General features: G+C 50.9%; 3 protein-coding genes across 3 annotated transcripts; all 3 read right to left on the reverse strand.

Annotated features, from left to right (window-relative positions):
* Positions 1–7291: 7291 nt before the first annotated feature.
* Positions 7292–13281, reverse strand: Krt5 (keratin 5). Its single transcript, XM_004649861.2, has 9 exons — positions 12674–13281; positions 11952–12166; positions 10655–10715; positions 10450–10545; positions 10152–10316; positions 9670–9795; positions 9190–9410; positions 8415–8449; positions 7292–7969 (listed from the first exon to the last, which is right to left on the reverse strand). Exons 1-9 carry the CDS (start codon positions 13220–13222, stop codon positions 7653–7655), a joined length of 1785 nt encoding a protein of 594 aa, XP_004649918.2. The 5' UTR covers positions 13223–13281; the 3' UTR covers positions 7292–7652.
* Positions 13282–37835: 24554 nt separating this feature from the next.
* On the reverse strand, positions 37836–45571 carry LOC101594890 (keratin, type II cytoskeletal 71). Its single transcript, XM_004649865.3, has 9 exons — positions 45125–45571; positions 42661–42875; positions 42029–42089; positions 41484–41579; positions 41011–41175; positions 40695–40820; positions 39828–40048; positions 39173–39207; positions 37836–38383 (listed from the first exon to the last, which is right to left on the reverse strand). The coding sequence occupies exons 1-9, from the start codon at positions 45569–45571 to the stop codon at positions 38181–38183; spliced, it is 1569 nt and encodes a 522-aa protein (XP_004649922.2). The 3' UTR covers positions 37836–38180.
* A 12601-nt stretch (positions 45572–58172) lies between these two features.
* On the reverse strand, positions 58173–64139 carry LOC101617458 (keratin, type II cytoskeletal 74). Its single transcript, XM_045152458.1, has 7 exons — positions 63681–64139; positions 62854–63068; positions 61778–61838; positions 60998–61093; positions 60352–60516; positions 59046–59171; positions 58173–58397 (listed from the first exon to the last, which is right to left on the reverse strand). Exons 1-7 carry the CDS (start codon positions 64137–64139, stop codon positions 58173–58175), a joined length of 1347 nt encoding a protein of 448 aa, XP_045008393.1.
* Positions 64140–69775: the final 5636 nt, after the last annotated feature.

A 69775-nucleotide genomic window follows, 5' to 3' on the forward strand; every position in this document is an offset into this window, starting at 1 on the left:
TTCCAGCCACTGCAAACGAACTCCAGACGTGTGCACCCCCTTGTGCATCTAGCTAACGTGGGTCCTGGGGAATTGAGCCTCGAATCGGGGTCCTTAGGCTTAACCACCAAGCCATCTCTCCAGCCCAATTTTCCCTATTTTTGTCTTTCAATCTTTGCTACCTTTTTTGAGATTTGTTTTGTTTTGTTTTGTTTTTCAAGGTAGGGTCTCACTCTAGCACAGGCTGACCTGGAATTCACTATGGAGTCTCATGGTGGCTTTGGACTCACAGTGATCCTCCTACTTCTGCCTCCCAAGTGCTGGGATTAAAGGCGTGTGCCACCACACCTGGCTCTTTGTTGATATTTTAATTGACTATTTCATATGATTATTCCTCTCTCTTTTCTTAGTGTTTCATTTTTTCACAGTTTGCAACATATTTGTAATTAATCCAAGTTTTCCTTCCTTTCCTTTTTTCTTTCTTTCTCTCTTTTTAATTTTTTTTATTATTGACAACTTCCATAATTATCGACAATAAGCTGTGATAATTCCTTCTCCCCCACTTTCCCCTTCACAATTCCACTGTCCATCATATCCCACCCCCAACCCGTCAGTCTCTTATTTTGATGTCATCATCTTTTCTCCTATTATATTAGCCTTGTGTAGTGCCAGGCACTGTGAGATCATGGATATCCAGGCCATTTTGTGTCTGGAAGAGGGCATTGTAAGGAGTCCTATCCTTCTTTTGGCTCTTACACTCTTCCCACCATGTCTTCCACAATGGACCCTGAGCCTTGGAAGGTGTGATAGAGATGTTGCAGTGCTGAGCTCTCCTCTGTCACTTCTTCTCAGTACTATGGTGCCTTTTGAGCCAGCCCAGAGGTCATCACCATCTGAAAAGAGAAGCTTCTCTAACAAAAAGTGAGAGTAGCATTAATATATGGGTATTAACATTAAGAAAAGTACTTACCAGGCAGTTTGTTGAGAATAATATATGTATTTAGCTAGACACTAGCAGGCATTACACCCCTAGGGCTCATGACTTCCTCCATTGTAGATTTTCAGTATCAGGGGGCTTCTAGTCCAATTAGAGAGAGGTTGGTTTCCCCTGTAACAGACATACCACTATTGCACCTGTTGGCTCATCTGGTCTGGCTGGCCTAACTTAAGGCTTGAAGTGTCCACTGTTGAGTATCTCCACTGTTGACTCTCTCCCGTGGAACTGCATGCAGCATAGCTTTTTCCAGCTTTCTGTCAGCTGTCTACAGGGAGGAGGTTATCATCTCAGCTCCAGCAAGATTTCTCAGTGACCTTGCAGCCCAAGCATGTGGTCTTCAGCAATAGGGTCTTGCCATCTATTCTTGGTGGGAAACCAAGAGCCTCTGCAATGCCTGTAATGTTTTGGGGGCATCAGAGACCTCCCTGGCCATCAACTCACTGGAAAGTATCCCATCCCTGGCAATGGAAATTTTTTAGTAACCATCAATGGTTTTTGGATGTGCCATTGTCCAAAAATGTAGGTTTCCATATGATTTATTCATACCCTCAGATTTTGATTAGCCTTACCCCATCTTTCCTTTACTCAATTTTCCTCTTTCCCTGACCTCACTTAGGCCTTTGCACCCCCAGTAATCTGTTCTTCTACTTACATATACAATACCATCCCCTTACGTCCTCCCCTCTCCTTCCTTCCTTATATCCCCTTTCTAGCTTACTGGCCTCTGCTACCAAGTTTTATTGCAACTCACATACAGGCCCAAAACAACAACAAAAACTTTCTCTTTCTTTTGCAGTACTGAGGATTGAACCCTGGAGCCCTATACATGTTGGACAAGCACTTTTTCACTTAGCTATATCCCCATATATGCATATATATACATACACATATATATGCATACATATATGTGTATGTATATATATGTGTGTGTGTGTGTATATATATATATATATATATATATATATATATGTATATGTATATATACAGAGTTTGTTAGCTTTATACCAGGTGTTAATATAAAAATTACATTTTACCTGTATCTCACTATATGCAAAAATCAACTTAGTATAAGACCCTCAAAGGATGAAATAACTGTAAATAAACTGAGAGAAACATTTTAAGGGATTTTGCTGTTGTTGTTTTTCGAGGTAGGGTCTCACTCTAGCTCAGACTGACCTGGAATTCACTATATAGTCTCAGGGTAGCCCCAAACTCATGGTGACCCTCCTACATCTGCCTCCTGAGTGCTGGGATTAAAGGCGTGCACCACCACACCTGGCTCTGGGATTCTCTTTTCAATTTTTTATTTTGAGATAGAGTCTCACTAAGTTGCTCAGGCTAGACTTGAATTGACTCTGCAGCACAGGTAGGCCTTGTACGTATAATCCTCCTGCCTTAGCCTCCTGAGTAGCTGGGATTAAAGGTCTGTGCCACCAAGCCAGACTTACTTTCTTTCAATTTTTCCTTCCTTCCTTCTTCCTTTTTATGTGGGGGGGGGGGGAGGGTCGAGGTTGGATCTCATTCTAGCTCAGGCTGACCTGGAATTCACTATGTCCGTAGTCTCAGGGTGGCATCTGGAGTTTGTTTGCAGCTGCTGGGTGCCCTGGCATGCCCATTTGGTCTGTCTCTCTTCTCTGTATCTCTCTCTGCTTGCAAATAAATAAAAATATTTAAATAAAGTAAAAGCTTGTACTTTGCACCTTATTTAGCCCTTCCCTAATGCTTTTCCTGTCTTTGTGTAGGTTCCACTTTCTGACTTGCATAATTTTCCTTTTCAATGAAAAACTTTTCACTTTTCTTGCAGGGCAAGACTACTGGCAATGAATTTCCTCACTTTTTGTTTGGCTGAGGAAGTCTATTTCTCCTTCATTTTTTTCTTAGTGTTAGGGATTAAATTCAGGCCTTGAACATGATAAGTGCTCTACCAGTGAGATGCATCTCCAACACATTTTTAAAAATATTTTTGAGGTTTATTTATTTATTTGAGAGAGTCAGAGAGAGAGATAGAGAAAGAGAGAGACAGACAGACAGACAGACAGAGAATGGTCGTGCCAGGGCCTCTAGCCACTGCAAATGAACTCCAGTATGTGCCACCTTGTGTATCTGGTTTATGTGGGTCCTGGGGAATCGAACCTGTGTCCTTTGGCTTTGCAGGCAAATGCCTTAACTTCTAAGCCATCCCTCCAGCCCCTCCAACGCTTTTTTAAAAATAATTTAATTTTGAGAAAAAATATTACTAAGTTTCCCAGGCTACCCCTGAACTTGCTATATAGCTTGGAATGGCTTCAGATTTGTGTTTCTCTTCCCCCAGCCTGCCAAATGCAGGGATTATAGGTATATTATATATAGCTTATAGACATACCTAACTCCCCTTTATCTTTGCAAAAAGAAATTAGAAAAATATGGAATTCTAAGTTGATTTTGTTTTGTTTCTTTTTTCTCAGTATTACATATTTCATTCTCCTTTCTTCATTACCATGAAGAAGTTGGGTATAATTCTTATTCTTTGCTCTTCTATAAATAACCTGCTTATTTTTCTCTCTCTCATTTTAAATGTTTTTTTCTCTTTATCTTTGATTTTCTTAAGCCTGAGAAATATGCCTAGCCATAAATGTTTGCATGTGTGTAGTTTTTAAGCTTGTTATATTTGGAGTTCTTTGAGCTTCCTCTGCTATGTGGTGTCTGAGAACAGTTTAGGAAATTCTTGGTCACCACTGACTCCAATAGTTTTTCTGGTCTTTTCCTGATTCCATTTTTCTAGAATTCCTATTCCACATGCAATACACCTTTGATGACGGGATATTCTTTTTCTAAAATAAATTATTTATTTCCAAGGAGATAGAGGGAAAGAATATAGGCATGCCAAGGCTTCCAGCCTCAGCAAATGAGCTCCATATGCACATGCTACTTTGTGTATCTGGCTTTTATGTGGGAACTGGGGAATCTAACAGGGGTCGTTAGGCTTGGCAGGCAAGTGCCTTAACGGCCGAGCCATCTCTCCAACCCTGATTATTTTTACAATCACACCTCGTGTGTATTCTGTTTCCTTTTTCATTTAGTTTTTTCTCTTTGTGCTTTTTAGTTTTGTAATTTTTGTTTGCCATAGCCTCAATCTCAGCGATTCTGAGTCAAAGATTGTTCATGTGTCCAATCTACTGATAAGCCCACCCGCGACGTCCTGTTTGCACTATGGTGGTTCCTGACACTTACTTCATAGTCTTGGGTTCTTTCCTAGGTCAGTTAGGCTCTGATAAAACCTCTGCATGCAAGTCCACTGTGGTTGAACAACTTACTGCTTGTCCAGAGGGCATTTTCCACTCCCCCTGCTGGAAGCATCAGGAGATTTTTTTTTTTTTTCTCCAGTCTCAATGAAACCATGGTAAATAAAGCCCCTAGAGGTAAAAGTCACAAGTGCACCCAAGGACTCCCCTCAGCCTGGGCCTCCCTGTGGCTTTGACTATCCAATTCTAGGTGGAGCCACCTTCTGTTTGTGAAGCATGGTTTCCATTTTCCTGCCAGTGTTGCTTCCTAGGGAGATTTCTGCTCCAGCAGGTATGGATTCTCTAGAATCGCCTTCCTGCATCTCCAGTGGATGTTGGGGACCACAGGTAGTGTTTTGCTCAGTGGCCTCAATTCTGTGATGAATGAGGAAGAGTTGCTGCTTTTCACTGGTTCAGCTTTGGGCAAGTTCCATGGGTGGGCAAGGGACTTGCTGTTGAAAGATCACTAGGTGGGGTCTGGGGAGACTTTGAGAGTCAGTGATCTTCCCTGACTGTCATTCCCCCAATGCCATCTCTGCTTTGCTTGCAGCCTGGTTCTATGCGTGCCTGCAGCGCGCACCTCACCCCCGTGTGCTGGCCATGGGCTCTTAGAACTGCGAGACTGCCCGCTGTGGGGGGCCAACTCGACATGGACCTGCTTTGCTTTTGGTTGCATCTCCTGGGTTCTACGGGGCTTCTCTCATAGGTGTGGCTGATCTGAGTCGGAAGTTGAAGTAAGCGGTATTTAGGGTCAGGAGTATCGGGCTGGGTCTCTCTTCAAAGTGACCCTGATGCTGTGTCTCAGCCCAGGCCTATCTGTGTGTCTTGTGTTGAGCTGAGTTTCCAGTATAAACCAGGACTAAGCCCAGGGGAATGTCTGTTACCCTGTAACTATTGGTTGCTTGTCTCTGGGAGGTGTTGGCCCTTGTTGTATGGAATGCTCAGGGGAAAGATGGATAAAGTCTGCACTATATTGTCCCATCAAGGGGTGACTCATGTGGAGGAAAAACAGTTAATACATGGCATGCCGAGGCCACGCTCCAACAGGCAGATGATTTATCAGGACCCTATAAAACGCTGCGGCTGCTGCTCCCCATTCCTCCTGCCTGTGGTACAGTCACGGAGTGAGTGGAGTTCACATGGCTATTTCTATGGCAGTGGCCCTCATGCTGGTGACACTGAAGCTTTCTGAAGAAAGACGCTCGTAAATATGAGCACGAGAATTCCACTTTCATTCAGGCTGATCCAGAAGCAGGAAGGGAGAGGGGTGGAGGGAGGGAGAAAAGAAGGAAGAAGGGAAGGACAGAGAAAGGAAAGGAAGCAGGGAAAGAAGGAAGGAACTAGAATTGGAAGGAAAAAGCAAAAAATCAAAACAGAGCTTCACAATTTGATGTCATTAGAAATCCCAATCATTCTAAAAGAATGTGTGCATCCAAAGAGATGCAAAGGTATGCTGATTGGCTTTGGGCCTTTGCCACCTAGGTTATGAAGAAACACTCACATCTGCTGAAATACACCAGTTGACACATCTTTGTGGCCTTAGTCCATGCTTCAGCTCATGTTGCATACATACCCAGAAATTCTACTAAATGTAAATAAGGTAGTCCTGCCATCTTGAGGAAGCTATTGATTCTAAGAGAGGACAAAGTCGAGGTCTACCTTAACTTACTTATCAAAGCTATTGACGTCTTAAACCTTCCATGATCATATCATCCCCTAAAATATCCCTGAGTCAATTGATAGTAAATTAAAATTAAGTCCCTGGCACCCACAAATTGGCTTGACAAAATTGAATGCAATGAACCATTCTCCCAATCTAAAACAGCTGTCCTATGTAAATTAAAACAGGACCTGTAAGGAACCATGTAGGTATCAACTTAGAGAAGAAGTGATTACAACCATGGTTTCTCCAGGCAATGACAAAATTGTAGCCTCTATTAACTTATTTGAGAGAGAGTGAGAATGGGCACATTAGGACCTCTAGCCACTGCAAATGAACTCCAGATGCATGTGCCACTTTGTGCATCTGGCTTATGTGGGTACTAGAGAATCGAACCTGGACCCTTAGGCTCCACAGGCAAGTACCTTAATTGCTAGGCCATCTCTCCAGCCCTTAGCCTCTTTTTGAGTTTGGAAATAATGAATGGTGTTGCAGAGTAGATTACCACAGCCATTAGGCCGTGACCATGTCTATGAAAGCCCCATAGCCAGTGTTACTAAAATTACTGACTCACCCCGTTTATACCCTGCAAATATTTTCTTCGCATGGATTTGGCTAATAATATTCTGTTCAATGACAATTTTATCTGTTCAGTGGCTATTTTTAGTGTTTACCTCTGAGGAGTCTGCCTTCCCAGGGTCCTAGGAGCGCCTCCACAGCCCAGCCCTGGTACACTCTCTGCAGGCAAGACCTTGAATGTACCCGACTCTCTGAGAACACAGGTATGATTTACATGGGCGAATCCTCCTCTGAAGAGATTTATTTGATATACACACTCGGGCCACGTGAACATTACCAGAGGAGCTCACAAAAGGAAGGTAAGGTCCTGCCGCCTCAGTTAAGTCCCTAGCTACTTGGTAAACTGAGGCTAATCCAACACTAACACTATCAAGAAACACCCCTGACCCTTTCAAGACCCAGAATGCTATATACAAGGCCCGACATCTTTCAGGCCTCTTGCAGCTGTGAAGCAACATAGACTTCATTTACCGATGTTACTTACGCTTATCTCACTTAAGTCATTTTCTGCTATTTCTTCCAAATCAGGCTGCCTTGAATGGGTTCCTGCTGCAGCAAACGGCTCTAAAATCTGTCCCAGGTGCACTGCGGTGGACACTGCCCTCCATGTCCCCCAGAGACTCCCTTGCTATGGAGCCTTATAGCCCCTCTGGCGCCCTTTGGAGCCATCCATGGTGCACTTCCTTCTAAGCTTCTCTCTCCGAGGTCCTTTCTAAGAATTATCAAAGAGACCAGTAACACCTGCGTAGACCCACCCTCATCAGGTCTCTAGGACAGCTGTAGACCCCCCCCAAAAAAAACTAATTCTACACCATGTTTTATATTATAAAAGCATTTTTATTGAACACAGTCTGGAGATCGTCCAAACCAGGACAAAATTGGGGTGGGGGCTAGGGTGGGCATGCTGTTCTGATGGCTTACATTCTGGAAAATTTTGGATGCTTATGTCATCAAAGACCACCCCGTAGGGACCTAAAGACTGATTTGCAGCAGAATGTAGGTCAGAGATTAGGATTCAGGTGCTCCCAGGACCCAAAGGATGTGTGGTTCTGCAGTGGGGCTGGTCTAGACTACTCTCCAGAAAAGAGGAAGCTTGGCATGGGTTAGTGCCTAGGTGAGACAGTCCCCAGAGGCCAGGGGGCTGCTATGGAGGGCAGGGGCTTGCAGCAGGCTCTTCTTAGCTCTTGAAGCTCCTCCGGGAAGAAGAGGTGGTGGAGACAAATTTGACGCTGGAGCTGCTGCCCCCACCACTGCCAAAGCCCATGCCCATCCCTCGGCCACTGCTTGCACTGAAGCCAGAGCCCCCCACACCAAGCCCACCACCCAGACCGATGCCCCCACTGCTGCTGGAGTAGTAGCTCCCGCCACCACCTCCGCCAAGACCACTGCCAAGGCCTCCACCAAGGCCTCCACCAAGGCCACCGCCAAAGCCGCTGCCACCTCCAAAGCCACTGCCGCCGCCGTAGCCCGAGGAGACACTGTTCGTGACGACAGCTGTGGGGAGAAGAGGAGTAGGTGAGACACGTCTGTCATATTGATCCCGTGTGGCAACACACTTGGCCCTACCTGACATATAACATACGCGTGTGTACATAGTAGCAGAAGAAGCCAGAAGGACTAAACTGTTAAGGACACGGTTAAATGTCCATGACAGAGAGCTGGTGAACATAAGAGACAAGTCACGAGGCCTCGTACTAGGGTAGAGGCAAGACTGAGGACAAGGTGCAACATATATGTAATGTACACCTACCCTCTAAAAAACAAGACACAAGCTATACTGCATCATGTCCCTCCCTGTCTGTGTTCTCACTTCACCTCTTACTTGTCATTAAGTGTGTTAGATAATCATTTATTGGGAAGGAAAACAGTGTCTAGAAGCAACTGGATTCTGGGTTGGCATTAAAATCATTATTATGAATGTCTGCTCAAAGTTACTTACAGATATTGACTGGTCCAACTCCTTCTCCGCTCAGTCTGAAAGAGAAGAGCCGGATGAGAGTTAAGACCTGTGCTGCTCCCCACCCAACAGCATGGCTCTGCATGTCACCCCAATCCACTACAGCTAGAGAAAAGAGTGCTCCCTGGAGAGATTGCCCCATAAGAGGAGTTGACCTGGATGAAGGTTGTCAAAGGAAGATCATAATTCATGCTCTCCTCCACCCATTTCACGGAAAGCATGAGTAAGCAGTAAAGGGAAATATGACTATGTATAAAGCAGGTTTTCCTTGTAGGAGACTACGTTCTGTGGAAAAACTCAGCCCAGATAGAAATGGCTGAGTTGGCAATGGCCATTGTAAGAAGAAGAAAAAAACACCATGGCTTGAGAACCGGAAGGCAGTGGAGGCTAACCCAGCTGGAGTAATCATGGAAGACTTCCTGAAAGAGGAGGAATTTGAAGAATGGGAAGGAGAGTGAATATGGACACTGAGGTCTAGATAAGATCACAAGCAAGAGGAGAAAAGGGATGAATTTTAGGGCACATCGCTGAGTTGTCTGTAGGAGAGGCAGCACACAAGACTATGGTGTGGAGAGAGAGCCAGAAAAATGAGGCAGTATGCCCATGTGGCAGATAGAAAGCAGGCAGAGGTGTGTGGTCATCACGCACCAGCCAATTGTCATGTATATGTGTGTCTTGTACCCATCCATGTGGGCATACTGGGAGATTCCCCTCTTGTCGAAGGAAAGGCTACCCCAGGCCCATGACGTCAGCCCACCTGCACTCCTCGCCCTCCAGCAGCTTGCGGTAGGTGGCGATCTCCACATCCAGGGACAGCTTGGTGTTCATGAGCTCCTGGTACTCCCTCAGCAGCCGGGCCATGTCCTGCTTGGCCTTCTGCAGGGCCTCCTCCAGCTCAGCCAGCTTGTTCCTGGCGTCCTTGAGGGCCAGCTCCCCACGCTGCTCGGCGTCGGCGATGGCATTCTGGAGGTTAGCGCACTACAGAGGGAGAGGAGGAAGCAAGGGGAACACTGGTAGCTGAACTGAGCTGAGCTTGTTATTTTTCTGAGATCCAAGGTCAGGCAAACAAAACTCTTGGAGTCCCAGAAAGAACCCACGTGTCCTCTGTCCTGGCCATCATGAGTGAGGGGACATACTTATTCCAAGTTGTGTGTGTGTGTGTGTGTGTGTGATGTAAAGCGAAGTTCTCCTGGCCAGAAGCAAGGCGGCTTCCTGTCCTCCTCCTGCCTCAGCCTACCTGCTTCTTGACGTTGTCGATCTCGGACCTCAGTCTCTGGATCATGCGGTTCATCTCCGAGATCTCATGCTTGGTGTTGCGGAGGTCGTCCCCATGCCGGCCAGCTGTCTGCTGCAGCTCCTCATACTGATGACCCCAGAAAAGAGGAAAGAGACTGGTTACATAAAGGTGGAATATTCTTCTGCCAAGTTCACGGGCAGGAGCTACCAAGAAGTGGCAAGTGACGGTTATCTGGGGTCTGGGATGATTTGGGCTTTTCCCAGGTGTAGCTATTTGTGGATAACTTCTTTTTCATTGTATTTATTTTCCCAACGTTCCTGGGTTTCTACAACAAATGTATACCTGGATGTTACTGAAACTCCTCCCAATTGGCCTCAGTAGGTCTCAAAGACTCATCCTTAGCATTGTCAAGGCCTGGCATCTTAGACATTCTTAGACAGCTGGCTGTCTTCATACTCAAGAGATAATCATGAAGCACCCACCTTGGTCTGGTACCAGGTCTCAGCTTCCGTCCTGCTGCGGTTGGCAATATCCTCATACTGCGCCTTGACCTCAGCGATGATGCTGTCCAGGTCCAGGCTGCGGTTGTTGTCCATGGACAGCACTACGGACGTGTCTGAGACATGTGTCTGCATCTGAGACAGCTCCTGTAGAGAGAGTGGAAATCAGTCATCTGATTCTGTGATCTCACTTTCATTCAAATCTCCCAATCATTGTGTCAACTTAAGTGGGGGGGGGTACATAAAATACCCACAGAGAACATTTAGGTAAGTTTCTCACCGCATCAAAGAACATCTTCATGAAGTTGATCTCATCCATAAGTGCATCGACCTTGGCCTCTAACTCCACCTTGTTCATGTAGGCAGCGTCCACATCCTGGGAAAATAAAAGGGTGGTTGGCATTAAATACTGTTCACTTGACTGACATGGCCCCACCCTCAGGAAAACAGAGCCCCGGGCTCCGGGATCCCTCCACCACACACACCTTCTTGAGCATCACAAACTCATTTTCTGCAGTGGTTCGCTTATTGATTTCATCTTCATACCTGGTGGTCAAAGGAACAGGAAGTGTTCATCGGAGGACAAGGGACTGGTGAGGGAGCTCTGTTGCACAAAGCCTCTATGAACCTGCTTTCACACTGGGAAGAGGCTGCTCACATCTCATAGGTAGAGAGGAAGGGGCTGTGCTAGTGAAAACCCTCTGCAAGTCCTTATCCCTTTGAGCATTTCTTTCCCTGAAACTATCTTCCACATGCACATTCTATTATCACTGCAATTCAGTTGTTCCAGCAACATTCCTATAGCGCACAGTGGTAGTGCACTTGCCTAGCATGCATCAGGCCCAGATTTCAATCCCCAACATTGCCAGGAAAAAAAGAAAAAAAAAAGGGGGGGGAAGGGAGGGAGGAGGAGGGGAAAGAGGAAGGAAAGGAAATCAAACATTTGTAGTTTGGTATCTTCTCAAGTATCTGATAGCTGATTCATATGACTAAAGGTATTCTTAGAGACACCAAAGTGGGTTCTGTCATCAGTTCTCACTTTGAGCAGGAGCCACAAAAAATTCATGCTGTAGGCTGGGCATTGTAGCACATGCCTTTAACCCTAGCACTCAGGAGACAGAGGTAGGAGGATCACTGTGAATGTCAGGCCGACCTGAGACTACACAGTGACTTCCAGGTCAGCCTGGGCTAGAGTGAGACCCTGCCACAAAAACAAAACAGAAAGATCATGTTGTGTGTTTGAATGCATTGGGAGCACAAGGGTTCCAGGACTACAGAGTTCAGCAGGTGGTGCTAAGGGTACATACATACTGCTGCGCTAGCTTTTGGCAAAATGCCTTAGAGAGAGGCTGAGCCTAGGCCAGAACTTTCTTTTTTTAATTAACTTTTTAAAAATATATTTATTTGCAAGCCAAGAGAAATAGAGAGAAGAGAAGAGAGACACACAGAGAGAATGAGAATAGGCACACCATGGCCTCTAGCCACTGTAAACGAATTCCAGATGCATGCACCCCCTCGTGCATCTGGCTTACGCAGGTACTGAGGAATCAAACCTGGGTCCTTAGGCTTCCCAGGCAAGCACCTTAACAGCTAAGCCCTGTCTCCAGCCCAAGGGCCAGAACTTTCTAGGGTCCTATTCTGTTTGTTTTTCTCTAAGTATTGTTGATGTCCACAGAAGGCGCATGCTTCTAGCCCATGGGAAGGCATCAGAAGTTTGGGTTATGAAGTTTTTCAGGTACAAAGAAGACATCAATGCCCCTAACTCCACCATCTTCAACTCACTTGTTCTTGAAGTCCTCCACAAGGTCCTGCATGTTCCTCAGCTCCGAATCCAGGCGGCCTCTCTCCCCAAGGACCCCATCCAGCTGCCTGCGGAGGTTGTTGATGTACTGCTCAAACAGAGGGTCCAGGTTCTGCCTGATGGTCTTGGTGCCCTGCTCCTGCAGCAGGGTCCACTTGGTGTCCAGGACCTTGTTCTGCTGCTCCAGGAAGCGCACCTGGAGGAGGGAGGGTGGGCAGAGTGAGAGAAGAAGTTTGGCTTTCAGGTGTCTATGAACCATTCACTGGTGTGCCTCCCACTGAACTCATCTTACACCTATCCTGGTGTGGTGTCCTTCAGAGTCTTGGAGGAAAGATCCAGAGTAAAGCCCCCACCCTCACCCCTCTGAGGAAGGTAGGATCCTCATGCCAGGCACAGCCAGCATGGGAGGGGCGGGCCAAGATATCAGACTGCTCTTCTTCCTGTGCAGCCCTCCGTTACACCCGACACTGAGCTCAGCTCCATTCCCTGTAATCAGGCGCCCTGTGCAGAAGCCTCTGTAAAGAGGGAATGAGACCCTGCCTTCCCTGACTGAAGAAGACCCAGAGCCAGGACACAGGAAGAACTGGGAACAGCAGCCAACTGTGGAGGCATTTGCAGAACCCTGTCAACATGTCCCCTCCAGCCTCTGTGTTTGGTGTATTTCATGCACCCCCAAGGAAGTGAAGAAAGGACCACGGCCCACCTTGTCGATGAAGGAGGCGAACTTGTTGTTGAGGGTCTTGATCTGCTCACGCTCCTCGGTCCTCACCCTCTGGATGGTGGGGTCGATTTGCAGGTTCAGGGGAGTGAGGAGGTTCTGGTTGATGGTGACCTCTTGGATGCCTCCAGGGGGGCACACTGGGAAGCCAGCGCCCCCATAGCCACCACCAAAGCCAGCTCCACCACCGAACCCAAAGCCAGCACCAGCTCCACCGCCAAAACCGAACCCGCTGCCGGCTCCCGCTCCAAAGCCGCCTCCAGCTCCGGCACCCAGTCGGTTCCTGAAGCTGCCCCCGCTGGAGCTGAAGGATATCCTCTTGGAGCCCCCCAAGTTGTAGAGACTCCGGCTGCCATAGCCGCCAGCTCCGTAAGCACCCCCAAGGCTGACCCGGCCACCACCGCCGCCGCCGCCACCCCCGCAGCGGGACACCGAGCTGAAGCTGGTGCGGGAGACGGACGGGGTGATGGCAGAGGCGGCGCTGAAGGAGCGGCTGCCCCCACTCCGGAACGACACGCTGGACTGGCGAGACATGGCGAGGGCTCGGGCCTGGGGCAGTGAGAGCACTGGGCGCTGGCCGGCTGGGAGGTGCTGCAGAGAACGGGACTGAGCAGGACGCTGCAGGTGGCTCTGTTATCCCGGAGCTGCGGGGCCCCCCTTTTTATCCCCTCACAACTGGGCTGGGCCAGAGAAGCTGTCGAGCTGTGAATGATTAGTGGGCTGGGCATGCCTGGGGGGCAGCTGTGAGCTCACTCGTCACACCTGCACGGTGGTGGGGTGGCCGTGTGGGGTGCAAGCCGCTCCCCCTGGCAGGCTCTGCTCAGTAAGAAATAACCCTGCCTTGCAGCACTGGCATCCTGGCAGCACGTCAGTGGCACTGCCAGGGGTCTCCCTCTTCACCGCCATGGGTCCTGGGAATGACAGGACATGAAGGGGCGTCTGCCCGTGGCTGCTGACCTAGGGATTCGGGCCCCCCGCCTGATAGTAATCTGTTCTCTTCACAGTGGACTAGATGTGGGGCAAGGTGGTGCCGCCAGGACCTGGGCTCTTGGCAAAGCAGTTCAGAGGGAGAAATGGAGTCTGGTTGTCTTCCATGCAGTTTCTTCCTTAGGGGAGGCCCAGTCATCCCAGACCCCACCAGGATTCTCCTCCTATAGGATTCAGACCAGAAGCGTCCCCCTAAGCCCCAAGCTCTACAAACTGAGAATGGGGGGCAGCCCTCGCTCAGGCTGTTCACACTCTGCATTTTGGCCGGGACCTTGCCTCCACGGCTCTCCCTAACTCCGCTTCTGCACGCCTTTGGCCTTGTCCCCAGCCCTTGGGTCTGTGTGGGCTTGGCAAACACGCAACGCCATACTATTCCCCACAAAACGTCCTGACACTGGACGGGCAGTCACGTCTCTCTTCGGGGGGGCTGCTCAGCCCTGGAGGGGCGTTCCAGCAAGCTCTCAGTTATTCCACCGGGGAAGAAATGAGTCATCGTATCTGTCGATACAGGCAGCCACAAACACATACCTGCAGGAGCTTCTAATCTCATCAGGAACATGTTGAGAATCGGCCGGCCTGTTATAACGGCGAACCACCCTGTTCCAAGCAGCGGGAATTGCTACGCTTCCTCTAAGCTCTAGCCCAAAGCCTCCTTTAGGGCCGAGGGCATGGAAAAGCGAGTTTTCAGTCTGCCGATTGACTGCCAGAAACTAGGCAGAGCAGATTCGGGGGGACCAGGTAGCTGGCATAACAACAGTCTGCTGGTTACTCTGAGGAGAGCTCCCAGAGGTTCTCCTGTTATGCTTGCTGGCATCTCCTCTGGCACCACATGAAAGAAAGGGGCTTCAGGTTACATGCCAGCAAGTGTCTATCCTAAGCCACACCTCGCTTTCCAGCTGCAGATTTGAGTGGGTCACCTTTCTGCCTCAGCCCAGAGAGGAGCAGGACTATTTGCTTGGAGTAGGAGGTGTGCTGTGGGAACAGATGAGGGGACATGTTCTCAAGAGCACAGGAATCAGGACACAGGCCAGGCGCGGGAATCCGTCCTGTGGTTGCCACAAGGAAGCCAAGGCTGTGGGAAGTGATGCCCAGCTGCTAAGGATCCGCCAAGATGGTGATTGCTCAGCAAAGGCTGGGCTGAGAAGGCTGCTCATAGATAATCCCTTAATACCCAAGGGCCAGAGCTGGCCTGGCAGGTCTTGGGCAACAGGTCTGAGTGCCTCCCTACCTGAGGGGTTTGTGAGACCCTCAGAGATAAATTGCTCAGCAGTATTGCTCTCTGTGGCGCTTTCAAGACCAGGTGTGAGTGTCCTGAGGCACCCTGGGGGCCATTAGCCCGACAGAACAGTTCTAAGCTTCAGGCAAGTGCCTGGGGGCTCCTAACAGGAGTCTCACTCCCTCCTCTCTGGAAAACTCAGGGTATGGACACACACACACACACACACACACACACACACGTGTGCGTGTGCTAGGTACTGTCTCTACTGCCCTGAAGGAAACTCCAGAGAGACTGGAATATTCTTTTGCTCCTTTCACCCTCCTCCCGCCTCCAGCTGTGCTGTGAATGAGGGCTTGGCAGGAGGAATGCATTCTGTCCGGTCTGTGGTCTGTGAATCCCTTCAGTGTGCCAAGCTCAGATCCAGGGACCAGAGACCTTGTGGGTGGCAAGTCACTGTGCAGGGTGTGTTGGGTGCCTCCCTGGAGAGATCCAGCGTTGTTCTGCCCCAGCTCCATGGGAGACTTCCTCAACAGCGAGGTGGCCCCTCTTGCCACACCAGGCCTATGCAGGTGTACATAATGGAGCAGTCCTCTGGAGAGCCAGGCAACAAGCCGAGGGGGAGGCCCCCCGCCACCTGGAATTTCTGTGGACAGAGAGTCTAAGCTCTTCTGAGGGGCACTCCCACAGGGAGTCAGTAAGACATGGTCAGACATGCCACTTAGCTTCTCTGGGCTCTGTTTTCCTCCTCAGCAGAATGAGTGAGGGGCTGGGGGGGGGGGGGTCGCTAGCAGCTGTCTGCCTGCCTCCCTGCCAGAGGGAGTGGGCAGTAAGGTGGCTCCTCTGAACTCCACTGCGAAGGACTATGGAAAACATAGACCATGGGGCCTCGTCTCGTGGCTTTGAGAGCTGGCAACGCCTCTAAGACAGCAGGTGGGGAGTACTATCAGCTTATGGTTGAGAAGCAGGCAGACCTATCACACCTTCCCGAGAGCCTCTCCTCATATAGCCTTTACCCCAACCTGTATAGCTTTGAGAGAAGATATACTTGCTAGAAGATAATAAATAAAGCTGGGCTTTGCACACAACCTCTAAACTTGCCCCAAGGATACAGACCTCAAGAGCAGGGGTCTTTCATCACCCTTACTAGAGGCTCTGCAAAGTTTTTCTGAATTGAACTGACAGGCCAGTGTGACCTCCCTCTGCTTCTTCTCCAGATCTCTAAGAAAGTCTTGCCCAGCCCTGTGTGGATTCCCAGAGTCCTGCTCATCGACTTTTCTTGGGTCTACATGCACAAGGTAAGTCTTTTGTGCCCTTTAGACTGGGCACCCTCTGAATACAGAGATCATACCTCCTCACCCTTTGGACTTTACTTCACCCCTCTCCCCTCCATGCCAGCCCTGACAACATCCTGGAGCCTTCTGGTATCCCCCATGTCCTGACTGGCCCCCAAGACTCCCTTCCACAGAGAAAGACAGCAATGGTGTCCTCATCTTTGTAGCCTTTCCATCTCCTCCACACAGAAAGCGGGAGCGATAGCTGAGGCATGAGTCACACTATTCATTGGGTTGTGGTTGGCAGCTCCGTCCCGGAGCCTGGTGCCAGATTCACAGCGTGGGGAAGGGCAGATGGAACGGTGAGCCAGCCCCAGACAACTCTTCATAAAACCTAGCCTCAGGGAGGAATTGGGAGAAGAATTTTCCTGCCTATGCCTAAAGCTGTGGATGTCCTACCCTTCCTTACAACTCTGGGACTCGGCTTTGGGCTCAGCTGGATTCTCAGAATTGAGGAGGCGGGGGGGGGGGGGGCTTCAGAAGGTGAGCGCACCCCAACCATGCGGCCGTGTCACCAGGCTGCCAGGTGACGCTGAAAACCCTGCCATGCTCTCAGAGACTCTCAGAACCCCAAGTCTGAGGAGATGCCTGCGTAGCAAGGCAAATGTCCCAAAGGAAAGCAGCCCTGGAGGCAGCCCGACAGACACGATGGGAGACACGGTGACAAGCGGGCCTTGAACCCGTGGAGTTAAGTTTTCTTGTGCAAGTGCTTCACACAGATGGTGACCTCGCTTTGGGCTATATCAGGAAATATTCTAAACCTCTGGACATGCTGCTAGCCTCTCACTGCCCAGTTTCTCCCCAGTCCACAGACTCACGAGAAAAGGGGGAGCCTGGATTCCTTGGAGGGGAGCTGCACAGGCTGTGGTTCTCATGCTAACGCAGCTGGGGCGAACAGGAAGGGTGGGGTGACGTGCAGGGGGCTGTGAGGAGCAGCCTTGGCCCTGTCCCTCAGATTTAGCAGGCGATTGGCACTTGTAGGATAAAAGCAGCAGAACAGAGCTCTCAGCTTCTCCCCAACAGGCCCCTGCAGGCCCGGGGAATGTTCTTCCCTCACTTCAAGGGTGTTTTGCCAGTGGCATGCATACCAACTCTTTGAAAATCCCCCTTGCTCGAGCGAAACGATGGGTTAGAAATCAACAAATACTTTTATTAGTCAGAGTTGCTAAAAAGAGGATGGATCTGCCCAGCAAATCCTTTTGGGGCTTTGATTTCTCATGGAAGGAGGGCGTCTCGTTTTCTTTTTTAGACAAACATGGAGGAATTGCTGCAAGCTGGCACTGCCCTGAACACATCTGTCCATCTCGAAATGTGAACACAACACTAAGGGCTTTCACCATCTTCTGCGTGTTTGCTCTTGGCTTCGTATGTGGGCAAGGGCAGGGCCTGGAGTCTGGGGATTTCAAGCCTTCCTCCGCAGAGGGGGGACAGGGCCTTTCCAGACTGAGTCCCTGCAGGGTCAGAGGCATGGAGGGAAGCCTTTTTGCTTTCTGCTCCTGCCCATGTTCCTTTTCTCCTTGCGTCTTTTACGCCATCCCCAGAAGCCATGCCAGGAGCCTGAGGACACAGTAGAGCCTGGAGCTGCCTTCTCTCAGGGTTTCCTTGTGACTCCTGACAGATCAGGCACCGGGGCCAAGAGTCTTGTTTCTACCCTTTCCCTTGACTTTGGATGAGCTCCAGTCACTTGGGCTGAGTGATGTTTCCATGGTGAAGGACGGGAAGCAGATGACAGCTGGAAATGATACCAGCTAGAAAAGGTACCTTTTTCCTACTGGCCTCAGGGAACGGACGCCAGTTCAGTCTTCAAAGCTAAGGGACGCCTTGCTGTCCACAGCCAGCCCTCCATACTCAGGTCCTGTCTCCACATCCCACTATTGATCTTCCTCCAAGTCTTCTTGAACTATTTATCATGGTCAAAGTTTAGTGAAAATAATCTAACCCGAAGGAACTAAGAAAAGAGAAAATGGCAGAGATACATGCCAATCACTGAATGATATCTTCATACAATGCTTGTGTTTTTTTAATTTTAATTTCATTTTTAATTTTAATTTTTATTTTTATTTATTTATTTAAGAGTGAGAGACAAAGGCAGAGAGAGAGAGAGAACAGGCACACCAGGGCCTCCAGCCACCGCAAATGAACTCCAGATACGGGTGCCAACTTGTGCATCTGGCTAACGTGGTCCTGGGGAATCAAGCCTCGAACCGGGGTCCTCAGGCTTCACAGGCAAGTGCTTAACCACTAAGCCATCTCTCCAGTCTTTTTAAAAAAATTTTTCATTTGTTTTTATTTATTTATTTGAGAGTGACAGACAGAGAGAGAAAGAGGCAGAGAGAGCCAATGCTCGTGTTTTAAGCAAATCGCAAGATGCTGTTCAACGGGCTCTGCTAGACTGGGGTTGTATGTCCCTGAAACATTCCCCAGGTCCTCCCAGGTGCCATGTGAGCACAGGGTCAAGCCTGCTCCCTGGATCTCCTCGACAGACCCTGGCTGGTAACCCACAGCTCTTGACCAGAGTGATGATTCATTGTGGTCGACTTAATTGGATGAGAAACTCACAGAAAATCAGTAAAGCACACTCCCGGTGCGTCTGTGAGGGTGTTGCCAGGGAAGAGCGGCATGTAGGTCAGTAAACTGAGTGCGGAAGAGCCACCCTGACTGTGAGCAGCGCCATCCGGCATGCTGGGGACCGGGACGGAGCGGGTGGGACGAGGGCCAGTTGACTCTAGACACACTCTTGACCTTGAGCGGCTGCGCTTCTTGTTGCTCTTGTCACCCGTGGGTGTCCCACTGCAGATCCTTTGGCCTTTGAAGGCTTGGAGCAGAGACTCTCCGGGGGACTTACAGGCCTTCAGCCTTAGACAATGGCTGCATTGAGAAGCTTCCAGCTTCCCAGACTGAGCACCTACTAGACACCCTGGCTCTCTAGTCCGTGGATGGTCATTGTGGGATTATCCAGCCTCTGGTTATGTAAGGCACGCTAATAAATTCTCAATGCTCTCGTAATTGCGCACACACACACACACACACACACACACACAATTGTTTCTATTCCTCTGGAAGGCCATGACTAATACAACCATTGGTGTGGCTGACCATGCAAAGGCTGGGTCAGAGCATCCTGCTTGACTTGGTTTAAGAAAAATAACCAGTGTCGCAATGATTCATCCCAAAAAGAGGAGGCTGAGTCCAGGGAGATGAAAACCCTGCCCCAAACCTCAGCTTACGGACTGAAAGAGGATGGGTGATGGGGGCCCCCCTGCCCTGCTTCTCCACCACCCCTTTCTTCTCCAAAGGACGCAAACTCACACAGGAATCCTCCTGCCCGTACTCCGTCAAATCCATGCCCTCCGGAATACTTCTCAAGAGTCCCCGCTCACAAGTCCCTGGGTTTCTAGGGCCTTTCAGCCTCCATTCACTCACCAGCCCAGAAGGTCTAAACCCATTCCCAGCAAGGGAAGTAGTCGGTAAGCATGGTGGTTTGATTCAGGTGTCCCCCATAAACTTAGGGGTTCTGAATGTTATGTCCCAAGCTGATGACAATTTGGAAATTAAAGCCTCATGGAGGCAGTGTATTATTGGGGGTGGGCTTATGGGTGTTACAACCAGCTCCCTCTTGCCAGTGTTTGGCACACTCTCCTGCTGCTGTGGTCCACCTTACGTTGGCCAGGGGGTGATGTCCACCCTCTGCCCATGCTATGGTTTTTCCTGCCATCATGGAGCTTCCCTTTGAGTCTGTAAGCCAAAATAAACTTTTCCCCCCCAGAAGCTGCACTTAGTTGGGCGATTTCTGCCAGCAATACGAACCTGACTGCAACAGTGACGACCTCTCTATGGGCTCAGGCGGGTGTAGCTTTGAAAGCCCTTGTCTTCATCAGGTCATTGGCTCGCGATCACAGCACTGCCGTGAGGAGGGTGACTTGAGCCGAGGCTCTGCCCTCCAACCTATGAGGGCAGCAAAAACAGGGCCCCTGAGGCCACCAAGCTGTCATTGTGCCTCACATCACCAGCACCTCAGACGTGTCCCAGTATCTTGGTTCAACCTTCAGCTTTTTCTTCTGTTTCTCATCTCTCCCTACCCCACAGCCATGTATGGCAAAGACACCAGTTAAGGCCCTTTGCTCAGGAAAAGTGGGGGCCTGAACTGGAAGCTCTGAAGTGGGATAAACCAGCTTGAGGGGTGTTTGGTATTTTGGATCCTTTGGGATGGGCTAAGCTCCCCAGGGTCTTATGCATATTGGCCAGTTCCCCAGCTCTGGGCACGAGGCACTTGGTAATGAATTCCACTTCATTCCGGTGTGTCCGCAAGGCTCGGCTTCTGCAGCCCTCTTGAAGAGAATGGCCTTTGGGTCCTGACGATGTGCCTGGCACTGCTAAGACTAAACACATTTGACTTAGGTGGCTCAGGTTATTCACAGGAGCTAAGCACTGCTGGGCTATGGTCCCCGTCTTCTGAGATCCCCCAGCTATGAAGTGTCAAGACTCAAACTTGAATCTAGCTCTGGCCTCTACAGCCTCAGAGGCCATAGTGCTGGTGAACTGGGGGAGCCTTGAATATCCTAGCACCCCAGCTTATCTCCATCAGGGGCTCAACACCAAAACCACCTTATGCCACCTAAACAAAAATGGCATGCTGGGGGCTGGAGAGATGGCGTAGCAGTTAAGCGCTTGCCTGTGAAGCCTAAGGACCCGGGTTCGAGGCTTGGTTCCCCAGATCCCACGTTAGCCAGATGCACAAGGGGGCGCACGCGTCTGGAGTTCGTTTGCAGAGGCTGGAAGCCCTGGCGCGCCCATTCTCTCTCTCTCCCTCTGTCTTTCTCTCTATGTCTGTCGCTCTCAAATAAATTAATTAATTAATTTAAAAAAAATGGCATGCTGCAGTGAAAACCAGCTCAAAGACATATCTTCCATACCACCGCCTCTCCCTAAGCTGACCACTTCCTCTAAGCCCAAGTCCAGGGAGAAATCCTGCAAATCAGTCATTAATACTGCACTATCCCCCCGAAAATGGAGCTTCCCCGTTCTCTAATCTGAGGCTTACTGCTCTCCACTTGCCCTATAGCTTCCCAGGAAGGGATCATGCCAAGGAGTGAACAGAAGCTTCATTCATATAGCCTCCCCACCCCCACCTCATCCTGCATCTCTCCTTAGCTGCCATCCTGGGAATACCAACCGGTTTCAGAGTTGCTCATGTAAGGGCTCATTCTGTTCCTCACCTATTCACCCTCCAGGCCACCCTGGAAGGGATAAGGCTAGAGAAACGCCAGCAGCCACAGGTGTCTCACAGGCAGGTAGCATGACTTATCCAGTCCTTTAGGACGATCTCCAGCTGCCGGCTGACCTAGGCATCCCCAGGGGCTGGGCCCCCTCACTCTGGCATCAGACATGACCTCCTGCAGGTTGGCACACTGCCCTCAGTAGAGAACAATAGCATGTTATGGTCTGCAAGGGCTCAGACATAATATGGTTCTATTGTTCTGCGTCTGGAAAATGATCTCACGCTGACCCTGAGGATGGAGGTTACCCCCAGTCCTTAAGGAAGTGGGGCTTGGCTCTACTCAAAGCATACCGTGGCCCCTCTTCATCTGATGCCCAAATCTCCATTCCTCTGGGTCCCTCTTCCCCATTATCTCCCTTCCTCCTTTGATAGGAAGGATAATGGCCCCAAACATGGATGCATCATAATCCCTGGAGCCTCTGAATGTATTAGGCTTCACGGCAAAGAGAGATGAAGGGTGTGAGCAAGACTAAGGTCTGTAATAAGCTGGCCTTTTCTGGATGGACCAAAGTCATCCAAAGGGCCCTTAAGTGTGAAAAGAGTGAAGCAGAAGAGAAGCTTGGAGTGGTGTCCTGTGGGGAGAATGTGACCCACTATTTCTGGCTTTGAAGATGGGAGGGAAGACCACTGGCCAAGGCATGAATGCACCCTCTCGAGGTTGAGAAGGATCAGGAAGCCGAATTTCCCTGGAGCCTCCAGTACAGTGGCCCTGCCGACGACTTCAGTTTTTAGATTCCAAACATGCTAGCTCTGTGCCCTAGTGAAATTGTGCAGCTTTACCACCCAGTCTGTGGCACCTTATTGCAGCAGTAACAGGGAAGCATCTCTGCACATAATGTCGTGATCTGATTTGGCTTTTCAGTCCCGTGAGTCGGGCCTTCATCCTGCCACACTAGGCCCTTTCTCCCAACTGACTTTGTGAAGAAGGAGTCTCTTGGAGGCAGGCTGCTTCCCTGCCTCTGCTTCTCAGCCCCACCCACTTGAAGTCTGCTCTTCAAGGCTCCCCTCCAGAAACCTGCCCACCTGCCAAGGAAAACTGTCTTCAGAGCCCTGGTTTGTCCCTGTATTCCCTTCCCTCTAGGGAGCCATGGTGGACAGGGAGCCTTACCATCTACTGGGTCTCCTCTGCTTCCCTGAGGTCTTTGAGCATTGAGGGGAAGGGGGTAGTCAATGGTGTCAGTGAGCTCTAAGTCCACCTGTCTCATAATGAACTTCCCTTCAGAACCTCCATGCTCCTTGTTCCACGGCTCAGTAGCAGATGGAAGGTTGGATGCTCAAGAACAACCCAGGGCTTTGCTATCCTCTGACGGGAGTGAGCCAGCCGGCTAGCCCACGCCTCTCCTCCCCGGGTTCTTGTCTGCCGTGGTGGGCCCAGCCTACCTGATGGTCCGTGCTCCACCTAGCCTGCCTTTGCTAGGGGTTTTTGGGGATTGGTCTCTCTATAGTTCGGTGACTTTTTCCCCCGCCTGGCAAATTGACTTTACCCATTGCTGCCTTTGTCCACTTGGTGTTTTCTCCGATCACCTGTTCTACAGGTTTTCACCCTGGTGATGAGGGTAGAAAAGACAAGAGATCCATTTACAGGGAAGAGACTTTGACTCGAGTATGTGTCTATTCATGATACCATGACTGGTACGTAGCTCCCTGAGGACACTGGCCTGGTAGACAGACATTCCCAAGAAGCCCTGCTCCCAGGGAGAGGTGTGTGGAAGCCAGACCTGCCTTTTGCACAGACAGTCCCCAGGGCTCATCCTGAAAGGTGCTGTGCTCTTCTCATTGGCAGAGGACAAACAGGCAACTTTTTGTGCGTTAGCGGAGTCCCACTAGAGAAGAGGGGCCTGACTAATGGATTGACCTCACTGGGACCTCAGCTTGGCACACAAGCTCAAGGCATTCTTCGATCTGGAAGCAGCAGTGGGCTGCTCAGACATTCCACCCCATGTCACCCTGCACCTTTGCAGGGGGTGGGGTTCCGAAGCCTGCAGCCTCTCCATGGCCCTGGGAAAACAAGCCTAGCTGGGTCACAGGACTGCCACCACCACACGACAGTGCCCAGTGGAACGAAAGGCTCAGTGTGGTTGAAATCTTGAGGACACTAATCTAGCATGGATGGTCTAACACCAAATCAGGTTCAGCTCACTGGGCCCCACGAGCTGAATCAGTCAGGCATACCTTCCAAAGGCCTGGAGTACCGGCAACTAGCTGCCTGGGTCAGGAACCAAGCCTTGAACCTGGCCTTGTGCCAGGGAGCAGGGCTGGGCGTGCCTTTCCTTCTGGTTGGCTCAAGCCCAGTCTGCACTGACTTCCCATGGCCAAAATTCCTGAAACATCTGAGGTGGGGTCTGTCCCCAGCCCTCCTGAGGTCTGAGGGAAACAGTGTCTGCATGCCGGCTTACGTGTATTCTGGTCCCAGACACAGAAGCGGCTTTCCACCAGCTTGGTAAGCTCTGCCAGCAAACCTCTAGCTAGCTCTGAGAGACACTGGCCGCCAACCTCCAGGCACGGTTATTTGCACTTGCCCTTGCTGGGGAGTGCTGCCTACTCGCTGAGGGCACCCAAAGAACCTGCTCCCTGCCCTCCCAGGGCAGCAGCCTGGGTGCCTCATTTTGGGCAAAACCTAGCCTCCTCCAGCGCCCCACGGCCACGTCACAGGTCTGCTCTGTGGGGCTACGCAGAAGAGAATCCAGCCTGACCCTCTGCTCTTTACACACATTTCTATATTAGGAGATACTCATGAGTCATCTGCCAGCTCTGAGGGTGCAGACTCCCGGGAAGAAAAAAAAAAAAAAACTGGTTCAGGGCTGGAGAGATGGCTTAGCGGTTAAGCGCTTGCCTGTGAAGCCTAAGGACCCCGGTTCGAGGCTCGGTTCCCCAGGTCCCACGTTAGCCAGATGCACAAGGGGGCGCACGCGTCTGGAGTTCGTTTGCAGAGGCTGGAGGCCCTGGCGCGCCCATTCTCTCTCTCTCCCTCTATCTGTCTTTCTCTCTATGTCTGTCGCTCTCAAATAAATAAATAAAAAATGAACAAAAAAAAATTTAAAAAAAAAAAAACTGGTTCAATGTCCACGTACCTGCACCGTGGTCTTCCCTCGGCTATCCTCCTCTCAGCCCTTAGCAGCTGTCCACTGCCCTGTAGCCACCCACACCTGCTCTGGGATCACTGGCCTCTCTAGCAAGTGTCCCTGTGTCCCTCCTAACATTTACATGGATCCTAAAGTCTTTCCCAGGCTTTAGTCATTCAGCGGTCACCATGAGGAGTTGCCCTATAATCTCAAACCACCTGTATGATCACTCTTTTTAATAGATTTTAAAGAAATGGTTGACCTGTTTACCTCATATCATGGTTTTATTAGGACTGTTGAGTTACCCATTTCCTAATGTACATCAGAATGCTGCCGTGCAGAGCAGGCTGTGACCCAGGGACGGTGGCTATCTTGTATGCCACCCTGCTGAGGAAATGCTGGGCCACCCCCACCTACCTCTCCCCAAGCTTTTTCCCATTGTCTTCCCAGCTTGGCTCTGGCACCAGTGGAGAGGCCCTGAGGAGCAAGAATGAGCCTCCCTCTGCCTCCTGACTCTGTTTATGCTGCAGCCTGGGGTGGGGAGGGGCGGCCAGGCAGGCTCTGCCCCTTACTCTCAGGCTTCTTTTCCCACCAAGCCAGGAGGCCCCGTGGTGGCACTTTAGGAGAGGGATGGGCTGTGAGGCCAGGGCCAGTGACGGGGCCCTATCTTCCAGCCTCAACTGGGCCGGGCAGGTGTACCTGCCCCACAGTCAGGGAGGCAGCTAGTGAGTTTCTGTAATTATACGACCGAATGTCTGCAAACCGCAAACGAGCACTTAGAAAGCTGAATTACAGTGCTTAGAGGGTGAGAAGGTGAGCGCAGCCAACGGCAGCTTCTGACCCATCAAAACAACGGGCGGCTCGAGGTTCAGCACAGGTGTGGGTGAGAGGAATCCAGCTCCCCGTGACAGGTAGTGTTCACTTCCAGATGAGACCCACTCTCACCCGACTTCAAAGTTCCTGGAAAGCTTCCATCTCAAGGCGTCAGCCTTTCGGGGTCCTTGGCTCCTGCTCCGCCTTGGCTTCTTCCGGCCTCAGGCACAGTGCTGAATCCAGCCTCAACCCGTCCCTTATTGCTGGTTCCACACAGAGTCCTCAGCTTCTCTGGGGTCCCAAGAGTTCCAGGACTTGGTTTATACATTTAGTTGTCAAATGGGAGTCACAAGATGGAAACAGGAAGTCTTCTGCCAGCCTTCCCAGCATGCAGTGTACCATGGGGGAGGGGAGTGAGCTGCCAGCTGCCACTTATAACTGGTTACCCTAAGTGTGTCTCAGGGTCCTCTCTGACACCAAATTACTTAAGATGGGTTCTGGAGAGGTTGTAAGGAGAGCTTAAGCAGGCAATGCCATCATGAACCAGAAGGAACCTTCCTAAGCAACAGCTGCTCACATCATTCCCACTCCATCTCCCCAATGGGCTTGCATCGACCATTTCTTCAACCACCCTGTTCAGATGCCCAGATCTTGGCCGGCACGCCCCCGGGCACCGGGAATGTAGGCAGGAAAGGCCCTGCTTTGGCTCTCTCAGTGGCCATCTCCCCAGGGAGCAAGAGTCTTGCAGGGCCACCAGACCAGCTCAGCAGATGCCACCCACCCCCTTTTTGAGCAGCTCAGGTAACTATACCCCCAGATTCCTCTTCTCAAGGAAAACCCCGCTCCCCACTCCCGCACCAGCCAATGCCTAGGCTTACGTAGGCCCCTGACCCCTGAGGGCCCTTTGAAGAGCGGTGGGCAGCTCTAGGTCACCCACGTCCTGGCTGAGGCCAGAGTTGTGTTAGTAGGCTAGGACAGTGAGAGGGGCCCGCACAGAAGAGGGCACGCTGCAAGCCCAGGAAGGATCTGGAACTCCCTCGGCACTGAGGCATTCAAGCCTGGAACGCTAAGGAATCAAAGAGTAAGTTACCAGAGTTGGGTCTGCTCAGTAGGTGGAGGAGGGGGCTCAGAGCCCACCCCCCGCCCCCCCCGCCCCCCCGCCCCCCGCCCCGGGACACTGCAGTAGAGACTTCCGGGAAGCAGAGGCTTTGCCCCGTGCAGGGAGCTGCAGCTGTGGCCTGAAGCCCACTGACCACGTCCTGCCTCATTCTTCAGGCCTGCTGGGCTTGAGTTCAAGAAGCAGAGAGGAAGCCACCAGACCTCTTCCAAGAACAGCGGTGGAGAGCCAGGTATCCAGCAACCCTGTATCCGTTATGTTTCTCACTGCGGGACAAAAATACCTGACACAGATCAGTTCGAGAAGGAAGGATTTATTTCAGCTCATAGCTCAAGGTCGCAGTCCATGCTGGCAGGAGCTGGAGGCAGCTGGTCACACCGTCTGCAGTCAAGAAGTAGAGAGTGATGAGCTAGTGCTCAGCCAGCCTTTCCTCTTTATCCAGTCCAGGGCTCCAGAGTTAAGACGGATCTTCTCATCTCAGTTCACCTAGTCAAGACAATTCCTCAGTCATGCTCAGAAGCTAACCTAATCTACATAATCCCTCACAGGTGATTCTAGGTCCTGTCAAGTTGACAGTCAACGCAAGCCATCATAAGTTCACCTCTATTACCATGACACACAAACATAACAGTGTTAAAACATAGCCTTCCAATTCTTCCCGCATGTCCATGGCCATCTCATAATGCAAAATACATCCAAGCCGACTTCAAAAGTCTCTATAGTCTTTTTTTTTTTTTTAAATATTTTTATTTACTTATTTGAGAGCAACAGAGGGAAACAGACAGAGAAAGAGAGAGAGAGAGAGAATGGGCGCGCCAGGGCTTCTAGCCACTGCAAACAAACTCCAGATGCGTGCGCCCCCTTGTGCATCTGGCTAACGTGGGTCCTGGGGAATCAAGCCTCGAACCTGGGTCCTTAGGCTTCACAGGCAAGCGCTTAACCGCTGAGCCATCTCTCCAGCCCGTCTCTATAGTCTTTAACAGTTAACTGCTAAGAAGTGTAAGGGTTGCTGGGCATGATGACGGATGCCTTTAATCCCAGCACTCGGGAGGCAAAGGTAGGAGAATTGCCGTGAGTTTGAGACCACCCTGAGACCCCATAGTGAGGACTTCCAGGTCAGCCTGGGCTAGAATGAGACACTACCTCAAAGCACACACACACACACACACACAGTGTAAGTGCAGGGGATAAAAACATGGCTTTGTGGGGCAGGAGCGATGGCTTAGAGGTTAAGGAACTCGTGTTTGAATCTCCAGGTCCCATGTAAGCTGGATGCACAAAGCATGCAAGGTTGCACATGCACATAAGGTGGAACACACATCTGGAGCTCATTTGCAGCAGCTGAAGACCCTGGTGCACCCATTCTCTCATTCTCTCTCTCAAAAGAAATTTAAAAAAAAAGGAAGTTGGCTCAGTCGGTAAGTGAGCTGCCTATGAAAGCATGAGAGTCCAAGGAGGCCCAAGACCACCTGAGTTTGCATCTTCAGAGCGGCTGGGATGGCCACGTATGTCTGTAGCCCCCAGAGACTGGAGACTTGCTGGAGCTCATGAATGGCAAGATCTGGAGTCAGTAAGAGATTCTGTGATAGGTAATGATGGAGGGGGCACCTGCTGCCATTCAGCCACCTCACATGAGCCCATGGAGTACTGCAGGTAAGCTCACAGGGCAGCAATAAGCACATACATGTCTATATACAATACATACCACACAACACATAACATACATGCAAAAAAGGAAAAGAAAAAGTAAGGCAGACTCAACTGTGAGCTCCTATAATGTTAAAAAATTAAATAAATGAATCCAGGTATGGTGGCACAAGCCTTTAATCCCAGCCCTCGGGAGGCAGAGGTAGGAGGATCGCTGTGAGTTCAAGGCCACCCTAAAAGTATGTAGTTAATTCCAGGTCAGCCTGGACCAAAGTGAGACCCTACTTCAAAAAAACAAGAAAAAAAAATTTTTTTAAATAAATTACCTATTTCCAACACACATTGGCACCCAGTAAACATTCCCAATACAAAAGGGATGAACTGGGAATAGCAAAAATGATTTAGTTCAAAGCAAGCTTAAACGTCAGCAAACTCCAAATCACAAAGCTCCATGTCCAGCATCTGGGACTCAAAAGGCCTGGGTGGCTGCATCCCTCCAGACCCTGGCCTGTAGCACTCATGACCTCCCTCTTGGAGTGGCCCCACACCAAGCTTGCAGCTTTCCCTGGCAGATGCCCTATGGTTCTGGCATTTCCAGCATCTTGGGGTCTCCACTGCAACTTATGATTCTCCTTCATAGCTTAAGGCAGTGGCCTCTCAGAGCTTCCTTGCAGATACTCCAACCCTCAGACACATTTTTGGGCTTGGTGACCCTTTAGAACTGTGGCTAAACACTCCATGACCCTCTCACTCTTCTATGCCTCCAAAACCATTATCATGTGCATAATGCTGCCACCTTCTGCTGCCAGCTTGGTATGAGGTCCTGTCACCTAACAGGAAAGCTGGGAGGACAGGGGGAGGCAGGGTACTAGAGACAGAGTCAGGTCTGAGACCTAAATATCCTTTAACCTTGATAGCTCTGGCATTTAACCCTCTGGATCAACATGAGAGCCTATGTATATTGTTGCTGTGGACATCTGACTTTGATCTTTTACATTTTTTTTTTAATTTTATTTGCAAGTGGAAAGAGAGAGAGAGAGAGAGAGAGAGAGAGAGAATAACGGGCACACCAAGGCCTCTAGCTGCTACAAATAAATTCCAGGTGCTTGTGCCATTTAATGCATCTGGTTTTATGGTGGTAGTGGGGAATCAAACCTTGGTTGTTAGGCTTTAAAAGCAAGCTACTTAGCCAGTGAGCCAACTCTCCAGCCCAGCTTTGATCATTTCTTAAGAACCAGAATCATATTGTTTTACTCTGTATCCCCCCACCCCAATCCCTAGCCCAGGTGGAATCAATAGATGCCATTTCAGTTTATCCAGATATGACTCATTTTGACCCCTTCCAAAAAAAAAATGTGAAAAAGAAAAAATTTATAGGTCCCATTTGAGGATCTCCCTGTGTTTGGATTTCTGAAAGAATTATGACGGAAGGAGCTCACTGAGTTGGGACAGCTAATTGTTATACAATCGAGAATTTTATAAACTTGATATTAAATATAGCCACAGTTCAACTTAAAGTATATACAAGTATGGTGAACTAAATTGCATTAAAGGCAAAGAAAATAAATGCTTAAAGTTCATCACTTTCGTGGGCTGGGGATGTCGTTCAGCAGTAGCCGTTCTGTCCAGTACTTACAAGACCCTGTATGCAATCCCTAATCCCAAAGGAAAAGGAAGAAAAGAACCAGATCACTTTCTATGCTTTATTATTATCCCATCTTCTGAGGAGATTTCCATCCATTGAATCGGAAGAGCAGAAACTTTATACAGCAATGTCTCTTTACTATTGCACATTTCTTTCCAGCTCTGTAAATAGGTGGCATCGTGCTGGGATGTTGATAGCACTGCTTGTAAAATACACACCAAGGGAATTGGCAAACACTAAAAATCAGTCTGATTTAGATTTTTCTGGATTCCTGGCAGGCTTGCCCAACTTTTTCACAGTGTGACGCTGTGTTATTGTTCACACTCCAGAGCCACACAGTATAATTACAAAAAAAAAAAAAGTCTTGGGCTGGAGAGATGATGGCTTAGTGATTAAGGCACTTGCCTGAGAGGCATAAGGACCCGGTTCAATTCCCAGTACTCACGTAAGCCAGATGCACATGGTGGCACATGTATCTGAAGTTTATTTCCAATGGCTACAGACCCTGGTGTGCCCATTCTCTCTCTGTCTATCTGCCTCTTTCTCTCTCTCCAATAAATAAATAAAAATATAAAAAAGATTTTTTTTAATCTCATAATGTTTTAAGTAAGTTACTAGTTTTGTATTGGGCCACATTTGTAGCTATCCCCTGCCACCAAGTAGCCCATGGCCCACAGGTTGGACACACACAATGGAGCTCTGCTGTCTTAATGCATTTGTCTTTGACCAGCCCAAATTTATACAGCTTACAGATATAAAATATGTGCTGCATTTTGAAGAGTTAGTATGCAAAAAGGAATGTAAAATATATCACTAAATACTTATGTTTACCATATATTAGTTATGTATATACATACATATATCTAGTCAAGTATAATATATAAATTAATTTCACCTCTTTCTTTAATATAGCTACCAGAAGATATAAACTGACATCTACAGTTTGGTTTACAATTCTTTTTAGCAGCTTTGTTATGATTTTTTTAAATTATTTATTTATTTATTTGAGAGCAACAGACACAGAGAGAAAGACAGGTAGAGGGAGAGAGAGAGAATGGGCGCGCCAGGGCTTCCAGCCTCTGCAAAAGAACTCCAGATGCGTGCGCCCCCTTGTGCATCTGGCTAACGTGGGACCTGGGGAACCAAGCCTCAAACCGGGGTCCTTAGGCTTCACAGGCAAGCGCTTAACCGCTAAGCCATCTCTCCAGCCCTTTGTTATGATTTAAAGACATGATGGGAAGATGTCAATAATGTTGATTAAACTCAAGTGTGCTGTGATCTGTTGCCAGTACATTGTAATGCCAAAAAACCGTCTTCCCGTACTTAAAGCTCAATATCTGGCTCAGTAAAAAGTCACTCACATTGTTGGGGGACAAAGAAGTTCAGAGTTTATCTCCCCCATTTTGATTTCATCTTGAATAAGATGCAAACAGGAACCAGCATTCGTGTGGGAGCTCTACCTCTCAGCTGCAACCTCAAGTTAGTGGTGGATAACTAGAAGCATTTCATGAGAATTAGTTGGCTTTTAGAGGTTACCATAGAAGCAGTATGCATTTTATTGTATTCGTATATTGTGTGCAAAACTTACTTTATTATGTGTAAAACTTACAATAAATTTATATACAGGATTACAAGTACAGATATATTGATAAACTCACTGAGAGTTGTAAATGTCATAAGAAAAAAAAAAAGGAAAACGACACATGCTCTGCCACGGATCATAGCTCAGCAGCACACTGAGCTGTATGATATTCTTTTATCACGGTCACATGTCTGATAGCTGCAGCGATTCTCACTACCCAGCATCACCAAAGAGTGCTCACGTTAGTCAGCTTTCTGTCACTGTGAGAAAATGCTCGAGATAATCAACTTATGATAACAAAAGATTTATCTGGGCTCACGGTTTTGGGGGCGTTGGCTGACGGTCAGTTACCCTGTGGCTTTTGGACCTGTGGCAAGGCAGGACATCGTGGTGAGAACATACAGTGATAAAAACTAGTCACATCATGGTAGCCAGGACGAAGTCAGAGGGAGAGGGAGAGGCAGGGTCCAAGTACATAGCTCATCTCAGTGACCTTAAATTCTCCCATTCGTCCCTGTGTCCTAAAGTCTCTATCATCTCTCAGTAGTGCCACAGGCTGGCGACCGTGCCTTTAATGCATGGGACTGAAGATCTAAACTTAGAAATGTCATACAGCGGGTAGCTGGCTTGTGAAACGATCAAAATTCAAGAGATAAACTATAGTTTCTACTGACTGCCTATCGCTTTCATAGTAAACCAAGTCACCGCAATTTGGGGTCTGTCTATATAAATTGGGCCTCTTTGTCAGAAAACTCCTTGCTAACTCACCAGCATACTGGACCACTACACCCCTGTGTCTCTCCCAGGCCAGTCCCCAGGCCCTGCCTTTTGTGGCTCTGGCAGCCTGCCCCTCCCCTTCAACTTCCAGATCTTCCGGGTCCTGAAGGCGTGTCTTGGAGGACTATTCCCTCCCCTCCTGCCTTTGTCCCACTCGGAAAAGCACACACTCATTTATCTGCCTTGGCTCCCATCCCAGTTTCTGGACAACCCTCCTCCCTGCATAGTCAATTACAGTGCCATGGAGATTGCCTTCCTCGGACTTGGCACTAAACCCAAGCCCTGCCTGCCTGCTCTTGCCATTTGGTGGTAACTGATGGTATACCTGGCCCTGGGGTTTTAGGTGGTGACTCCGTCTCAAGTCTGCCTGCCAGCCATTCTCAGCTCCATCAGAGATAGACTGAAGCCAGGGAGAGTAGAGCCAGGTCTCAAGGGGGAACTCTGGGCCTGTGAGCGGCCTTCAGAGCAATGGGGATGCAGCTGTTAGGGTGCTTTTTTTTTTTTTCCGAGGTAGGGTCTCACTGTAGCCCAGACTGACCTGGAATTTACTGTGTAATCTCAGGGTGGCCTCAAACTCACAGCGATCCTCCTACCTCTGCCTCCTGAGTACTGGGATTAAAGGTGTGCGCCACCACGCCCGGCTTTTTGCTCTTAGGATTCTTGTCCCCAATATCACTACAAGGATCTCATCCAGCTGGTGGCAGTTCTGCCCTGGCCATTGAATAAGAAGACAATGCATCTACAGGCCACTCCCCACAGAGTTCCTCGGGACAAACTAGACACACTAACCAAGACCCAAACTGGCGCTTCTGTTTAAAGCACCTCAAAGCGTAGCTCCAGATACTTGGGGAAAGGCATGGCGTAGGAATCAATTCCAGGAGTTGGATTGAAAAAGTACGCGGGAGTCCCACCATAGCAGAGATGGACATGAAAAGGGTGGTCTCTGAGCTCTAATTCAGTCCCCTGGGGTTGACAAAGTTCAGAAACGTGGGTTAAAATATACCAGTCTAGGGTGCAATGTAAAGAAGGGAGGAGATAAGACCCCCCCCTAAAAATTATCCATAATTTTCTGGGTCACATCTTTGCATCTAATCATACTGACAATAATAATTACTATTTGTCATAGCTAACATTTATTAAACTGTTACTATAGGCCTGGCCTTTTCTTCTCCATAGCAATTTGAGGAAGTAGCAATTATTCTTATGACTATTATTATCACCCTCTCTTTGGCAGAGGAGGAAACCAACGCAGAGAAGTCAATGCACTTATTGAAGGTGGAAGTCCTGCCAGAGCCCAGGGCCAGACCCAAGCCCTCCCTCACCTTCTGCCTTGGTCCTCAGGTTCGAGGTCACCCTGGTACTCGCCGTCTCCCGCTACTCTTTGGCACGCTTCTCCTCATGGCGTTACCCGTGACTTTCTACAGCCGCTCTGTGAAGTGACAATGCGGTTCTGTCCCCACTGGTTAGAGGAGGACACTGAGGCACAAGGACGTGCTAAGGCAGCACCCACACTTGATGTATTTTTCGCTAATCTGGAGCAGTTGAAATCAGTCTCAACACAGGAAGTTTCCTCATAGCTAACCTCACATTCTCCACACATCTGAGAAAGCACACTTCCTACAGGAGCCCTAAAGTGTCCCTTTCTTTTAAGAAATGATGGAGAGGCTGGCGAGATGGCTTGGCGGTTAGGCGCTTGCCTACAAAGCCTAAGGACCCATGATTGACTCTCCAGATTTCACGTAAGCCAGGCGCACAAGTTGATACAATCATGTAAGGTGGCACATGTGTCTGGAGCCTGATTACAGTGGCTGGAGGCCCTAGCATACCAATTCTCTTTCTCTCTCTCTCATAAAAAAAAATGGGTCAGTCTGTTGGGCTTGCCTCAAAAGAAAAATAAAAAGACATGATGGTGGTTGTGAGTGGCAATTATTACATCTTGGGTCTCATTTTGGTGATATAAAAGGCTGGCTAAGGCTGGAGGGATGGTCTAGTGGTTAAGGTGTTTACCTGCAAAGGACCCAGGTTCGATTCTCCAGGACCCACATTAGCCAGATTCACAAGTGGTGCACACGTCTGGAGTTCATTTACAGTGGCTGGAGGCCCTGGCATGCCCATTCCTCTCTCTATCTCTCTCTTTTCTCTCTCTCTCCCTCTTCCTCTGTCAATAAATAAATAAATAAAAATATTAAAAGGCTGGCTCCCTCCACTCTGGGCTTGAGCCCCGAATTGACAGTAGGATGTCCCCATTGACCTGGAGTCTCTGGGTCTTGCTCCACCATCTCCCTTGTGACAGGTGCCCAGTCAGGTGCACCCGCACCATCTGGGGACAATGAAGGATGCTCAAAGAATAGTGACCTAGCAGCCATTCACCCACTCAGAGAGAGGCCCTTGGTTACCTCCAATTATGGACTAAGAGGGTTCTGAGTTTGAGCTGGACTTTCCAGGCATGCAAAGGGGACACCCCAGTCTTTGAGACATTGGAGGGTACGGAGCCCCTGCTAATACTGTTTTCTAAACCTGCCTCAATATGCATGGGTCCCTCTCCCTAACTTCCCCCTTGATTGCTTGGATGGGGGGTGGGCAATGGAATAAGTACACTGCCCACTCTTGTCCCATCCACCCTCAAGGACGCCCCATGTATGATTCACCCCCTTTTTATTTGTTTGGGGGATTTTTTCCATGACAACCCAGAGGCCCTCTCTGTGAATGTGGCTGGTTTCCAAGACCATGAAAGGTCTTCAAAGAAGAAAACATCAGGACTAAGTGAGAGAAGCTCTTCCCACATGTCAGGGATGGAGACAAGTCTGGATCGGCTATGCACCTGATGTCAATTCCGTGACCCAGGGTCACCAGCTACTCCTTTCTGCTAACTCAGCTATGGGCCGTGATCATATTCCAATCTAGTGTAGAAGGAACAGAAACATCTCTGACCGGAGCTCCTCTCTCCCTTAGCTGGGGTTGAGGGAAGGCAGGCCTGAGCCCAGGCTGGATGAGAAATGTTAAAGGGCTGCGTCTCTGCTCAGGCCATGGCACTTGAGACTCTGAGCAGGTCCTCAGCAGGGCTGTGTGGTCCATAAGCAGAGGTTGTACGTAAATCCTGTGCAGCCGGAGGGTGTGGGCCAGACACAAGGCAGAACATGCCTCAGGCCACTAAGCGACATGATGAGGACCCCCAGATCTCAAGAAGGAATGTCCTGCAGTCTGGGACAGTGGCAGAGGTGGTAGCTGACTTAGGCGGGCTGGACTGGCCCACACACCGAAGTCAGGAGACAGTGTCCCGAAGTGGCCACTCACATTAGGCCGTCTTCCCCATTGTCTGGCTCTTGAGTTGGATTCTTGTTGGTCTCGGTTCTGTTCGCATGCTTCTCCTCCCAGAGCTCAGGGTAAACTGCCAGCCCAGTGTGCTTCAGCCCGTATCCCCTAGGTCACCCCACCCATCCCATATAAGCTTCATTGCCCCCCCCCACCTCCTCCCTATCTCCTTTCCCACCTTCTCTTTTTTATGTTTATTTATTGATTTATTTGGCAGAGAAAGAGGGAGGGAGAGAGAGAATGGGCAGCCATGGCCTCCAGCCACTGCAAACGAACTCCAGATGCGTGCACCCCCTTGTGCATCTGACTAACATGGGTCCTGGGAATCAAGCCAGGGTCCTTTGGCTTTGCAGGCAAACACCTTAACCGCTAAGCCATCCCTCCAGCCCCCCCACCTCCTCTTTATTTCGCTTCACTTATGCCAGCACAACTGCCACAGCCCTGAACACCCCAGACCAGGACTTTAAGGGGAGCAAGAGTAGAGGTAAGACCAGGTGATGGCTTGACACGTGGCCCAGAAGTAGCAACGGGGCTCAGGCTCTGCAGCAGCCCGAGGTAGGGAAATCCGGGGAAAGGGGGAGCCTGCTCACAGCCCGAGCCCCAGACACATCAGGCTTTAGCTGAAGGAATGGACCAGAAGTCCCAACAGAATATGAACAGGCATCTTGGGTGGGAAGGACGGGGTGTCAGGAGAGGCTGGGAAAGTGCAGCAGCTGGGTAGGCAGAGGGCTGACTCCTGTCCTGGGAGGCAGGGTGGTGCCTGGAAAGAGTGTGGGCTGTGGAGAGACAGACCTCACTGAGTCCCGGCTGGCTTAGGACGTCTCTGTCTCGGGACTAAGAACGGCCACCTCAGAGACGTGACGCACAGGGCCGTGCCAGCCTCTGGAACCTGGCCCATAGGAGATCCACAAATCAGTTTCTATCCCACACCTGGCACTGGGGACCTGGCATGTAGGAAGGGACAGTGGGAACAAGGCTGCTCAGATGGAGAGGAGAACAGGAGTTGAGCAGTGGCCAAGCCAAGGGGCTCCGCCCTCATGCGCCCTGAGGTGCTCTTCCATTCTCACCCTCCAGAGGTGGCCTGAGGGTGCCAACCTCGGGGTCTACGACCAGCGAGCCCACAGCAGCCTTTGGAAGTCCCAGCTGGGTTGCTGTGCCTGCCTTGACTCTCTCTGGGGTACCTCCCGGCTGGAAGCCCCCAGGCTGCTCCTGTCAGTACCTACAGTGACAACCTGGAGCCAGAGCCCGGTGGGGAGGGGCTGTCCCAAAGCTGCGCTGAAGGCATAAGTCCTCTGCGACTTCCAGCCCCCTGGTCTTCTGCGGACCCGAAACCATTGTCTTTCCCCAAACATCACCATTAGTGTGGCTATCCTGCAAACAGCTCAGTGCCCATTGACCACACACGCCCTGGCTTCCTATTGTCCTCCAACGCCCTGCCCCTAGTCTGCCCCCACCTCCCTTAGGCCAAAGACAGAGCTGGCCTGGAGACTGTCCAACCTCCTTGGAGACACAGAGTGGGACTGACCACCATGACACTGGCCAACAGGAGAGCATTCAAGGAGGGACCAACTGTCCAATTGCTGAAACTTGAACCTTCCCAGCCCTGGGTGGACCCCCACCCACCCACACACTCCGTTCCACTTCAGCCTCAGCTTCCAGCAAGTTTCAGCCCACCTTATGCTTCCAGCCCAAGGGGCCCAGGGTGTGTGATTTCCACCAGCTTCACTGCCCCCTGCTAAGCCCTACAAGAGTTAGAGAAAGAAAACGATAGAACAACAGCAGTCACCCACCTTCACAGCAGGAAAGATCACATCCTAGAAAGGTGTCAGGGTCCCTGTCAGGAACAGGGTCATTCTCATCGGCTGACACAGTTCATACTTCTGTTGACGGCCACCTTTTCTGTACCTCCCTCCTGCTCCCCTGCACCCCGTGCCCAGCACTCCACTGCCTGTGGCTCTAAAAGCACCCCCTCCCTCAGCCAAGTGTGCACACACTTTGTTCTTTTCTGTTCTCAGAGAGAACTAAGCTACCAACATCAACCACATAGGCAACACACAACGCCACACTCATGTGTAACTGTGCTGTTTGTGCGTGTGCATCTGCACGCTTACATGAGCAACTGAGTTGCATGGTACCTATGTGCACCCTGAAGACACAGTGACCAAGCCATCATTAGATCATGCTATTTATTGACGATGCAACAGGGAGGGCCTCAAAGAACATAGGAGAAGAGAACAGTGTCCCCTCTTCTCTGTTTCTGGGTTCAAGAGAATAAGGACAGAGACCCTAGGCTGTGTGTGTCCCATTCAGAACGGGACTGCATCAGTCCAGGGTGTGCCATTTTGGGTGGGTTGTCTGTCAGTCCTTCTCCTGAGCACAGAGCCAGCTCTTGGCATAGGCAGGAGCTCGGACCAAAACCCAATGGGTGAGGGTCCTCAGAGTGAGGTCCAGGAAGCCAGGCATCATGGTGAGACAGAGAGGGACAGGATGGAGTAGGTCTGAGCTGGGGTGCAGCTGGAGGATCCTAGGCATGCTCTGGCAGGAATGCCAGGCATAGAAGCCCAGACCTGTCCAGACTTAGAAAGGGGGGGGGTGTTGGTGGGTGGGGAAAAGAGCTTTGGCAGAGGCCAGTGCCAAGGTCACAAGAATGGGAGGGGGGTAAGGAGGACTAGGGTAGGACACCAAAGGGGTCCTGGAGGAGAGAGGGCACAGGCAGCCCTCTCTACCGGCTGCCTTTCTTGGAGGGAGCGCTCAGGCTGGAGCCCTTCGCGAGGGCATCCTTGTAGTCACCAGCAGTGCCTCGGCTCCTGCTCTCTCCGCCACGGACACTGCACACTCCGGAGATGCAGCTCGTACTATTGGCCACGTAACCTCCACTAACTGTGCTGGGCCGGAAGCTACTGCCGCTGGTGCTGCTGATGATGGCTGGAGAGAGAGAGAGAGAGAGAGAGAGAGAGAGAGACGGGCTCATCACCCTCTTGTGCAAAGTTGGGAGGTGAGGCTCTCCTTCCCACAAGACAGACAGTGCTCTCTGGGGACCTGGGCACAGCTAGCCCCTCCTCCTGGGAGGAACATCTCAAAGATGCTTTCCCCTATGTCCTGCCCTTAGCTTGCCCAGCGTGTAATGGCAAGTCTTGCCCCGTTGATGCGTAGAGGGGCATCTTCTTTGACCAGGGGCCCGTGCACCCACCCAGCCTTCTAGACACCCACCCAACTGTCCCCTGATTAGCCATGGTGCTAAACCTACTGCCACTAACTTCTCTTCCTGCCTGGTTCTCCACAGATGGCAGCTTGCCATCCCCGCTAAGAGTCGCAGATCCAATATTTCCAGCTTGACGTTCCCCTTCTGGAATCCCCCTTTCAACCCAACCCCCAGCCCAGACCTGACAGCAACGCGCACTCCCAGTTTCACACAAAGCCTCCGGGTTATTTTCTTAGACTTCACCCTTTGTTTCTCCATCCTCCCCAGCAATGGCCAGCCCCCACTGTCATCCTCTGAGAAGAGAGACAGGATGGCAAGCATCAAAGCGCCTTGGGGTGGCAGAGAGTCAGGAGAGCTGGTTTGTGGCCATGGCTCCGCCATCTGACTTTGTGACCTCAGCAGATCTTTGCCCTCTCTAATTCTTGGATTCCTCGTCTCTACACACAGGGTTTAGCTAATGTTCCCTACAACATGCACACGCTAAATTTAGGTCAAAACACACAAGTACTTACAGATGCTGACAGGGGAAGGGTATTCTCCTGACATCCTGTGAAGAAGAGAAGTAGAGTTAGAAATAAAGTTCACAGCATCTTCGGCGCCACTGTGCCCACCGGCCTGATGCACCTTCTGAACCCAGTGGGCGCTTTGGGAAGTCCAGGGTTGCTTTGGCACAAGCTACCCCTGGATCTTTGGGATAAACAGATCATAAGCTCAGCCAAATAACAGCTTTCAAGAAGTGCCCATCAGTATGCCCACTCCCATGTCAGGCCTGTCCTCCCCTTGGCACATTGGGAATCTGGACTGGCTTAGCACACTTTCCCCAAGCTGCCAATGCGTCTGGACAGGGAAGGAAGATGGAACGAGGAAGCTCAGTGGAGGAATGGGGTTCAGGGAGGAGGGGTAGTGGGAAGCTCCCAGGCACACCAGGGAGGCAGCGAGGACTGAATGAGCTTCTCCACACAGCACACCATGGCACAGCGCCCAGGGTGAAGGGGGCGCTCCCTGCATGACTAAGGATGGCTGCTAGCATTACTCCTACGCGTGTTTCTATCACCACCACCCCACGCCCCCCAAGAGCTCATGCTCTCTTGGTAAGAATGTATTGGGCCTTCTGCTTCGGTTCCTCCTGTGTTCTTGGGGGCTTCCTGACCAGTGCTTCCAACTCACCTGCACTCCTCGCTCTCCAGCAGTTTGCGGTAGGTGGCGATCTCCATGTCCAGGGCCAGTTTTAGGCTCATGAGTTCCTGGTACTCTCGCATCATCCGGGCCAGCTCCTCCTTGGCCTGGTGCAGGGCACCCTCCAGCTCGTCCAGCTTGGCCCGGGCGTCCTTGAGGGCACTGTCCCCTCGCTGCTCAGCATCGGCGATGGCTGTCTCCAGGTTAGAAGCCTAAGCAAAGGATTGGAGAAGTTAGACAACCGGAAGGAGGCGTGGGCATCATATGTAGTGAAATTCCTCCCGTGACTTAAGAGCCAGTGGCCGAGGTGGCCGCTTCACCCGAGGCATACCACACTTTGACTTTGGCTGGACAAGGGCTGGCCACCCTCCTAGAGCTGTAGCTGTGTACCTGTGCTCAGATGTCTGTGGGAAGGGGAAATCATGGCCCCTGTCATCAGGAACTTACAGCCAGTTAAGTATCACTTCAGTTCACTGCCCAGATATCAACTGAGTGTCCCTGTGCCAGGACGCACAGCGAGTAAGTGGCTCTCTGCTCTTGAGATGTTTAGGAACCAGGAGGAAATATCATTGCAACACAATGTGGTAGGTGCAATGCTAGCTGCTGCCCAGATGCATGGCCCACAGACCAGGGGCCTCCCCAGGAGTGACTCTCATTGACCAAGAGTCCTCTTTGTGCCCAGTACCATGTGTGGCACTGTATATTCCACACACATATTCCAGCTCCTGTGGTCCTTATGGCCCCCTCTCATGCAAGGACAAGTGATTAAGCCAAAGTCACAGAGCCATTGTGTTTTAAAGCCCTTGTTAAAGCTCCATAGAGCTCCCCACCCCTTTCCACAGACCTAGTTCCCTTTACCTGTTTCTTGGCATTTTCAATCTCTGAGCGGAGTCTCTGGATGAACCGACTCAGCTCGGTGATTTCGTTCTTGGTGTTTTTGAGGTCGTCCCCGTGGCGGCCAGCTGCCAGCTGCAGCTCTTGGAACTGGGAAACCCAAAGCACAGAGGATGAATGAGTGTGGGAAGCATGTCGCAGGGCATGCGAGATCCCCACGCTGCAGCATCAGCATCCAGTGGCTACTTGGCCCAGAGACGGCCTCTGCTCTAGGTACAGTCATGGCTGCTAGTTTTACTTCCCACACCCCCAGGCCCCGGCCTGGCCTCATCCTGCTCACCTTGGTCTGATACAGGGCCTCAGCCTCAGCCTTGCTCTTCAGGGCGATCTCCTCATACTGGGCGCGGACCTCATCGATGATACTGTCCAGGTCCAGGTTGCGGTTGTTGTCCATGGACAGGATGACAGACATGTCACTGATGTGGGACTGGATCTGAGCCATCTCCTACAAGGAGACATGGGGATGAGATGTCTCTTAGCTTGGCCACCATCAAATTCTAGAGATTCCAGAAATCCAAGGCTACCAATTTCTTCAGCAAAGCAAGTTCTTGCTGGACTGCAAACGGATTCCACTACCATGGAGTGAGGTCTTGGCAGATAAAGACCGAGGAGGTTCCCAGGCTGACACAGAAGATGGATGGTTGACCCGGAGGCTTCCAGGAGAACCATAACCTCTGTTACTCTCTCAAGTCCCAAGACTGGAGTTTACCCACTGGCTTTCCCTGAAGAATGGGCGTGAGGAGATGGACTTACAGCTTCATAGAGACACTTGAAAAATTTGATGTCCTGGTCCATGGAGTCCACCTTGGCCTGCAGTTCTACCTTATTGGCATAAGCCGCGTCCACATCCTAAAACAGAAGTTCCAGTCAAACCCCTGGTCACTGCTGGTGCAGCCAAAAAGACAGCCCATGCCCCGACCTGGCTGCTCTGCTGGGGGAAGGAGACACCATTTTCTCCTTGTATGCTTCATAGGGAAGGTGATGGGGCAGCCAAAAGCCCAGACCACCCATCCTGGAAACCCGCTCCAGCAGCAGGAATGAGGTGCCCTTTGGAAAGGGACCTCCAGGTAGGTGGCTGTCAGAGGGACCCCTGTGACATCAGAGCCAGGTCTCGTAGCTGCAGGGAGCCTTTCTTCAGGACCCCAGTCTCCCTGTCCCTTCATTCTTTCTCTTACATAGACATCCACCCCAGGCCAGCTGCTTTCCCTTGGCTCTCTGGGCATCAGCTCTCATGGGGACCCAAGCTCGGGCACGCCGGCAGGCCCAGCCCCTGGTCCCGAGACAGCCCTTCCACTCACCTTCTTCAGAAGCACAAACTCATTCTCTGCAGCTGTCCGCCTGTTGATCTCCTCCTCGTACCTGTGGGAAGGCCGGGGCTCACAGGCTCACACTCTTCCCTGAGGGCCCTGGGTTTTGCCAGGAATGACACCCCCCCCCCCTTGCCAAACAAGGAATAGCGCACCAGCTAGGGGGCCACAAAAGACTGGGAGACCAGCCAGGCAAGGAAGGCTTCCTAGAGGCGGGGACATGGTGACAGAATTTGGAGGGGTGGGTCTGATGGAGAGCCAACTAAGAAAATAAAAGCGTGTGGAGAGAGCGACCCGTAACAAGCTGCTCCTGTGAGCAAAGTGTCCCAGATTACCAAGAGTGCTGGCACACGAGCACTCCTCTAGAGGTGGAAACTATGGAAGAGTAAAGGATCTACCCAAAATTGACCCCAAGCCAGAACTCTGCCCAGCTACCTTGCCATTTGTCTCAAGTGCTAGGCCAGAGGCTGGGGAGCAAGTTCCAGACCTTTGATAGAATGATGCTACTTGGAAAGGCCAAGGACACTTCTCTCTGAGTCCAAAACTTGTAAGCCAAGGTGACTACTGGGGTCGCTCGGAGGACAAGGACAGCTGCTCAGTGACAGGGCAGCTCCTCAACTCACTTCTTCTTGTAGTCCTCCACCACATCGCGCACGTTCCTCAGCTCCGAGTCCAGCCTCACACGGTCCCCGGACAACGTCTCCAGCTGCTTCCGCATGTTGCTGATGTAGCCCTCAAGGATGGGCTCCAGGTTGTTCTTGCAGTTGTTCAGGTCCAGCTGCTGCAGCAGCTCCCACTTGGTCTCCAGCACCTGGTTCTGCTGCTCCAGGAAGCGCACCTGGAACCCAAAGCCCAGCTACTGTTGACCCCCGCATCCAACTCATCATAACTGTCACTTCAGGGCTTGACCCATGGCCCCCGCCTTTGTCCCTCAGTGCAGCTGCATGAGGCAGGCAGAGTTTTGGCCCTGCTCGGTAGAGAGGAAATGAGCAGCGCTTCCTTCCAAGGTTCAGTAGTTCCGGTAGTGGCAGAGCTCAGAGCTGAACCCAGTCATGGGTCCCTGTCCTTCAGGTATCAAATCACCCAGAGCCCACAGTAGCCAAACCAGAGCCGGGAGTGAGCTCGCCTGAAATCACGGAGCAGAGCCAGGCTGGGTGCCCACTCTGAAGGCCAAGGACCACTCTTCATTTCATGAATGTCAGTACACAGGGAGGCTAGCTAGAGCCAAGGGCTTCTGAGCACTTCAGGTTCCCATCTCTTCTCATCCCTGCTCCCTGACCTCTGGCCGGCTCTCAGCTGCTGTATTAGAACCTCCTTCCTTGGCATAATACATGAAGCTGGACAGCCCAGCCCTTGCTGGACTTGGAAATGCATTAGAGGTGATCAATGTATAGTCTTTCGGTCTAATTTGAGGGGCACGATTTTTAAAATGTGACTTTAATTTGTGAGAACAAGCATAGTTAAACAAGGCTGTGTTCTCAGGACACGGGAGGGCTACCTGGGACTCAACACTGAGACGGGAGCATCCACTGAACAGTTCGTCTCTAGCACTTGGTCTGGTTGCAATGATCCTGAGTTATTCCTGCATGTCCATGAGCTGGGCATTCACTACATGTGGGACACCACAGTGCCCAGCATGCCACTGTATGAGGCTGGGCTGCCGACAGGACTTGCCTTTTCATCTGGCTACCTGAGGCTAAGAGATGGTAGTCTTTCAGAGGCCAGTGGTCCTCAGGAGCTGTCCGGGCATTGGGCCTCCTCCCCCTCCCCTGGGACAGAGTAATCGTCACATTCACCTTTCCTTCATATCACCAGACCCACCCCTTCCACTTTGCCATAGCGTCTGCCCAGCCCATCTCAGGGTCAGGCCACTGCGTCCCCCCCACATCCAAATCCTCAGAACCTACATCCAAATCCTCAGAACATGTGACTTGGCCTGGAGGGCAAAATGCTGCAGCACCAGCCCTGGCCCCTGGAGCAGAGCAGAGGACAGGGGCCCTCGATGCAGGACAATGCAGGCTCAGGTCCAGTGACACATAGCCCAGCCTCCAGTGGCACATGTGCAGGTGGCCTGTGACACCTGTTTCAAGATGCCAGCATAGCTCTCTAACCTGTGCTTCTGGATACGAAGGAAGCCTGGGGTCCACTGTTGCCCAGCCTATCCTCCAGGGGTGCCTAGGCATGGTAGTGCCCTCTCCCCATGGTGCTGTTGACCCATAAGCTTGCCATCTGTCACCTGCCTCTGTAGTAGCCTAGCTGGGCTGAAGGGTTCTTCAAGGTCCCTCCAGGCCTGGGTTCCTTGGCTTCCCAGCACCCCTGCACTGATTTCCAGGATAAGGATGGCAACAACCACTATCTCTGGGGGATTTTGTGTGCCAGGCATGGTGCCAAGATCATAATGCATGCTTTCTTTTCTAAATGAACACAACCCCCAGAAGAAGGCCACAATTTCCACACTAGAGATGAGGACATGGAGGCCAAGACAAAACACATGACTCTCCCAAAACCATCCAGCTAGTCGGTGAGGGGCCAGGCCTGGCTCCGGAACATCTCATCTCCCTGGCATTATGCTGCCTCTCAAGAGAGCCCTTGGCCTCTGAAACAAATGTCACAGTGGAGTCAGCCATGAGCCCGATGGGCCCAGGTGACCACACACCCATGCTGTTGATCGCCCACTTAGATGACTAGGACACTTGGTCAGTGTGTTAGAGGAGAGGACAAAGCTTCCTGGCTACTCTGGGACAGATTCTCCTGCTGCTCTTTACTGCATACAGCCTGTGGGGCCCAAGGCTTAAGAATGGTACCAGGCTCTAGAGTAAGAAGCAGACCTCATTCCCGGGAGCTCAGGGTTCCCATATGCCTATGCTAGTAGAAACTGACTTGGTCTCTGTTTTCCCTCTGGAAAGAAAACACAGAGAATCTTCCATGTCACTGAGATGATGCGCTGTACCTGCTCTATCCACAGGGTCCCCTCACACCTAACTCGACTCTATCTATCTACACCTATCTCTACTGCGGTAACAAAATCTCAGGCTCCAAGAAGAAAAGAGAGCTGTACCCAGGTCCCACAGGTCTTGGCAAACTCACCTTGTCGATGAAGGAGGCGAACTTGTTGTTCAGAGCCTTAATCTGTTCCCGCTCCTGGGCGCGCACCTTCTGGATCTCGGGGTCCAGCTCCACGTTGAGGGGAGCCAGGAGGCTCTCGTTGACCGTGACCTGATGGATGCCTCCAGGTGGACACACAGTTGGGCACACAGGCCCCAGGGCCACACTGCCAAAGATGCTGCCAGCAAAGCCACTGGCCCGGTTCCGGCCGAACCCAAAACCTCCATTCTTCCCACTGCCACTGGCCATGTTGAGGGTGATACTCCTGGCACCTCCCAGGCTGTAGAGGCTGCGACTGCCGAAGCCTCCGCTGAGCCCCTTGCCCCCTGCCCGGTAGGAAGACGAGCTGCCCCCGGACAGCACTGCCGAGCAGCCGCTGAAGCCCCTGTTGGAAGCAGCTCCGGACTTGCAGGTGAATTGGCGGCTCATGTCGCTGGTGAAGATGGAGAACAGGTGCAGCAGGAGGAAGGTAAACCCCACGAAGGCTGTGCTGGCTACACTGAGCACCAGCAGGTGCCTTTATATGTGCTTGGCACTGGGCTTGCGGATGGGCAGTGGAAGCTTAATTCGTGGGTTTGGCTTGCCTGGGAGCAAGAAGTCATTTTCTGTGTGCTGAGCTAGAGATCGGCCCTCCCCACCTTTGAAACAACATGAAACCATCAAATTGCTGGGCTTGCAAGCCTTGCTCGGGTAATTTGGGTCTTATCTAATTAACCGGCTGTTATAAGGTGATTTGCCTCTGGCCTCAGCCTCTCTGGGGGGGATGTCACTGGCACGCCACCATCTCTTATCTGGATTGATATCTCTGCACACTTGGCTTCCTCCCAGCGGGGTAAGGGAACCTATGTGGCATGGATTTGCTTTGGACAGGACAAGCCATGATAGTCAGGATCTGGGGACTGTCACTGTAACTGTGGCTGGTCACCCACCCCAGGTCTCCTGGAGGCATACCCTATACAGGGCGGCAGCTCTGTGTGACTTGGGTGGAGGGAGTCTGTCCTTAGCGTGGGACCTGAGCAGCCCAGTCCACAGAAGCCAAAGGGCCCATCACAGCCATGTATCCATTATACTTTTTGGCGAGTCAAATGCCCCTTGTATACCTATCAAGCACCCATAGTAAGGCAGGTGGGGGTCTGAAAATATGGGCAAGCCCTCTAGCCACTGGAGAGAACGAGAAGGGACAGAAGAGTGCGGAGTTAGGCAGGGACTCCACAGACGGGAAGTGTAGAGGACCGAGAGAGGCTGGCCATGGTCTGGACGAGATCAAGGACAAGCTCATGTGGAGTCTGTTTCATCATGTCTGTCCCTCTGTCATGTGCTTTTCTACGAGTGAGGACAAGAGTCAACTGTTCCTGTGAGGTCATTATGAGCTCTAACTCCAGCTGGGGCTGTTCGGGCCCAAGAATCTGAGAGCTGAGCCTGGCCTCAGCACAGGCTTAAGCCAGAAAGCCCCCATTGGGGTGACCAGCAAGCACCATGCCAAACAGTGCTATGGTGACTGCCCGAGAGGCTCAGCCCTCGGTCCCATCCATCCTGGGTCCCTGGCTCCCATGTTAGGCCTCCATGTTAGGCTCACCCTGCTTGGCCCATACCTGGCTCGTCCCTGGAGCATGTCCTCTCCTCAAGACCATTGCTGGGGTCCCGTGGTAAGGGCAGCTCTCATTTGAATAGGGTCTAAAGGGAGGTGAATCTGGACACAAGTTGGCCTGGGTCTCTGGATTAAGTAAGCGGCTTGGCCTGGAACCCATTCCCTCTGCTCCCCTGCATCCGTTCCCTGCCCACTGACCATTCTGTCCTCACGGTTCTTATTGAACCAGCAGCATTGCCCTCCCCTTCCTTCTCTTTGCAGCCCTCTTCGCCCTCCTCCATCCTCCCTCCGTCTTGTTCTCTTGACCCACCCCGCCCTCTTCAGAGGTCTTCCTGGACCAATTCAGCCTGGGCCTGAGCCCTGCCCCCCCCCTCAACACCAAGAACGCTCTTGGCTGTGCAGGACAGTGACTCTGAGAGCAGCTTGCTCAGTGTTCCCCGGGAGGCCGTGCCATGCGCTCTCTTAGTTTCCCTTTGAAAGGATGACAGTGGCTTCTGCAGACAGAGACCAGCGACCTGGTGTGTTCCTCCTCCCACCTCTCCTGCCCCCCCCTTTGGTCAGCCTCCACTAGTGTCCACTGTGTGCCCGGCCTCCTTCCCATCACTGGACATGCAGGACTTTGTAGTATAATGGCGAGGCCTTTCTCAGTACCCACAATGGCCCCCATTGACAGCTTAGCCAGTACATCTCTCTGACATGTACAGCAGCACTCAGCCAACAGTGTCACAGCCGCTGCCCCTCCCTCCCTCACCCTCCCTCACCCTCCCTCATCCCCTTTGCTTGCTATGGGCGTCTCAGCCACTGGCCTTATGCTTAACTCCCTACGATATTGTTCCCACGCAGAGCAGACGAACTCCGACTTCTCTCACCCACAATGCCTTGGCTCCTCTGAAGCACAACGTAAACCTGAGACTCTGCCCCACCTCTTATCCTCTGTCCACGACACCTGCATGGTTCTTGGGCTTGGTAAGGGTCTCGTGCCCAGCAGTGCTGCCCTCCATGATCCACTCAAGCACAGGACTAGTTTATGAAGAATCCCCCCCCCCATCCGATCCCGAGGTAGCACACAATCGGTCATTGTCCACCTGGGGTGACACCAGGTGAGAAGCCAGACTCCAGGACCCGAATGCCTCTGCGCCACTCAGCGGGGCCACTCTGCCTGGCCTCTCTGAGCCTCGGCATCCCCCGTGAATGGGTCAATGTATGCAGTGGGTGCTGGCAAGTGCATGTGTTAATCCACATAAAGGGTCCCCGAAGGTTTGCCGTATGCTTAGTGTCCAGTAACTGGTGCCAGTGACCAAAAGAGAGGAGCCAGGGGGCTCAGCCTGTCCTCACTCCTCCTTCCTCTCCTGCCAGCTGTCCAGATCAGCACATTCCCATGCAGTAGCATCAGGTGCTGAGGGCAGGGAAGAGGTGGTGCTCCCACAAGCCCAAGGCTCTCCCAGACCATCCCAGATACTAGCAAATTGACCATTACAAATACTAATAGCCACTGTCGACCAAGCACTTAGCAAGTGAAAAACTCCAAGCAGGAAGCACTTTGGAAACATGATTTCACATCTCCTGGACTTGATCCATTCCTCACATGCTTGTTGACCCTCAGCCAAGCACAGATGGGGGCAGTTCGAAGTTTGCTGCCTTCAAAGAGTTTGTCCTTGTGTCCCTGCGAAGGTCAGTATCCTTGGAGAGGCAGCTCGCCAGGCTGGGAACGAGTCATTGTCAGCCTAGCATGAATTCGTTAATCAGATACTGGCCATTAGGAATGAAACACCCGGTGTTGTTGATGACGATGGTGATAATGATAATAGGGGAGGAAGCTGCACAGAGTTCTGGAGCACCCACAGGAAGGGTGGGCCCAGGTGGGTACCTCGAGTGCTGACATTTTGCTAGAGGGATAAGGGAGGGAGGGAGTCAAGAAAATCAACATGGAATCCCAGTTCACCGAGGGGGCAAAGGCCTTGCCCTTGTTCGTGGGTGAACTGAAACTTACATTCGACTCCACGGCAAGAGGAGACAGAGCCCCTTCATGGAGAGTCTCTTGGCCTAGTAGGGGAGGCACGTGAGCCACCCTGACCCATCATCCTGCTGTTCTTCCTCCCCTCCTCCCCCCTCCCCCACCCCCCCAACAATGGCTTCGGTGTGAGAACTGGATTCAGTACAAGGCTTGGCCAGGCACACACGTCTCTGAAGCAGTGTCCCTCCTCTGTGAACTGGCTAAGGGGAACATGTAAGGTTGAGAATTAAACCTCAAAGATATCAGGCATATCTAGCTTGAATATTTGAGGGAAAATGAAATCGCTTTTTTAAATCAATTTTATCTGTACGGCTCTTAGTTTTAGAGCCAAAATATTTTGTTTACTTCATATGAATAACTTGTAGTTTTCGCTATATCTGGGATGACGATCAGTTTGACACATTTGTTTGTGGTCCCAGGGCTGCCGTTGGGATGTTTGTTCTCTCTTCGTAGCATTCTTGGGCTCAGTAAGTCTCCCAAGAGAAGAGCTCAGGGGGAAGGATGAGAGAGTTTGGTATAGCTCAGGGTAGGAGGGAGGTGAACGCAGAGTAAATGCCAACATCTGGGGATGTTGGCTCCTCACAGGCTTCCAGGAGGAGGGGACTTGGATTCCAGTCTTTTGAGAGAAGCCATGGAGGGACTAGTGGTGAGAAATAGTAGGAGCAACCCAATCTGACAAGAGGCAGATAATGTTCAGGAAAAGTCCCACAAGTTTGGAGGAATCATGAGTGGACTTTGTGTAGAGAAACTGTAAGATCCAGGCTGTGCATGGACTGACAATTCTTCCTCCCTCAGGCTGGCCTTGAACTCACAGCAGTCCTCCTACCTTGGCCAGGAGTGCTGGGATCAAAGGTGTGCACCATCACACCCTGCTAAATTCTTGCTTCACCAGCAGCCTGTGTCTCAGGCTTTTCCACGAGAACATTCAGCAGCCTCGTGTGCCTGGCTTCACTTTTGATGAATGTTGAGCGGAAGCAATCAAAGCCCACAAGCCGCAACGTTCCCAAGACCATGGCCTCCGTCCTGCAGCTTGGGCCAGGATTTTGAGAGTTCATCTTTTTCAAGTTCGCAAACACCCCTACCAATCTGCTAATGCAAGCACAAGACCCAACTGCTGCTGTGGAGGAGGATCCCCGTAAGTTCGAGGCCACCCTGAGACTACATAGTGAATTCCAGGTCGGCCTGGACTAGAGCGAGACCCTACCTCGACAAACAAACAAACAAAAACTTAGCCATGTTGGTGAACAATTCAGTAGCATTTGGTATTTTGCCAGTTTTGCGCAAGCACCACGGCTGTCTAGTTTCAAAGCCGAGGAACTCACGGGGATGCTCAGTCTGGCTATGGTCTATGCCCTGGGTCTCCCAACACTCTGGGTCTCCCAACACTCTGGGCCTCCCACGGCCCAGGCTTTCTAGCACATACATGTCTTGGGGGCTGCTGAGGGTTATGAAGCTGAGGAGAGCCTAAACAATGTGTGCTTGGGTAGAATTAGGGCTGGAGGGAGGCTAGAGGCTCCAAGAGAAGGGCAGGTGGTTCCCCCCAAAATGATAATTGTCTCTAAAATTAGAGAAAATGAGCTGGGCTATTTGGATGACATCAGCCCAAGTCCTGGCAGCCTTCCTCAGCAGATGGGCCTAGGTCGTGTATCCCCAGGAGAGCCCTGCCTTGCATGAGTACCCGGCCTGACTGAAGTCCCCAGGGGGCTTGGCCACGTCAGGCCACTCACCCAGAGCAGGTTGCTGCTGGTGAGGCCAAAGGTGAGCTCACCCCGATGAGCCAGGGTATAAAGGTCAGGGGAGGGTCCTGATGTCAGCTGGGCTCCCATCGAGCCTCACCTCATCACCCTGTCAGAAAGGTGCCTTCTGAGGCAGCCCTGTCCTCTGCTTCCTCACCCAGAGCCCTGGCCAAGAGCTCTTCGTTTGAGCCTGGGTGACCACCTCTGACCTCTGGCAAAGTCTGAGGACCCAGGCCTCTGGGGACCTGGGTCACTCCCCAAGCTGTATGACCACGGGCAGGTCTTCTACCTCCCTCGGCCTCTTTCCCCATCTCCAGGAAGGGGCACTCAGTGCCTGCTCCTCCTGCTCCCGAGGTGAGGAGGCTTGTAAACAGTAATAAGGAGATGATGGAGATGGCTGTGGCTAACACTTAGGCAGGGCTCAGGCTTCCAGCCTCTGCTCTGAGCACCTCACATATAGTAATTCATTGAATCCTCACAACAGCCCTATGAAGTCGGCACAATTATCCCCTTTGCAGACGAAACACTGAGGCCCAAGGAGGTCACGCAGCTTCCTCAAGCTCTCTCAGCTGGTGAGTAGCTGCATCAGGACTCAGACCCATGCAGTCTGGCTATGGCCTACGCCCTGGGTCTCCCAACACTCTGGGCCACCCACGGCCCAGGCTTTCCAGCACATACATGTCTTGGGCCAACTCCCACCTCCCACAGCCTCTGGTTCCTAATCCCTCCAACTGCTGAACCACAGAGAAAAAATACTTAACTTCTCACATGCCACCCCCAATTTTGATGTGATATCCCCAATTCCAATCATCCCATCTCATTCATACATTTTTTTTTCAATGTGGTCTTTTTCAATAATAGCTCCAGAGGGGGCATGGTCACTGTGCCCAAGTGAGAAAACCATTCTTTTATTCGTCATCTCTGAGGCCATGAAAGCTGGAGAGGGTCTGACTACTTGGACCCGAGAGAATTTCTCTCCGCTAATGACTCACTCAGCATTTACTGAGCAGCCTCTCTGTGCCCAATGTCTGCCACACCCAGGCACAGAGGAAGGGGCAGACTGCTCAGAGGAGTTATCAGCCCAGAAGACACGCTTCTTTTGCTCAATCCCAGGTACAGAGAAGGTTCTAGCAGCAGTTGGGTCTTGTGCTTGCATTAGCAGATTGGTAGGGGTGTTTGCGAACTTGAAAAAGATGAACTCTCAAGATCCTGGCCCAAGCTGCAGGATGGAGGCCATGGCCTTGGGAACGTTGCGGCTTGTGGGCTTTGATTGCTTCCGCTCAACATTCATCAAAAGTGAAGCCAGGCACACGAGGCTGCTGAATGTTCTCGTGGAAAAGCCTGAGACACAGGCTGCTGGTGAAGCAAGAATTTAGCAGGGTGTGATGGTGCACACCTTTGATCCCAGCACTCCTGACCAAGGTAGGAGGACTGCTGTGAGTTCAAGGCCAGCCTGAGGGGGAGGGGGGAATGGGGAAACGAGCATTTTATCAGTTGAGAGAACCTAAAAGTTCTTCATCTGGAGGACCGCCAGTGTCCAGATGTTCATCTCCTGGCATTCAGAAAACCAGCCTCTCAGGGCTGGAGGGATTGCTTAGCGGTTGTTGCAGTCCGGTTCGCATTGCTGGTAGAAATCACCCAACCAAGAGTAGCTTCTGGGAAAAAAGAGGTTTATTTTGGCTTTCAGGCTCGAGGGGAAGCTTCACGATGGCAGGGGAAAACGATGGCATGAGCAGAGGGTGGACATCACCCCCTGGCCAACATAAGATGGACCACAGCAACAGGAGGGTGTGCCAAACACTGGCATGGGGAAACTGGCTATAATGCCCATAAGCCCGCCCCCAACAATACACTCCCTCCAGGAGGCATTAATTCCCAAATCTCCACCAGCTGGGAACCTAGCATTCAGAACACCTAAGTTTATGGGGGACACCTGAATCAAACCACCATAGTGGTTAAGGCACTTGCCTATGAACCCAAGTTCGACTCCCCAGAACCCACAACACAAGCCAGACACACAAGGTGACACATGCATTTGGAGTTAAACTGCAGTGGCTATTCAATTTCTACTTTTTATTGAAGTGGTGTTACTGGTATAAAATAAAATTAACCATGTTAGGGCTGGGGAGATGGGTCAGCTAAGGTTGTTGGCCCAGGATCCACTCTCCAGCGTCCCAGTCAAGGCAGATGTAAAGCGGAGCATGCATCTGTGGTCCCATGCGCCTACAACAATGGGAGCAGACCCAGGACAACCCAAAGCTCAGGGCCAACTAGTCAGAGGCAGTAGTTTGCAGTGGCCAGAGACCCCATCTCAAAGAAGGTGGGGCGCAGACATCTCGAAGCTGTCCTCTGACCTCCACATGTACACCATGGCACACACGTGCACACACAAATAATTAATACATGAATTAAATATTAGCCATTTGGCTGGGTGTGGTGGCTCATGCCTTTAATCCCAGCACTTGGGAGGTAGAGATAGGAGGATCGCCGTGAGTTCGAGGCCACCCTGAGACTGCATAGTGAATTCCAGGTCGGCCTGGACTAGAGTGAGACCCTACCTCGGCAAACAAGCAAACAAAAACTTAGCCATATTGGTGAACAATTCAGTAGCATTTGGTATTTTGCCAGTTTTGCGCAAGCACCACTGCTGTCTAGTTTCAAAGCGTTTTCGTTACCCCAAAGGGGAATCCTGCCCCTGTCACCAGCCACCTCCCCTTCTCCAATCTTCAGCCACCACTCTGCATGCTGTCCATGGCTGTACCTAGTCTGGACATATTCCTACGAGTGGATCGTACAGCAGTGGATCTCTGTTGTTTGGCCACTTTCAACTGGCATAATATTTCTAGGTACAATCATATTGCAGCAGACGTTTCTTTTCATGGCTGGAGAGTATTTGTCACGAGTATCTACAGTAACGCAATTCTTATCCACTACTGGAGGAATGTGGGGCTGTTTCACTGGGCAGCTGTGAAAATGTGAGCTTGCATAATGTTTGAGCATCTGATTTTAATTATTCTGCGGGTATCACTAGGAGTGGAGTTTCTGGGTCGTGTGACAGTTCTGAAGAACTGCCAAACTGTTCCCACAGTGGCCGAACCTCCAGTAGCCATGGTGGTTACTCCCCACGTTTTTGAAATTGTGGTTGTCCTACTGGGTGTAAATCGGTCCTCGTTATGGGTTGAATACCCATTTTCCTAATGTCTAATCACGCTAAACATTTCTTCACGTACTCATTGGCCATTTGCATATTTCTGTAGAGAAAACTCCGTTAAAGTCCTTTGCCCCATTTCTTAAGTAGATTGTCCTTTTCTTATTGAGTTATAAGGATTCCTTATATGTTCTATACTAGACCCTTATTAGATAAATGCTTTCTAAATATTTTTTCTCACTCATTGAGTAGATTGCCTTTCCATTCCCCCCCACACACACACACACATACATACACACTGGTTTTTTTTTTTTTGGCTTTTTGAGGTAGGGTCTCACTCTAGCACAGGCTGACCTGGAAGTCACTGTGGAGTCTCAGGCTGGCCTCAAACTCACGATGATCCTCCTACCTCTGCCTCCTGAGTGCTGGGATTAAAAGGCGTGTGCCACCACTCCTGACTTCTCATTTCCTCTTTTTCTTCTCTGTGTGTGTTTTGTTTTATTGTTTCTGTTCAAGACAAGGTCTTACTGGATAGCTAAGGCTGGACTTGAATTTACAATACTTCTGTCTCTGCTTCCCAAGTGCTGGGATAATAGACAAGTACCACCATGCCTGGCTCTTCTACTTTAAAAGAAAAATTTTTCTGGCCAGGCATGGTGGTGCATGCCTTCAATCTCAGCACTGGGGAGGCAGAGGAAGGAGGATTGCTGCGAGTTCAAGGTGAGCCTGAGACTACTGAGTGAATTCCAGGTCAGCCTGGGCTAGAGCGAGACCCTACCTTGAAAAAGCCATATATATATAACCCCAGTACCTATGGGGAGCAGAGACCAGAGAATTGCTGGGGTTCACTGGCCAGCCAATCTACAGGAAAAACAGCAGCTCTGGTTTCAGTGAGAGACACTATCTCAAGGAAATAAGTGAATGAGTGAAAAAATAAGGACACCAGACATTCTCGTCTGGCCTCTACACACAAGCATGGGATGTGCCCACCTGCTTGCACACATATACATGCACTACACATGCACAAAACATACTGCATATAAAAAATTAAAATGCTACATGTGTGATAAAAAGAAGGATGGGAGGAAAAAATAGCCTCCTCTGAGAGAGAAGCTGAGACATAAGTCTTTTTGGAGTTAAAGCTTTGCCTAGGAGATGTTGAGGCACTATGCCAAGGTCGCATAGTGAGGTCTGAAGCCAGAGAGGGAAGGGAGGTGCCAGAAATTTTAAGAAAAAAAAAGGGGTGGTCCCTTTAATGAGTTTCAGATGAAAAGGGGTGTGTCTGGACACAGACTATGTGAGAGAAGTCATGGGGGCGATGGAGGAGAAAGATAAAGAACTCTAGGAGGTAAGGTCGCTGAGGAGAAGGGGCTGTTCAGTTGCTACCCTGCTCTCAGATGGGATCCAAGGCCACGACCCAGTGTTTTTGGGTTTCCTTGGTAATAGGAAGTGGCTTATTGCTTCCCTGCATGACCCTAGCCATGGGCAGTAGGAGCTTCTAAAAGTGAGGGAGGGAGGGAGGAAGTTATAAAAGTTTTAACTTTTATGGAGTCCAATATCTCTAGTACTTTGTAATTTGTAGTTTATAAGTTTGCTGTCATATCTAAGAATCCACTGCCAAATCTAGAGCTGTAAAGATTCACCCCTGTATTTTCTTCTAAGAGTTCTGTGGTTTTAGCTCTTGCACTTACGAGTTCCATCCGCCTGGCTGGTTTTTGAAAATGATGTGAGTGGCATGAGTGTGTATCTGTTTCTCACAGCCAGCAGCCTGAGGCCACGTCCTGAGCAGCCTCTGGTTTGGCCTCCAGCAACCTGCAGGCTGATCACACACACAGGTGGGTCACATGGTCGTCAGATGGTGGAACACTTGGGGAGATTGGCAGATTGACAGAAATGCACCTCTAGTACCATTCAAGAACAGTTTATTGAATAAACAGTAGAAATTCAGTCCTCAGGTAAAGCAAGGGAGGAACAACATGGTGCCTTTCTTAAAAATATTTATACCAGCCAGGAGTGGTGGTGCACGCCTTTAATCCCAGCACTCGGGAGGCAGAGATAGGAGGATCACCATGAGTTCAAGGCCACCCTGAGACTACAGAGTTAATTCCAGGTCAGCCTGGACCAGAGTGAAACCCTACCTCAAAAAAAAAAAAAATTATACCATTAGCCATGACTTCTGGCTGGATGGTACCACCCAGAAATAAGGTCAAATCCACCAACTAAACTCAGCTCATGGCGACAGCACTCAAGAGTCAGGAGTGACTGTAGGACGCAGCCCCAGAGAGAGGACCACGAACCAATCACGGCCACAGTCCTGATAAGAGGCAAAATTATTATATTTTCCTCATCAAGGTATGTGAACTTGACATTCTCTCCCCTTAAAGTGGCAGTGACCATGACATGTCAGAGAATCAGGAAGGACCCTATAGCCAGCCGGGCTTGAGCTGGCTCATGGATGGATGACCTGGGAAAGCGCAGATCATGAGAACTGGAAGCGACACATGTAAGGTGCTTAGCAGCTCGGCACACATAGTAGGGGCTTGAGAGTGGGATCTGGATAATAAAGGGTGATGTGTGGATGGTACAAGGTGGCAGAAAGTCCTTGGTCTCTTCCGCTTGTCTCTGAATAGGGGTGCATCCAATGTTCTAACAATATACACATTTTCTCTTAAACACTGTAGTCATCCCACAGAGACCTTTCTTGTGGGACGGAGAAAGGTGATCTAGCATCCCACCTTCCGCTTGCATGGCTCTGGGCCTACCTCAGCAGGCTGGCAGAGGCGGCACAACCTCTCAGATAATTGAAAACTTGAACTAAGCCTAGGCCAAAACTATCCCCCTCTTCTCTGTCTCTTTCTCTCTCTCTCTCTCTTTGTGGGGTTGATCATGGCTACCTTGAGCCAAGAAGGCAATGATGGCTTGGGCTTCCAAAGCCTCCTCTGGGCAAAGGCAGCAAGGAAAATGAGAAGTCTTAAGTCCACATGGGATCTATTGGCACAGGAAGGGATTAAACCTGTCAATCGGAACTTAAAAGTGGATAGTACATAGCTAAGTATACTGCAGGCAGTTCTATAACTCAAGGGTGGATAATTCAGATGCGGCCGGGGTCTGTGGGAGGTGGCGCAGACGCCCTTTCTTCCAGGCGCAGAGGGAAGTTGAGTGGCAGGTTTATCGGGGGGTCTTCCTGGCCAGGGTGCTGACTGTGACACTCTTTTCCTGGGAGACCCTGAGGTCTCCCCCTGGAGTCTTGGCTGGGTGGCTTCTGGGAGCTGCTTTGCCAGCCCCGAGGCCGGCGCTCACGGAGCTGGGGTGATAACTATAGGTGCCACAGCTGCTGCTGCTGCTGCTGATGACAGCTGAGGAGAACGAACCGAGAGCAGGTGTCCATCAGCAAGTGACAATGACAGTGGTCACCTCTGCCTCCAAAGACTCCCTAGTCAACCCCACAACATCCTCGGAAGTCAATCACAGCCAAGACACACAACCAAGGCAATGACCAAGACCGTGTCAAACTGTGTGATGGGAAGACCATATAGGATAGATGTGATACTTGTCCTCCTGGACAGGGAACCCCTCCCCACCCCCGGCGACAACTCCCAAGCCTTTCTCTAGACCACAGTGCCCTGGGGGAGAGATAGCAAAGAGAGGGATGGGTGCGATTTCAGTCATGGTTTTCAGGGGACAACTCAGGAAAATGTTCCCCTGCAGCCAGAGAACCTTCACAAGAAGGAACAAAAAACTTCCAGATAAGGTGAGACAGTGAGTGGAGGTAGCATCTCTGCATGCCAAGGCCCCTGGCTGTCTAAACCCAGCCCAGCTCTCAGGTATACTTACCGATGCTCACTGCAGATGGGTTCTCACCAGACATCCTACAAGACAGAAAGTTAAAGGGTGAAACCACCAGGAGTGGTGGTGCATACCTCTAATCCCAGCAGGAAGGAGGCTGAGGCAGGACAATCACCATGAGTTCAAAGCCAGCCTGGGCCAGCCAAAAGAGAGAGCGAGATAGAGAAATAGACATGATTGTACATGCCTATAATTCCAACACTTGGAGGACATAGGTGGGAGGATCACCACAAGTTCAAGGCCAGCCTGGTCTGCCTAGCAAGTTCCAGGTCAGCCAGGACTACATGGTGAGATGCTGTCTCAACACAGATTTTTTTTTTAACAGGTGAAACCTCAGGGAAGTATCCAGATTCAGATGAGCCTTAGTAAGCTCCTGCTTCTGTGTCTATGACTGTAAGCCATTCTTCTAGCAACCTCTGGTAGAGATGCGGACCTCCACTCAACATAGGGGAGAAAAGAGGCCACTCAGTCTGTGTGGGGCCAAGTCCGTGGCTCCACACAGCCAACTGTGCACATGGCTAGCACCTGACAGCCCTTGCAGGAAGCTGTAACTGAGTTTTCCTGGCAAACCCTGACCACTTTCACTCATGGCGTTACCAACACTGGGAATTCCCTCTTCCTGTTCTCCAATGACTCCCTCAACCAAATAAAGCACCCACAGTGAATACCCCCTTGGCACCACGCTGTTGCTCCAGCCCTCACCGGCACTCCTCGCCCTCCAGCAGCTTGCGGTAGGTGGCGATCTCGATGTCCAGAGACAGCTTCAGGCCCATGAGCTCCTGGTATTCACGCATCATCCGGGCCAGCTCCTCCTTGGCCTGGTGCAGGGCACCCTCCAGCTCGTCCAGCTTGGCCTGAGCATCCTTGAGGGCACTGTCCCCTCGCTGTTCAGCGTCGGCGATGGCAGTTTCCAGGTTAGAGCACTTGAGAGGTGGAAGAACAGAGAGATTAACAGAGCACACAGTGATACCTAGATCACAGTTATGGAGTAGCTCATGTCTGTCATTATACAGACAGAAGCCCAAGGTGACTGCAAGGAGGACTGCAAGCAGGGGAACCCGGGGCTGCTCCGTGTCATGTTGAGGTGACCGTACAAAGGTGTTGCGACAAGAATCTTGGGAGCTGCTGCAATATAGGGGCACAGGAAGAAACTTCAATCATGTCATCAGTCAAGATCACTGACAGCTATAGGATCAAGTATGCCAGACCCAAGAGAATCATGCCTGCGACTCCACTTAGGCCACCCCCGGGGACCAGAAAGCATGATTCCTAGGGCTGCACATCTCCCCAGTAGGACCCCCTTCCTACCTACTAAGCACTGAGAGCACATGTGGCTAGACACCCCCCCCCAGCACTTTGCAAAGAGGCTGATCTAGGTGCTCCCACACGTGGCCAGGACAGGAGCCTTCCCTCAAAGTAGCCTGAACTTAGAGCCACAGGCTCAGGACTCTGTGTTTGGCCCAGGAGCTCCCAGAAGGAGAAACTCGCTCCTTCCTAAAGGGCAGGGCCCCTGTGTCTCCCTCACAGGGGATGGAACTGCGCCTCACATTCTTCCTGGAGTGGCGGCCCACCTGCTTCTTCACATTAGTAATATCACAGTGGATCCTCTGGATGAGGCGGTTCAGCTCTGACATCTCGCTCTTGGTGTGTTGCAGATCATCCCCATGGCGGCCGGCTGCTAGCTGCAGCTCCTGGATCTAGTGTTCCAAAGTCAGAAAGATGGTGATGAGACAAGGAAGGGATAGAGTTCCAAGTGAGGATCTATCACCAGAGTGAGCCAAGGGTGACCCTGAAATGGAGAGAGCCGGCAACCAGTGTCCTTTCAGCTCTGACCAAGAAATCCCTGTCACCCCAGACCGCTAAGCATGTCTGTAGCCTTCTCCCTGGCCTGAGTCTTCCTGGGCTAGACAGGGAAAGATCCAGTCCATACTCACTGAGCACTCTCCATTGGAGAGAGCTCTGACCTTCTTTGCACTGGTTATCATGTATGACATACTCAGAGAGAGGCCAGAGGACGGTGAGGGTGAACCACAGCAGCCATCCCTGCCATTCGTTAGTGATATTGTAGCTTGGGTTGGAACTGCTTCTCAAAGACCTCTGTGTTGATGGTCTGGTCCTCAGAATGGCACTGTTGGGAGAGGCTAGAACCTTCATAAAGTGAGATGCAGCAGGAGGAAATGAGGCCCGTTGAAGGGGGGTGCCCTTGAAGTGGAATCTTGGGACATTTGCCCCTCCCACTCTCTCTTTGCTTCCTGGCTGCCATAAAGGAAGCCGCCTCCTATGCCATAAGCTCCTACCACGATGTCCAGTGCCACACGGACCGAGTGACCAAGGACAATAGTCCCTGAAACCACAAGGCAAAACAAACCTTTACGCCTTGTAAGTTGATTTTCTTGAGTATTTTGTCAGAGAAATTAAGAGCTCAACAGGTGGAAGCTAATGCATGTGAAAAGGAGAGCTAGCATGCAGTGGGAGGGGTCTTTAGAGGGTCTTACCCCAGAGCCATTACTCGCAACGCTCCTAGAATTTCATTTGCTTATGGAGTCTTCCCTGCCTGTCAGAAAGGAGCTCAGCCTTCCCTTTCTTCCCTGTCCAACCCCAGCTCACCCAGTGTTTGTGATCTTCCTCCTCCTCCCTGTGGAATTATGCCCTCATTCCATAAAATATGCCTATTGTACAATGGGAACACCTCACTCAGAGCCTTCTAGAAAACTGCCTGTCTGTTTCTGTTGGATATGTCCATCCACACGAGTTGACGGCACTCTGCTGAGAACTTCTCTGGGTAGACTATCATTCAACTTGGGTTGTAACCACCTCTCGTTCAGCACATCGATGATGCTGGTACAGGGATGCTTCCCAGGAAGGAGGGAAACCCACCTTGGTCTGGTACAGGGCCTCGGCCTCAGCCTTGCTCTTCAGGGCGATCTCCTCATAGTGGGCGCGGACCTCAGCAATGATGCTGTCCAGGTCCAGGTCCCGGTTGTTGTCCATGGACAGGATGACTGAGGTCTCACTGGCATGAGTCTGGAGCTGAGCAATCTCCTGAATTGAGGTGGGGAGGACAGAGTCAGGCTGCCCTTCTCTTCCCCATAAGCGTTCTGGGCCTGGGATCCCTGTCAGAATGGATCACTAAGCCAAAGCAAGGGCATCTCCTTTCTGGATATGTGTCTGCGGAGCCATGGGAGAAAGACTCACAGCAAAAGCATGCATAGCATTCACCCACCAGCTTCCCTGTAGCTTCACAGAACCCAAGCAGCCCTGCTAAGCTGGACCTTGTGGAGCTTTTTTTCCCCCCTGCTTGTGGGCAAGGTCACTCTGGGACCTCGATCAACCGCTCTTAGGTGCCCAGAGGTAGAATCATGCATTTCTGTGGTCAGATAGTGGTAGGCTCACACCTTTCCCTCCAAGCATCTCTCCCTGTGATGATCTGAAGTCCCTCCCCTCGGTGACCCCCTGCAAGGGTCAGAGGAAGCCCTCAGCTGGACAGAGAGAGGCAGGACATGGGCAATAGGAGCATGCTCACCGCATCGTACAGACACTTGAGGAACTTGATGTCTTTGTCCAGAGAGTCCACTTTGGCCGCAAGCTCTACCTTGACTGTGTAGGCTGCATCTGCATCCTGCCAAAATGCCCCACAACCTCTGTCAACACTCCCCTGAACTCACCTGCCCTTTCCCTCAATACCCAGAGCCATCGGATTTTCAGTTTTCCAAGAAGGAAAGCATATGGGTCAATAGTCACTCGTTATCAGTTTCTCAGACTAACCTAACCTTTGAGAATAGGGGAGGGAACAGGGATTGTTTCTCCCAAAGAACACACCGCCCAGGGAGCTACAATATTTCCTCAGGCTCCTATCCAGCTCCTGGCTGTGAGACATGTTCTTCCTATCCAATTTCTGGAGGTGAAGACTGTGATCCCACCCACATTCAGGCCCCAGCCCTCTCCCCAAATGGTACTGGCTGAAGTCCTGGGCAGAATTGCTTGGGTTGGGGCTGGAGAGATGGCTCAGTGGTTAAAGTACTTGCCTACAAAGCCTATGGACCCAGGTTCGAATCCCTAGAACCCCTGTAAGCCAGATGAACATGGTGGCACATATGTCTGAAGTTTATTTGCAGTGGCTAGAAGCCCTGATGTGTCCATTCTCTCTCTCTCTCTCTCTCTCTCTCTCTCTCTCTCTGTCTCTCTCTCTCTTTCTTTCATAAATAAATACAAATAATAATTAAAAAGAGCTTTTTTTAAAAAAAGAATTGCTTGGGATGGTGATATGAGAAAGAGCAGAGCTTGGAGGTGTTTCTCTGCCCACCTTCTTGAGCAGCACAAACTCATTCTCAGCTGCTGTACGCCGGGTAATCTCCACCTCGTACCTGTGAGGAAGGAGAGAAGATGGCCGAGTCAACCAACCTCCTCTTTTCACTGCAGGACAAGCCCTCAGCCTGCTAGAGGTCCAGCAGAGAGTCTCAAGGTGTTATGGTTTGAGTGTCGATGTTCCCAACAGGCTTACATGTCTGAATATTTGGCCCCTGGCTTCTGGAGATATTTGGGGAGGTTGTGGAACCTTTTGAACATAAGACCTAGCAGTTCAATGTAGGTTTGTAGGGGAAGCACTAGGGAAATATAGCCTGGTCCCATTTCTGGCGCCAGCTCTCTTCTTCTTAGTTGGCACTATGAAACAGCTTCTGCTAGAGGCACCTTCACCATGGAGCCACCTGTTGCCATGCCTTTCCTATCACGATGGCCCACGATGTACCTAAAACCAAGAACCAAAATGAACTTCTCCCCCCATGAAATCTATTCTTGTCAGGTATTTGGTGACAGCAAAAGTGTCTATTACAGCAGAAGTGGTCACAAAGAGGCCGGGGGTGGGAGTAAAACGTCTTGGGTGACCTCACTGCTCCCTAGGAAAATACCCAGGTGCCTATGTAGCTTCTCTAACCAGGCTCTGGGTCAGTGAGTCCAGGAACTCCTGCCTATCAACCAGGTAAGATGTTCTCAGCACACTGGGTGCCCTCTCCCACATAAGCAGAGAAGGCCACATGAGCCCCTGACCTGAAGCTTGCTCCCTTGGCCCTCCTAAAAAAATGACAAAGGGGCTGGAGAGATGGCTTAGCGGTTAAGCGCTTGCCTGTGAAGCCTAAGGACCCCGGTTCGAGGCTCGGTTCCCCAGGTCCCACGTTAGCCAGATGCACAAGGGGGCGCACACGTCTGGAGTTCATTTGCAGAGGCTGGAAGCCCTGGCGCACCCATTCTCTCTCTCTCTCCCTCTATCTGTCTTTCTCTCTGTGTCTGTCGCTCTCAAATAAATAAATAAATAAAATTATTTATTAAAAAAAAATGACAAAGATCCAGTATATGACCCAAGACCTCTGGTGGCCTGCTCACCGCTTCTTGTAGTCTTCAACCACATCCCGCATGGTCCTCAGCTCCGAGTCCAGCCTCACCCGGTCCCCGGACAGCGCCTCCAGCTGCTTCCGCAGGCTGCTGATGTGGCTCTCATAAATGGGCTCCAGGTTCTTCCTGCAGTTGTTCAGGTCCAGCTGCTGCAGCAGCTCCCACTTGGTCTCCAGCACCTGGTTCTGCTGCTCCAGGAAGCGCACCTGGAACCCGAATCAACAGCCCCCTGGAACCACACAGATGTTATCACACCCCGTGGACATACACCATTGACTGTGGACAGTTAACTGTGACTTCTCATAAGTGGATTTTTGCAAAATCCCTTGGGTCAATCTCTGACTCTACCCTTGAAGAGCTTTTACGATTGCTCGTCCCCTAACTTTCTGGACCACCAGTCACAGAGAACTTACCCTTTACAACTTTCTTCTACCACTGAACCTGGTCCCAAGAGATGTTCTCCTTGCTTCAGTTAAGTCTGCCTTCCAGAACTGAAGGCCTTCCTTCTGATTAGAGCTTAATTCTCTCAGACCTTTATGGTCTTTAGAGTTCTGGGGATCCACCCAGAGTCCTTCAGGATCACACTACTTCTTTCTCAAAGTAAGGCCGTCCTCTACCTTTTCTACTGTCTCCCAGAAGATCCCCAAATAATACAACTCACCCATTCCTTCACTCTGCTTGCCTTGCAAATCTGTTCTCGTCTTGCAATGATCGAAACCTTCTGAGGCCTAGTATCACTCATCCATCCACACTGCCCATGCCACAGGGAAAATGCTCCCGTGTCATTGGACTGCCTGATCTCCTACTACAAAACTCACCTTGTCGATGAAGGAGGCGAACTTGTCATTCAGGGCCTTGATCTGCTCCCGCTCCTGGGCGCGCACCTTCTGGATCTCGGGGTCCAGCTCCACATTGAGTGGGGCCAGCAGGCTCTTGTTGACGGTGACGTGGTGAATGCCCCCAGGCAAACACACGGATGAACAGGTGGGTCCCAAGGCCACACTGCCAAACATGCTGCCAGGAAAGCTACTGGCCCTGCCCCCTCCATACCCAGAGCTGTACCCCTCAGCCCCCCGAGCACCACTGCGTGCCACAGTGAAAGAAATCCGCCGGTTCCCCCCAAGACTGTGGAGGCTCCGGCTGCCAAGGCCAGGCCCAGCTCCTTGGCCAGCACGGGAAGAGACCACGCTGCCCACAGCCTTCCTTGGCACCACTGCAGAAAGCATGCTGAAGTTGCCCTTGTCGCTGCCGGACCTGATGCCCAGTTGCCAACTCATGATGGGGAAGATGGCGCTGATGAAGACAGGGTTGGAGAAACACACTCACCAAGGGCTAGAAAGCACAGCACTGGGGCACCAGAGGGCTGCCTCCTTTTATGCCCGCTGAGCCCTGGACACCGGAAAAGGGCGTCTCTCCACTATCTCCTGCCCTTACTGGAGAGCCTAGGCAATTTGCAGAACACAGATCTAAAAACCTTTGAGCAACAAAGTCTTGTTGATAGCCAATGAAATAAGCTGCTCCTGCACACTGTAGTGGTCTAATTTGGAGATTATCTGCTCTTTAATTAAGGGCCTGCCAGGAGTTTTCCCCTTCAGCCATCTCCAGCACTGCCCCCTTCTTGCTTATCTACCAGTGAGGCGCAGCGTAAAATGCCTGCCTTTATCTGGCCCAAGCTCCTCTGAACACTCCAGGCTTTCTCTCCAAAGAAAACAGCTCCTATCATCGCGTTGAGGAGCCAGGGAGGCTTATGAAGATCAAAGGAGGCTGGCAATGGAGACAACTCTTTTTTCTCTCTGTCCCTGAGGATCTGGATCCAGAAAGGAGCTCCATGGGGTAGTCCTCTGGGCCATGCTAAGACTGCAGCTATCCAGCCATGGACAGATCCCAAGAAGAGGGTAGAACTGAGATACAGTGTATTCCTGACCCCTGCAGGAATGCCGTCTAAGACTTTCTGTGTTGGACGGGGACTGGCACAAGGTGGCTTTGAAGTTGCCCTTTTTCAGCAGCTGCTCTATCTGGCAGCTGGTATTTTCTCCACTGGAATTCCCTCTCCTGGCTGAGATTGTCTGTCCATCCTAAGAGGTCAGGTAGAAGCAGGAAATGAACCCATCTTCCATTGCATAGAAGTCCTGACTAAACTGAGTCAGACCCCTACATTTCACTCCTAGGCTCCAGGTGGGCTGCTCTGTCAGATTTTCTGACCACTTCTGGGAGCTACTCAAGTTTAGGTCAGAAAATATCAGCCCTTAAGAGCTGGCACTAGGAAAACAGATTATTTCAAAATTGTCTTAAAGCAAGGTCTCGAGCAGTTGTCCCAATGTGGAACAGTGACCACTACCTATAACTGTACCATAGGAGGGAGCCTCGACCAGCCTTGACCAGGCAGAGAGTGGTAGACAACTCCCAGGAAGAGGAGGAGGAGCTGGGAAGGGAGAGGGGAAGAGGCTAGGAGGTGGGACCAGTCTTGCAGACCCTCTCCCAGAATGATTGCTTTGAAGCCCTAAGGCAGCAGTTAGGTGCTTCATCTCCAAGGACACTGTGTCTTGGCTTTCTTGGCAGAGCCTGGCCCGGGGCATAGAAAAGCGTAATGGAAGTGGTGGCTTGTGGTTTTCTAAACCAGATGGCAAGAGTGGCAGACTTGGGCTCTCCTCCTTTGTGATGTAGGAATGTCAACAAACCATAATGTCCTTGACCTGAGCTGACCAACGTATAGTCCTAACCCTCAAGAAGCCTATAGACCAATGAGCAGAATCTGCACCAAGAACTGAAGCCAGGGCCAACATTCTGGAAACACTGACGAACATTGCACAATGAGCCAAGGTGCACCAAGGAGGAGCGGCTGATTTTTGTGGGGATTCAGTGATCTCCACATCCCCAGGGGCACTCGCAACAGCAGCTAGACTAGACTCGTCGAAGAATTGCTTAAAGTGGCAGTAGCGATGGTGGCAGTAATCTCAGTCACAGCAACAATGGCAGTATAGCAGGAAAAGTCACACACATGTGTGGGGCCTACTTCATATGTGCATTGCAACTGGCGCTACCTGGGATATATTTTGCTTGTTAACTTTATAGCTATGCTCTCTTTATGCAGCCAGGGTAGACAAGGAATTCTGAATTCTCCTACATCGACTTCCCAAGGGCTAGAATTACAGCTATGTGCCATCAGGCCTGGCAAGGGATATCTAATTTAACTTATGCATGACTAGTTACAATAAAGGAAACCGAGGTTTAGAGACATTAAGAGATCTGCCTATAACCTCTCAGCTACTAAGTAAGAAGAGCTTATTCTGAAATTCAAGTGTATCTGGTTTCAAAGCCAGTGGCTCCCGTCACGTAATCGGACAGTGAGAGTCAAAAATACAGATTCCTAAAGGACACGCAGGCACAGAAGAGCTTTTCATGCGACAGTGTGCTGTGAAAAGGGGAGGTTGCTGCAGAGCCAGGGCTCAAGTCAGGAGCTGCTCAAGGTTAGACATCATGCTAGAGTGCAAAGAGAAAGTTAGCCTAAGTAGGGATGAGCAGACAGAAGAGAAGGACCTCACTGCATGTGAGAAGCTGTCTTGGTCGAAAACCCCAAGGAACTGACTCCTTGTCTCTGACTCCAAAGGGGGAATAACCCTTGCTCTGATAGTCAGGGACCCCTGGGCTGAGTTTGGTTCTCTGTGCCCAGTTGAGTGTGAGCCCCAGTCCAGTAAGACAGCGGGACCTCCACCGAGACCTCTCAACAGGTCACTCTCAAAGAAGGACAGGCTGGAGGCCCAAGGCTGGAGAGGACTTAGTGGTCCACACACGGTAGATCTCCAGGTGCCATGAAAATGCTGCTGGACAAACTGAGCCCACCCATAGTCCCAGAAGCCGCTGGCTGGGGAGAGCTAGGGACGGGGTCGGTGTTCCAGAACCTTCCACGTTCATTCATTCTCCAAGCGTCCCTGAATGCCTCCTGTGCACCAGGCCCTGGTCTGAGGGTGGTCAGCAAGAACCTAATGGTGATAGCTATGCTGGTGGTGACAGAGGAAAGAGATAGAGGCAAATTTCCAGATACCACTGGTGTGATCGCGGCCACACAGAGGTGCCCCTCCTCGCTGATTCCTGGGAGATATAATTGTAGGAATTGCCTTTGGCATATGTAGTAAGCTCTCCCATAGTTCCACCCTGCACTGTGTTGATTACCCCGTAATTATTCACCACAATCCACACCCCGCTCTTTGAGTTCAGTGGAGTAATGAGTGTCCAAAGCCTGCAGAGATTGATTCACTCGATGGGTGTGAAGATTAGCATGGACCGTGTGACATCGAAAGAGAAGCTAACCAAGTTGGAGGAGACAAAATACACACATATGGCATCTGTTCCCCTGTGATTGCCACAGTTTTAACTCTGCCTGCCTGTATATCAGCTTACAAACATCATTATGAGCGACTCGCACAAGCTGTTGAATGAATCCCTAGGGTGCCTTATTTAAATTAAAAAAAAAAACAAGCAAACATCTGTTTATCTCAGATGGAGAAGGAGCCCATAGACCAAAGAACAATTTCATCAAGTCCAGCTTGGTGACTCAATAATTGTTTTAGGGTTACTGCCAGCAGCATGGAAAGTTCGTGGGGCAGCTGTACCACTGAAGAGTCCTACCCCAGTTGATTGTCTTCCTCTTATAGAGTGATGGTTGGAATGTTGATGAGGGAGGGGCCTCATGGGGATCTAATTAAAGTGTAGTGAGGGTGGTCTGAGCCTCAGAAATCCCCGAAACTCCCCCTCCCTGAGGGAGGGAGTGTCATAGGCCCAATCTTATGAGGCTCTCGTGGGATGGTCATGTCCAACCATGACAAAACGGCTACACTCTACAAGCTGTGACTAGAATTCAGATTTATAACAATAACGACCTTTGAATGTAGTTTTTGTTTGTTGTCACTCTTGATCAACCTTGAATTTAAAACAGAGGTTGGGCTTTCTGGGCTGGGTTGGGATCTGGAAGGCCTGTCAGCCTACGCAGGTTTGGGGGTGGCGGGTGCCAGCTGAGGAGAAGCACTTGTGGGGGGCAAGGAGGGGCGGGAGTGGGTGCAGGTCTCAAGGAGGCTGTATCCACTGTACCGTGATCAGCCACCATCTCAGTACAGAATATCCTACACAGGCAAGAATATTTCAATGTGCATTTATTTATTTGAGAGAGAGAGAATGGTCATACCAGGCTTCCTCTGGCTTTACGTGGGTACTGAGGAATCAAATGCAGGCCATCAGGCTTTGCAAGCAAGACCCTTTAACCGCTGAACCATCTCTCCATCCCACTGATTTGATTCTGCAAAGCACATCACACTAGAGGAAAATAGAAAGAAAGCAGAGCCATAAATTTCGGGCACCATAATAATCCTGACAGAGCCCGAGTCATACCCGCTTGGGGTGCGAAGCAATTCTGAAGGCCATGCTCCTCTTGCCCTGTGGTCTGCTGACTGCCCCTGGACACAAGGCAGCAGTGTAGGGCCAGTTCAAGGGCAATTCGTGGGGAGAGCAAAATGCTTGAAGTCTGAGCTCACAAAGGCCACGGTGATGAGCTACCACAGCACCGCCCAGATGTGCAGGCCCTAATGCTGAGTCTCCCTGCCTTCCCTCGCAGAAGGAGCTGGACGTGAAAACCTAAACCCCTCCACGTGTTCTCAGCGTGAAGGAGGCCTGCTTCCCCTCCTGCCCCAAAGTGAGACAAGTCCCCCAGTGGAGTTCATCTGTCCTCCTCCTGTCATCTCCATGTCCCCTCTCTCTCCAAACTCCTCACCTTCCTGACATGAACTTCTCTGTCTCCTGGAGCGTCCAGTCCCATGGCAGAGAAGGAGGGCAGGGCCGGCTGCTGCAGGCTGGGGCTGTGGGCCCAGATGGAGAGGTAGAGGGGAGAGGACGAGGGGACTGTGAGCAGAAGACTGTGCTTATAGGAAGGGGGAGCAGCAGCTCGGGGCGCAGACGATGAGGGCCGCATCCTAGACAACACAGCTGCGGGCGGCTCAGTACCATTTTTTGCAGGGGCCAAACTATTTGCATTGGCCCAAACCTGAGGGCTGTGTAAGATGTCAGACCCTCAGAACTGTATCCTGCAAAGTCCCCAATAGTCGCTCGCCTGAACATCCCCACCACATTACAGAGAACGGAGCACCAGGCTCTCCAGTCATTCTTTGGGGCCAAGGAAGTCACTTGCATCCAAGTCTCAAGGGATCCCCTGATCTTTCTCTAATCCTTCTAGATCCCCTCCCCGTCATATTCTCGTGAGTAAGCATGAGTTCCTCAAATTACTCAGAAAGGAGGTGGCCAATAACATCGGTTTAAATTTAGCTTGATTTACACTTATTTTGTGAACTTTTTATTGACAATTTTAAAACATGTACATGCTCTATTTTGATTATAATCCCTTCCTATGACCTTTCACTGTTCCCCCTTCACTGAACCTCTTTTTGCTCTTCAATAAGTGCCTTTTCTTTTTGGATGTCTTTGTGGGACCCTCCTTCATCATCCATGTCAAAATGTTGGGGTGTCCAGTATTGTGCAGGTCTGGTACAGGTAGTGACGGCTGCTGTGGGGTCATGAATACAACCACCATTTACTAAGGAGAAGACAGCATCCCCAAGCACTCTGCCCCATCCTCAGGCTCTTTCATTCTTTCCATGTCTTCTCCTGCAATGCTTTTTGATACTTGGTAGGTGTGGTAGAGATGTCTCATTTAGTCCCAAGCATGCAACAGTCACTCTCAGGACTTTGGTTTTTTTGGCTTTTTTTTTTAAAAAAATTAAGTAGGAACTTTGTATGGACCCATCACGTGTTAGTACCATCATTTGCTCCTCCCTGCCCCCATTCCACTGGGGGACCTCCTCAGTGGGATTGCTGGTATTCCCTCTGGGGTTGTGGGTTATAAGATGTGAGAGTAGCAATCAGTCATTGT

This window comes from Jaculus jaculus, chromosome 6 (assembly GCF_020740685.1).
Source record: "Jaculus jaculus isolate mJacJac1 chromosome 6, mJacJac1.mat.Y.cur, whole genome shotgun sequence".
NCBI classification, from domain to species: domain Eukaryota; kingdom Metazoa; phylum Chordata; class Mammalia; order Rodentia; family Dipodidae; genus Jaculus; species Jaculus jaculus.

Bases quoted from the DNA above. Each gene is read 5' to 3' on its own strand.
- LOC101594890 (XM_004649865.3), bottom strand. From the start codon at position 45,571: ATGAGCCGCCAATTCACCTGCAAGTCCGGAGCTGCTTCCAACAGGGGC. The intron at 40,821-41,010 runs GTGAGCAGGATG...TGGGTTTCCCAG, and splicing joins AGGCCCTGTATCAGACCAAG to TTCCAAGAGCTGCAGCTGGC. The intron at 38,384-39,172 runs GTAAGTACTTGT...CTCTCTCTCCAG, and splicing joins CCCTTCCCCTGTCAGCATCT to CCATCATCAGCAGCACCAGC.
- LOC101617458 (XM_045152458.1), bottom strand. From the start codon at position 64,139: ATGAGTTGGCAACTGGGCATCAGGTCCGGCAGCGACAAGGGCAACTTC. The intron at 63,069-63,680 runs GTGAGTTTTGTA...TTCGGGTTCCAG, and splicing joins TCGCCTCCTTCATCGACAAG to GTGCGCTTCCTGGAGCAGCA. The intron at 59,172-60,351 runs GTGGGTTTCCCT...TTGGAACACTAG, and splicing joins AGGCCCTGTACCAGACCAAG to ATCCAGGAGCTGCAGCTAGC.
- Krt5 (XM_004649861.2), bottom strand. From the start codon at position 13,222: ATGTCTCGCCAGTCCAGCGTGTCGTTCCGGAGTGGGGGCAGCCGCTCC. The intron at 12,167-12,673 runs GTGGGCCGTGGT...TCCCTCCTCCAG, and splicing joins TCGCCTCCTTCATCGACAAG to GTGCGCTTCCTGGAGCAGCA. The intron at 10,546-10,654 runs GTGTGTGTGGTG...TTATTTTCCCAG, and splicing joins AGTTTGTGATGCTCAAGAAG to GATGTGGACGCTGCCTACAT.